Below are 72,089 nucleotides of genomic sequence, written 5' to 3'. Positions count from 1 at the left end.
AAAGTAGGTTTTCTTTCATTCTTTCTTTCCCTTTTTATGCTAATTTTGTACTTTTTTTTAGCAATCTTTAATATTGTAGAAAATAAAAGGGCCATTTGCACTTTTACCTATTTTGTGTTGGTCATTAATTTTTATCCCTCAAAGAAAACAACTTTTTCGCAGCACATAAGTTTATATTATTGCATTATAATATCTAACAAGTTATGTCTCGCGCCCTTAAGGAACTTATGCCTTGCTAGGCATAAGTTCGATTTTGAAGGGCAAAAATTAAAGACCATCCCATTTGAAGGGGACTCTGTGCAATTTCTTCAAAATAAAATCATAAAATTCATCATTAAAAATGTTTGGGCCTCAAAATTTGGGGCCTAAAGCAAAACTTTGCTACCATTGAACGGATAAAGTAAACTACAATGTAACTATAAATATTTTGACCTAAGTCCTCACAATCATGTGTATTTATATATTCCTTTAATTTTTGAGGTGGAACCATGAATTAAGGTTTATGGGTTTTGAATCTGCCATCAAATTATACTTCGTTTAGTTACTGAATTCGCAATTAAATATTTTTACATATTTAATAAATTTCCTAACATGTGCATGATCTAAGCAAAAGCTACTAAATTTCTGTGTCTAAATACTTAAACTCCGCCAGTTTTTTGTCTTTATGGATGAGTTTTTATCGTATATTCCTGAATATTAAAGTTTATTTACATACCATCTTATAGTATCAAACATGTTACACACTGGGAAAGGAAATAGCCACAGTCCACATGGACTCGTCGAGGGCACAATTAGCTCTATTCTCAACAATTAAAATAGGGTCTTGTCTTGCTGTGAAAAATGACAAAAATAGTCCTTTATGTTTGAATTTGGTCATAAATAGTCCTTTGAGTATACACTCTTGACATTATTAGTCTGTTATTCCCCCCGCCCCCCCCCCCCCCCCCCCTCCATCCATTTTTAGTCCTTTATACTTACTAGTGGTGTTCGAAGTGTTGATTTGGTCTGCTTTTGCTGGTGGCCTGTTTTTTTTAAGGTACGAATTAAGAAATAAATTGGGAGATTTTTGTGTTTTTTACAAGTCAATTTTGTGAAATATGATTACCCGCTACCTTTGTGTGTTTTAAGTATACCGTAGACCAATTTAATTTTGGTAATCTTACGGACTAAAACTGCTCAAGTATATATGTTTGAAGGACTGGTTTAATTAGACCAAACTCCCTAACATATAAGTGACTAAATTTTTTTTATTTATCGTTTTCTCGTTTTTGTGCAGTAGTTGCTTTAGCATATCGTAGAGAGTCCGAATCAAAAGTGTATTTGATGAGGTGCAGCTTGCAAGTGATGACCCTTTTTGCCAAATATGATTCCACTGTTGTTGTTGAATTAATGGTCAGATATTACTATTACGTACTACTGACAAAAAAAAAATTTGACTGGACAAGAATCATATCATATCTCCTATTGCATAGAAAAATCCACTGTGTAACTCAGCGATTAGAATAGTACTCAAGGCTGAACTCTGAAGGCGAAAAACAGTCTTTCAATAAAGCAGCACTAGAAAGATGAAAAAGGAATATTTGCTTCGTGCTATTCGGACTATTAATTGAGTAAAAAGTATTTACAACTTGTTTTAAATTGCGCTCTCTTTAATTTCATGATTCCTCTCAAATCGAGGCACTACTACTAAAGCAGTGAAAAGATTTAAATAACATCAACATTGAAACAGGCACTAATACTATTCCGTTGTATCTGTAATTTTGTTTTCTGCAATAATCTGCATGCATGTTGCGTATCTGCATCTTTCTTATATATACAGATGAATCCCTTTTCAAAAGACACTTAAGAAATAAAAAAGGGAAAACAAAAATACTGCTAGTAGGAAAGAGAAACGTGTGAGTAGGAAAGCAAATGTTAGTGTCTCTATTTCTGCATTTGTTATGTTTGTTCGTTGTTGAAACTAGCTGGCAATTACAATGGGATGGTGCAGTAGCCAGTAACTTTATCGTACTCAGCGCAATGAAAATTAAAGACGACAATGCCTGTTGTTTGGTAATTTATGTACAAAACAGTATAAGAATTTTTTGACCTATAATCAATGAATTTAAAATTGTTTGGACGAAATTGACAGATAAGCTTAAATGAGTGGTATGGTAAGCAAGGATTCATATAATTAATCTCAACTTGTTTGAGAACTTGAGATTGAGACGTAAATATTATTGTAGCACGTTAATCGTCTTATTTTTCTAGGTTAGTAATCTTATTTAATTTATCTACTTCTATATAACTTAGAACAAACTAAACCTATTATTTGAGATCGACGTTTTGTAAGCTGCATATCTATATATGAAAAGAGGAAGTTAGGAGGTGATGGTACTATGCAATTCGATCGAACCGAACAATTAAAAGAGAGATAGAATAATTTTCTTAGCTAGCCTACCGTGCTATGAAGATATAGGGAACAAGAACCAGATTGAAGACATTCCTTTTAGTTCTTTTATATCCTCTCTTCTTAGCTGCTCCTCTTTCTAGGAATCTAATGGTTAGGGATGATTACATGAGGGGGTTGTACTATACATATTGACGGGTTCAATAAAATACCCTTTCTTGAAATGTTTTTTTATGTAAATAATAAGGTAAACATAAGAAAGTAAACATGATTTTCTTATATAAATGTACAAATTATTGAATCCCCTTGATACAAGAGAAGTTCGTATATAGTGTTAAAAGTGGATGAAAAATCGATTTAGCTCGCACGTTCATCTCTCAAGTTTTACGATTTCCTTGTCGTATTTTTAATTCTGCTATTGGTTACATATAATATTTTTTACAAGACTATATGGGGTAAAATAATTTTACACGATGTATAGAAGTTAAGCACTATCATATCGAGAGAAAAGTAGACACCAACCACAACAACATATCTTAGCATCATGAGTTCTGTGCATTAAAAAATGAAAAGTAATCTTTTATAATATGTCAAAATATATTGATAATGTAAGAGAATATTGACTCATGTTAATACATATAGCTTAAACTCTGTATAGATCTACTTATTGTTTATCCAAATTAGTAAACGAAAACACGGAATAAAGAGAAACATGACCGTTTGAATAATAGAAAGACATTGGAAAAGACATAAAAGCTTAGACCATATAACAATTCGTAACAACTTTATATATATTAGCAAATGGTGGAAGAACAGAGCAAAGAGAAAAGGGATCTAAAAGAAAGAGCGAATATGACTACCTTTTTTCCTTCCCAAAAATCCTAAATTTGGTTTTAGCAGCACAGATCTGATCCATCTGCTTCTTCAATACAAGCTAAGGACCACAATATAAACAACGTTTTTTCTTTTTTGTCTCTTGACCCATGCCTATTGCCTTTCACAGATCTGCTTGAATTACCAATCCTACACATCATGCTCCATCTTTTCATGTTCCTTTTAATAAAGAACAACATTATAAGTGTATTTTGTATGACATTTTTTTTTTTTGCTGAATAATGATAATCGTATATATTTTCAGATATAAATTATCTTTTTGGTGTTTGCACTAGATTTTTTTCTTCAGAAAAAAGTTTTTCACCGAAAGAGAAATTGACTTCTCACGTTTTCCTTACAACTCTCTCAACTCGTAATTTAATGTCACTGTCGATACTTAAACAATTTTCAGAAAAATAATTTTAAAAAAGAATGACTTATTTTTCATAAAATCTTTCCCGACGTATAAAAGTTAGAGGAAAAAAAAATTATTGCATCTTTACATGATCATCACATACCCCGGTTTTATAATATAGGGGAACAAAGGCTATTCTACACAACACGCTTGATGAAATTTAATAGTTTTGCCCCAAAATTCATTTAGTATGTCCATCGTGAACCCAGTTATATAGCCTGTTTGGCCAAACTCATTTTCCCCCTAAAAGTATTTATTTTTTCAATAAGTGTTTATTTGAAAAAAGGTGAGGTGTTTGGCCAAGCTTTTGGGAGAAAATAAGTATTTCTGGAAAGTAGCAGAAACAGTTTTTCAGAAGCTAAATTTTTTTTGTCCAAAAGCACTTTTTTGAAAAGAACTTTTGAGAAAAAAACACGTAGAAACACTTTTTAAAAGCTTGGCTAAACACTAATTACTGCTCAAAAAAAAATTTAAAATTAATTGACCAAAACACAAACCGGTTTTCACCAGAAGTACTTTTTTGGAAAGTACTTTTTAAAATAAGCTGATTTTAGAAGTTTGGTCAAAATAGACTAATAGTCATATTCTAGAATTCAAAACCCATAAACTTAAAATCATGGATCCACCGACGAAGAAAAATATTTTTAGTTAAATAAATAAAATGGATAATACATATGACTAATTAATACTTATGCTGGTGGACTAGAAGTCTACATTCTTGAAATGACAACACCGTTTGCAGTACGGACTTCAGACTTTTATCCGGAAAACATTACTACGTAGTAAATTAAGAAACAGATAAAATATTGGAACGATCGAATGGAATTTCGATCTTCATTCAGATTTCAGACAATTAATTCTTCTTCGCTGTATTTATTTGAGGTATCCTATGACAATGTTCAATATTACTTCATCCTCATTGTATTATTTGGGTATCCTATGGCAATGTTCAATATTTAATCATACATTGTTATTGTCGTGGCATTCATAATTAGCATTATTTGTGGTTACGTACATTACTCGCTCAGCGCATTTTTTAACCTTTAGCCACATTTGGCTGAACTCGGAACATGCGCGAGAGGAAAAGAGAAATGTCAGGATGTGTTGTGCTTCAGAAGGAATTATTATACCACAAATTTGGTCGAATTGAATTACAGTTCTCGTACTCCTTAATTTGAGTATTTAAAGCAATTTCATTAATTCCCCCTGCAAGTATATTGGATATACATTTTTAGTAGGAAAGAAACTTAAATATAGTACTAGTTAACTAAGGCACAGGCAGTGGCTAGTGACGGAGTCTTGTCCAAATTGATATCCTTCCCCGAAAAATTGCATTATTCAGATAGGATTTTTTTTTCAATTTATATACTATATAATGAATCCCTTAAATTTTTTGTGTGATTATCTTTTCATATTTTAACTAGTGAACATGCTAACTCTACCACTCGGCACGTGAAAAATTTACACAACATATTCTTGGCCACATTAGTAATTACAAGCAAATTTGATCCGGTTAAGAGGACGTAAATAAAATTATAAGTTTTAAATTAAAAAAACTAGTTGTTACATTTTTTTGTGGAATATTCGTGCAAAATTTTGTGGCTGAACTATAGGCCTTTCTATTTAATTTGGTTGAGTATAAAGGGTTATAAACATGTTCTTTGGATTATGGTGATCCCAATATGCCAATATAGGGATCAATCATATAATTTCAATCATACTATAGCTTTTTCTTATACTTTGATTAAGAAAATGTTCAAGATTTCTTGTGGAATATCAGAAATCAGTGTTTGTTCTTCGTATTTCCATTTTGGGAGACTTTGAAATAGAATTAAGAGTGCAAGTATATATGAAAGGGATGAGATGGTGAGAGTGAAGTGACCGTTGTGGATGTGGAAAGACAGAGAAAAATAGAGTAGTAATTTTTTATAGAGAGATCTAAAGATACAACGTACATTTTCCCATTTTAACAATAAGAAAGTAGGTGAGATTAGAAATATTGCTTTAGTATAAGTTTTAGAATACCGTTAGACTGATAATCATTTATTTATTGGAGTCTTAATTTGGAAAAGGAAAAACTTGGTTAATTTTGAAATATAAACATTGGAGAAAGTTAATATATTCAATTTGCCTTTTCTTTTATGATGAAATAATTATAAGATCGTATTAAGCTAAATTGTACATGCCTTGAGAAAAAGATAGTTACCACGAAAAGAAGATTTTCCTCATAGTCATGGAGCTTCTCATCCAGGAAGGTGAACAAATAAGATAGGCAATTACTTCTAAATTCCTTTTTTCCCTTCTAGCCAAGGCAATATTGTATTGGTGATAAATATATCGGGGCAAGTTTTATTTGATCCAACACGTGGCAAGCATTGATAGAACTCACAGTCAATCACGAGTCAATCAGTGACGGCCTGACCTAAAACCGGAAAATTACACCTGATGAACCAAGAATTTGGTCTTGGGTCTGGTATCCGCACGCCGAGCAATCATGCTTCGAAAGGATAAATCATGACCAAAATACCCAAATCATTTATTTCCCGAATACTAAGTAACTTGTTGCAACAAGTAACCTACTAGTTTCATTTGATTACATTTAATAACCCACGAATTATCCATGTAAATATTGTAATAAACGAGATTCACGGGGCAGGTTGCAACTAACTTTTCCAATAAATACCCCCATCCCCCATCCTTATACTCATCCGGTTACACACATTATTATACATACTCGCAAAATCATTGTACTCATTTGGTTACACACGTCACTACTAAAAAAACAGGTTTTACCGACCTCAAAAAACCGACCTCAGTTGAGGTCAGAAAAAAACCGACCTCATGAGGTCAGTAAAGTCGTAATATTTATTTTTAAATTTTTTTAAAAATAAACCGACCTCATGAGGTCGGTAATATTGTACCAAAATTTGAAAAAATAATGTACCGACCTCACTAGGTTGGAATTTTATTTGATGATAAATATTATAATTTTATTTTTAATTTAAAAGAATACCGACCTCACGAGGTCGGTATTATTTTAAATAAAAAATAAAATTATTAAATATACCGACCTCACGAGGTCGGTATAATCAATCAAATAAAATTCACCAGACCCAATTAAACTCTTCTACCTCGTTCCCATTTCTCTGCCCCTCTCCTCTCACTTTTCTCTCCCCCATCTCTCTAACCCTATTAACTCTGGCGACGTCACCACCATTCTTGCCGGTCAACCCGCGTCGCCGCCGTCCTACCCAGCTGAAAAAAGACAGCTTCTTCGAGATCCCTCCCCCATTTTCTACGCTCTCAAACTTTCTTCACTTCATTTTCCCCATATCTCACGCCCTTCTCTTCTTCCAATGCTCTCCACCTTCATTTTCCATCTTCTGGGTAAGCCCTAATTTCTCCTTTGATTCACTAATTTCCTTTTTCGTTTTAATTCCCAAAGTTACTTCCCTTTTTTTTGTTACTCTAACTAAAATGTTAAAGCCTTGGCTGGAATTGACCCAGTCTTCCCCTTATTTTTTTCCTTTTCTTTTCTCAGTTGTTTGTGCTTGATTTAGGAGATCATTGTGCTGCTGCCTCTATTGACAGCTTTGACGATTAGTAGACAGCCTCCTTAATCTTTATGGTGTGTATTTTCCTATCTCAAAATGTGCTTTCTCTATTTTAATTGTTGAATTGATGCTTAATGTAATTTCAAAATGCACTTGACAATCTTGACGGTGTAGTGGTACGTTTTATGAATTTTTCCCTTTTGTAGAATTTTACCTTACTAATCCTATTGAGGCAAACTAACATAACTAGCAAGCATGTAGAAAATATGAACTTGACAAAATGGTAGTGACCTGATGTACATTAGTGAATGTTAGACAAACCTGCAAATTGCCTGCATTTACATGATCTGATGTACTAGTATCCTATCTGTTAGCTTGTTGAGTTCTAGGATTTGCTATGACCTGGTTTTGCTTTTACATGGATTTGAGATTATATGGATTTGAGTTCCATGGATTTGCTATCACCTGATGTACTTGCAGGTGGTTTGTTAAATTCTTGATTGTCTGCTGTTGTTTTTTCCCCAGCAAAATCATTCTCACATTGTGGGATTTCACTGGGTATGTTGTTGTTATTGTTTTTGATCTCATGTATACTGGACAAGAACTGTATTGTCTGCTCATCTATTCTCCTACCTGTGTTCTTATTAGTGTGCTTACCTGTTTGTCATTTGATGTTATTAGGAAAGGATGAGTGGAATCCTGAGCCTTTTGATTTTCTCATTGATGGAGAACTGGTCTGCATGTCACTTGAAGAGTTTCTCCTTGCCAAGGGCATTTCAGTTGTAAGTATCTCTCCTGAAATCACTTTGTGACATTTAAAATGACCACAGTTCCAGTGGTACTGTTTTGTCTCTTCAGACCAACTTAAAACTCAAAAGATGCTTTTGCAAGCTGGTTAATCTTGTTTCCAAAGGAAATATATAATGAACTCTATACATTGATGTTAACATTGATTTTAAACACGATAATAGAAGTGTGTTTTTGTTGTGTGGCTCCATTAATGTATAATGACATTCTGCTTAAAGTTTGTTGCTTCAATTTGTATGAGCATGATGACTCCTGGAGAATGATAATAATGAACTCTAGAACTTACCAAACAACAACAACAACAACAATAATAATAATAAATCTATAGAAAAAGATGAATAGCCAGTCATAAAGTTGATATAAGTGGCCCAAGCTCGAGCTGAACTTGTACCAACAGTTGGATTAGCTCAAATGTTGTCCCCCGTTACTTGGATTTATTTCTAATTCCACAAAAGCATCTACTGGCTGCTGCTAGTGGGATTGTTCTTTTGCATTATTTCATAGGTTTTTATTCTTTTTATGCTCGCAATTGTATCTTTCATTGGAGTTTCAAACTTGTAGAAAAATCCAAACATATACTGTCTCCTATTATGTGCTTTTGCACCTCCCAACTCCAAAGTATTAAAAGTTCTGTTTCAAAATTGTAGGCAGTGTAGTACCAATCAATACAAAAAATTGTAGTCAGTATAGTGTAATGTGAAAACATTTTGTTTCCGGAAATGATACAGATAGTTGACCTTCACTTACGAGTTGTTTGAAATAATTGTACGTATTGCAAAAAGTATATACATACCTGAAGGTTATAGAAGTACTGCTACTTTGTAATTCTAGTTCCTTACTAGTTGTTTCTCTTATGTTCTCATTCACTAGCCAGAAGTGGCTTTTTCAGTCACAAGCCATTGAGATTTTTGACAATACGTTTTACTTAAGTAATTATACACTTATTAGTGGCTCTTAGATGCCTTATTATGTTTCTTACTTTTTTCTATATATTTTACAGGAGAAAATATTAGAGATTCAGTACATTAGAGCTGTGGCTCCAAGACAACAAGAAGAGCCATCTTTGCATGACGATTAGGTCAGTGCAGTTGAAGGTTCTAATTCTAAGTAAGCATGAGTGTGAGATTTGTTTTTCTAGAATCTTCAGAGCGATCCTTGTCATTTTCACCCTCTTGTATATCTTTCTTTCTCTAATATATTTAAGATTTGATACATGTATGCTTCTAATGGAACTTCTTTACTGAAAGAGAATATAGGTTTATCCAAAAAATAAAAAATACAGAGTCTGCATTATATAACTAAATGGAATGGTTTCATGTCTCTGGCAATTGGATCTCTCTAGATTCTGAGGAGAACATTTTTGATATTAGTATATTGTGCTGCTTTTTTTCCAAGTGTTTTTGAGGTAAAATTCAACCTACATGTGCTTCTTTGTCCTTTAATTAGTATTTGTTTGTCTTAAACGTTTGATGCAGATGAGTCTTCGGATCAGATAAAGAGGATTAGAGCCTTTAAGATTTTACATGGACATACTGCTTCTGTCCGAAGTGTTGCAGCAAATCCTGCTGGAGATACGGTCATGCATCTCTTCACTTAATTGATCATTTGAAGCTTTTCATATGCCATAACATTATATGCCATAACATTGTGTGACTATAAAGTTTTTGAAACTTGTAACCTTAACATGCTATCACATAAAATGGAACTGGAGGGAGTATTTGTTCTTCTTCCTTCCCCCTACCTGTCACCCCGCTCTGTCCCCTAGCTTCCTCCCTTGTTCGTACCTTTGTTGCCATTATATTCTTCTTTTCACAGTTGTTTCAACAACAATTTTGATTCTCTATGTTGATTTGATTCTCTATGTTGTATCACATTGACAATTGATATTGATTAGCAAAATCTTGTGTTCCTTTTGGTGAAAGACAAACAGCCTTCTGATTTCCTCAAGTGACAATGTTCATCAATGCGTCTGAAGGGCCAAAATAATTTTGGAATTGATTTTGAAGTATGTCGGTCTTTGGTAAGCAGGAGAGGCGTTATCTCCTCTTATTATATCACTCGTGTTTGATCTTAGTTTTCTCTCTCTCTCTTCCTTCTATTGTTCTCTCTTTTATTTTTAAAATATTTTTTAATGTTTGTTATCCTAATTGTGTACTCAAAAAATTCTATCACATCTTATGCTCACAGGAGGCGGCTAAATCTGTTTAGAGCTTGAAAGTTGAAACTGTATTGTCCTAAAAGTATGGATAATGATCACCTTCCCATTCAACAGTACTGCGACAAAGTCATTAATTGCCTTGGTGTTGGAGGTGAAGATTCTGCCCTCATTGCTGCTGGTGGTTCTGACCCCATTCTTAGGATATAGGATCCTCGCAAACCAGGTTTCTTTCTTTCTGTTCAACTTGCAGAAGCACTTATAAACACCCACTTGAACTTTAGCTCCCTGTCTCTCTGTGCTTACATATCTTTTCTTTGTGTTTATTGTTCAAGTAACTGATGACCTTAATTACATCACACACCGATATATTAAAAAAAATTCTTTCATTTATCACTTAACAGGCACTTCGGCTCCTGTCTATCAGTTCTCATCACACGGTTCTTGGATATCCGCCTGCAAGTGGCATGAAAAGTCATGGTTTCACTTGGTTTCTGCATCGTATGATGGGAAAGTAATGTTATGGGACTTGAGAACTGTGGTTAGTGCTATACTTTTAACGTCTCTATAATGATTAGTATGACTTTTTATAAACACTTACGTTTTCCATTCCTGGGTAAAACAATTTGTATTGCGGTGGCCCCTTGCTGTCATTGATACTCACAAGGACAAGGTACTATTTTTTGCATTGTAAGATCTGTTTTAAGAGTATTTGTTCTATTCATTAGTATTTCCTAAACATCAGTCTGTCAATACAGGTATTATGTGCGGATTGGTGGAAAGGAGAAAGTGTAATCAGTGGTGGGGCTGACTCGAAGCTTTGCATATCTTCCGATGTTTGTGTGTTGTGATTAGAGGTAAATTTTACTCTCTTTTTGCAGTAGAGTTTGATGAGGAATTATCTTTCATAGCTTAGTTAGGTGGAGTAGAACACAGATTATTATGAGAGAAAAAAAAAAGGAATAGTCCATACTTGGGTTCGATTCCAGTTGCTACATTTCATTTTCCTTGTCAAAAAAGAAAAAAAAAAGAATAGAATCCATATACAGATGGTGTATTATTGAATGTGTAACAAGGTAGTTATTGCGAACCGGTGGCTAAATAAATGATTAGAACTTTTGTCCTGTCAGGACAGATCTCCCCTGTTGTCGATGAGATTGTGCTTCAAATGATGATGCAGTTTTGCCTATGGAATCGGTTGGGTCAAGCTGAAGTTGTAATAATCTACTTCAGATTCAATTTTGTCTATGCTAAACTGGAAACAGTTTGTATTATATAATCATGTGAGGCTAAGTGAATTGAAGCTGTAATTTTCGCATGTTATTTCAGCAACTATTAATACCAATTTATGTAGAAGTGACCATGATCACCAAAACCTTATTTGAGATTGGTGTTGTTACTTTTCTCTCCCATTTCCCCCCTTTTTTTTTGAAAGGTGGCCTCAAACTGCAAGATATGTAAAGTAGACATCATTTTGCTGGTGCCATCATATTGGATTTGATAAGAATCCTTTTGAGTTTTGTGTAAGAAATGGTTAATTTTGCTTGTGAAATCGATTTTCTCAAGAGTACAACCAGGTCGATTCATTCACAAATTGCAAGAAATATGCCTACACTACTACTACTAGTAGTATACTACTACTGCAGCTATACTATTTGTGAATGAGCTCATACTCAAACTGGCATGTTTCTTCTTGATAGGGGGGCAGCTGGAAGAGCAACTGGATCCTACCAATTTTTTTTGCAGAATACCGACCTCATGAGGTCGGTTTTCTGCAAAATTATCTAGAAATTGCAAATTACCGACCTCATGAGGTCGGTTTTATGCAAAATATATCATATATTCATATAAATTACCGACCTCAGGAGGTCGGTAAACTCATATCATTATATTATTAATATAATTTACCGACCTAATGAGGTCGGTATTTTATTTAATTAATACTCGGCTAAAAATACTTTACCGACCTCATGAGGTCGGTAATAATTGTCACACCCCATTTTAACCCCGGAGAGTTAAATTTAAAAGTATGACGTATTGGAGATTCCTGTTTTTGTTGTGTTTATGTTAAGGAGTCGCCACCTAATTATTTATGGTGAATTAGGACACCTAAAGTTTATTAAAGTAATTATCTAAAGTTGATTTTAAAGTCTACGAAACCAAAAAATCTGAGTGAGGGTTCAATTAGTCTAAAGCGAAGGTATTAGGCACCCTTTAAGACCCATTAACAATGGTTAACCGACCGAACTAAAATTTAATTAGGCTAAGTGTAAATATAGTATTATAGAAAAAAGAAAGTAGTTTTGTAAATATGGCTAAAGTTATAGATAAATATATAAGAATGCTATTTAAATTAGAACTTGTAAAAAATAATAATAATTTGTATAAAAAAAGTACCTTTAATGCTATTTTGAAATGCGACTTATAAATGTTGTTGAAATTTTAAACGAGAGTATGAATGTATTGTTTAAAATAATACTTGTGGAAAAGTAATAATTTGTGTAAAAGAAGATTCTAAATGTTAAATGAGACTCAAAAATATTGCTAAGGCCTTAAATGAGCAATATAGTAATATTATTCAAAAATAAGATTTGTAGAAAATAGGATAATTTACGTATGAATAACAACCTTTAAAAAAGATTATTTGACGAATGTGATCTTTAGATAAAAATAATATTATATGAATATAATGGTGTAGAAAAGCCTAGACTTATATTCTTAAATAAGATGAAAAGTCCCTAAATTTCTTTCTATTTTTTATCACTCTTTGTTTAACCAATTTCGGCTAAAAATATGTATAATTGTAATTTTCAAAGAGTGATAAAAAATAGAAAGAAATTTAGGGACTTTTCATCTTATTTAAGAATATAAGTCTAGGCTTTTCTACACCATTATATTCATTTAATATTATTTTTATCTAAAGATCACATTCGTCAAATAATCTTTTTTAAAGGCTGTTATTCATACGTAAATTATCCTATTTTCTACAAATCTTATTTTTGAATAATATTACTATATTGCTCATTTTAGGCCTTAGCAATATTTTTGAGTCTCATTTAACATTTAGAATCTTCTTTTACACAAATTATTACTTTTCCACAAGTATTATTTTAAACAATACATTCATACTCTCGTTTAAAATTTCAACAAAATTTATAAGTCGCATTTCAAAATAGCATTAAAGGTACTTTTTTTATACAAATTATTATTATTTTTTACAAGTTCTAATTTAAATAACATTCTTATATATTTATCTATAACTTTAGCCATATTTATAAAACTACTTTCTTTTTTCTATAATACTATATTTACACTTAGCCTAATTAAATTTTAGTCCGGTCGGTTAACCATTGTTAATGGGTCTTAAAGGGTGCCTAATACCTTCCCTTTAGACTAATTGAACCCTCACTCAGATTTTTTGATTTCGTAGACTTTAAAATCAACTTTAGATAATTACTTTAATAAACTTTAGGTGTCCTAATTCACCATAAATAATTAGGTGGCGACTCCTTAACATAAACACAACAAAAACAGGAATCTCCAATACGTCATACTTCTAAATTTAACTCTCCGGGGTTAAAATGGGGTGTGACAGCTTGGCGACTCTGCTGGGGAGGGAAATGCTCAGGAACTGAGGATTCGAGTGATGGGAAACGAGATGGTTCTGGTGCAGTATTGCTAGGTTCAGAAGGTGAATTTTGGAGTGTGATGGATAAATTGGTCAAGTCCCTAACCCGATTTAGTTCTCCACGTAGATTCTCAATTTCTTGAGTCAGGCGGGCGATATGTTCATCCCGTTGAATAGTAGTTCCGTGTTCGGAAGTCTCGGGCGGATCGCTAGAGGTCACGATGTTTTCTACACCAGCAAAACGATGCACCTACCAACAACAACTTGCCTCCGATCACCCCCGCAAATCCACCAAATCCAACATCCGTCTATACTCCCCCACCAAGTCAACCAACCACCTACACTAACTATACTCCTCCACCAAGTCAACCAACCACCTACACTAACTATACTCCTCCACAAAGTCAACCACCCACCTACACTACTTATGCTACTCATAATCCACCACCCGTCAACCCACCAAGTCAATCGCTAGTTCACACTCCCTATGTTCCTTTACCCACCAACACTAATCCACTACCCAAAACCACTCCTCTAAACCCACCAGATCAACCACCTATAAACACCATTTATAACACGCCACCTCCAGTCCAAAACACCCCCACCGTCCAAACTTATCCAACCCAGCATCTACAAGGGGCACACTTTGTCACCCCAAATGCACAATATGTTCCTCCGGTATATGCCACAGAAACACAAGCCTTTACCAACCCAGTAGCGGTCAGGTTCCAACCCGAGGTAGATCAATACGAAGAAATGGAAAGGGATGCAAAGGCAGGGGCAAATAACATATTGCTAAAAGAGATCCACAGTCTCAAAGAAGCAATGAGAAACCTTCAAGTTGCTAGAGGAACTAAGAGTGTAGAATATGAGGATCTCTGTGTTCAACCTGACGTCGATTTACCCGTAGGTTACAAACCGCCGAAATTTGATACATTCAATGGAACAGGCGACCCTCATACACACTTAAGGGCTTATTGTGACAAACTGGTTGGAGTGGGCAGAGACCAGAACATAAGAATGAAGCTCTTCATAAGAAGCTTATCCGGCGAAGCACTTACTTGATATACACAACAGGACGTCCGTAAATGGCGGGGTTGGAGTGACATGGCACAAGACTTTATGGACAGGTTCAGTTTTAACACCGATATCACGCCGGATAGAGTCTACATGACTAAGTTGACCAAGAAAGTAGCTGAGACATTCCGCGAGTATGCGTTACGTTGGAGATCAGAAGCGGCCAGGGTTCAACCTCCAATGAATGATAGAGAAATGACTGCTACCTTCATTGAATGCCAGGCTGGCATATTTTACGAGAAAATGATAGGTATGATGGGACAAAAATTCACAGAAGTTGTCCGAATGAGAGAAGCCTTAGAAGAAGGAATCAAATCGGGGAAAATTCAGGATCTTATTGCTTTACAAGCAATAAACAAAGCTATTCAATCCGGTCTATCAACGGGGTTAAAAAGAAGAAAGAAGATGTCACTGCAGTCATGAACATCCAAAGGCATGAGCCGAGCCAAGCCATTCCATACTTAAGCCACCCCCAACAACCTTTCTACCCTTACCACTACCCTGAACCCTACCAAGCTCCACTATCTCCTTACCCTGTCTACAACACCCAAGCTAACTATTACCAACCCCGAGCACCTCCACATCAAAACCCACGTCCGTATAAACCCAACCAAGCTCCAGCTTACCAAAATCGACCACATACTATACCTAGAGCCCGTCCAAACCCTGACATCAAAAACACCCGTAATTACACTCAGATCGCTGAACCCTTGGCTCAATTGTTCGAAAGAATGAAAGCAGCAGGCATAATACAACCGATTGAGGGAAAAATTCCCGAGCCTATCCCGAAATGGTTTGATGGTTCCAAACGCTGTGCATACCATTCTGGAGTTGCTGGGCACGCCATTGAAGATTGCTATGGGTTTAAAAACAAAATCGAAGCCCTGATTAAGGAAGGAGTAATCCAGCTCGCTGAAGCTAAGCCCAATGTGGTCAACAATCCTTTGCCTAGTCACGAAGATACCAAGATTTAAATGAATCCAGTGTGTCGATTGGAGGGTGGAAAAGAGACATGACATCAACTTTTGTCGTTCCCATAAACAATCCAAAGACAGACACACATGAAGATTACTGCTACAACCACTCACAACACCAAGGCACTGACAATATGGGGTGCTGAAGAATTTGACTTGTACTCCGTCTCTGATGCGCCGGTAGTCTTGGTAGACTGAACATGTAGTGAATTTTATTTTTTTGAATCATGCTCAAAACTTTTGTTGCTTTGCTTCATCTTTTGGATTACAAATCTATAAATGCATTTCTAATTTTCCTTAATCATCTACTATTATTTTCTACTATAATTATCAAATCCGTCAACTCTACGATTATGACATGAAATGAACGACTAGACAATATACATCCCGAGAACAGTAACAAAGAAACTAGGGGACAAGACAAGATTTCACTCAAAAGAATTGAAATAGCCGATAGGTGATAACATAAGCCTGAAAGCTAGCAAAGGACGACGTTAGTTTGCAACCTTTCCTTTAACAACCACCTTACGAACTACGTTCCGACCTTATTCCCGTGGTGGGATACGTAGGCAGCCCACATAGGGTTCGGTTGCTTTATAACAAAAAAAATCCAAAATATCTTATGCGTACGAACTACGTTCCGATCTGATTCTCGTGGTGGGATACGTAGGCAGCCCACATAGGGTGCGGTTGCGCTATAACAGAAAATCCAAAAAATCCTTACATAAAGAAAACCACACAAGGTCTTATTCCCTCGGCGGGATTCGTAGACTATCAACATACAGGTCAATCATATTTAGATACAAATCCTACAAACCTTTTAGCCATTTGCATAGCAGAACTACGCCGACCTGATTCCCTTGGTGGGATACGTAGGCAATCCACATCGGGTTCGGTCCTTTTATTAGAAAACTTTAGACCATTTTGTTACGAACTCACGAACTACGTTCTGACCTGATTCCTTGGCGGATACGTAGGCAACCTATACAAGGTTCGGTCACGACATAGCATAGGTTTAGTATACCCTTCTGAATCAAAACTGGGGCATGTTTTGAAAAGATATAGACAAAAGAACAATTGTGCATCGACAAGATTAAGGCTACCACACAGGAAGTATTATGAACCAATTACTTTAGAAGTGTCACAATCCGAAGTTGGCAGAATATTTTACAACTTACATACATAAATTTACATATATATCTTTCCTTACGTACATACATTTACATATACATATTTCACAACTTATCTACATATAGTTACATTTCCTTATACATATTCTTATATACCTACCTTTCAAATGAAATACTTTCTTTCAATCATTTTCACTACTGTTCATCTACCAAGGCTTAAACAGAGGCCACAAGATCCAAACAAACAGGATGAATGGAGCGCCAACAAAGTCAAGCATCGAGTCAACACGAATCAACTTCCCCCTCCCAAACTAAGAATTTTTCTTTGAGTGCAGGAACTTAAAATCACAAGATCAACAGTCGAGTCTATCAATCAGGGCCATTGTGCCTCACCTCAAGAGCCATCCGAATTTACTTCCAACCTTATCTTTTAATTTATTTTTATCAAAATAATTTTATAACTTTATACACCTGTTTTGTAGGTTGACGAGGTTGAAGGCGAATTAAATCAGGATTACGTGTCCTGAATTTGGCCTGTCACGATACCATCAACATCATGAGCCAGACGGCTATTCCATCACTTTACTCCGTACTTTATCAATTATTTTATCATATACTTTATCAGCTTTAATCATTTTTTTTCTTTTTGCACGAATTATTGTCAAGTCCCCGAAGACAACCGGAGACACATCATCAAGTCCCCGAAGACAACCGGAGACACATCATCAAATCTCCGAAGAAAACCGGAGACACATCATCAAATCTCTGAAGACAACCGGAGATGTTCATTCAAGTCTCTGAAGACAACCGGAGACAGATCATCAAGTCCCGAAGACAACCGGGCATCACTTGGCTATACTGCCTCATATGCATAAGCCAGACGGCTACACATCATCAACTCTAACGATTTTATCTTGAACTTTACAGGAATATCATCAAGTCCCCGAAGACAACCGGAGACATAGCATCAAGTCCCCGAAGACAACCGGAGGCATAGCATCAAGTCCCCGAAGACAACCGGAGACATATCATCAAGTCCCCGAAGACAACCGGAGACATAGCATCAAGTCCCCGAAGACAACCGGAGACGCATCATCAAGTCCCCGAAGACAACCGGAGACATCGCATGGCTATACGGCCTCACTCACATAAGCCAAACGGCTACACACTTACTTTACTCTATACTTTATCGCTTTATTTCATCATCTACTTTACCTATTTTAACGACTTTACCTTAAATTTCGCAGATATCATTTATCATCGAGTCCCGGAAGACAGCCGGAGGCCTTATCACTATCATCTTCAACTGCAACTAGAGACCTTATCACATCCTCAGCATACGCATCATGCATTCATTCAAGTCCCTGAAGACAACCAGAGACAACATTGGCCACACGGCTTCATCTTCATTCCCACACTCATATTTACTATCATTTTACACTCTTTATAATTTTACACTTTCAACTTTATTACTAATTTTGACATGAATTTCAGTTTTGGCAAAAAGTACAACCTGCAGAGACGCAACACAACTTGGAACTTTATCTTACGCAGTGAACTGGGGCAAATTTGCTGAGGAGGAATATCAAACTCACAAGCAAGGGTCACGGATCTACTCTCGAACTCAACTTCGCCTACGTCCACAAACACGTGACACGTAGGTTAATTTCTCTTTCACATCCCCCACTAAAACTCTATTTCAATCAACTCTTTTCACGATCTCATATTCCTTTCTACATCCCCAGTGTCTCCATAACTCAACACTGGGGCATTTTTTGAAAAATTTACATCGTGTCTAGTAGAGTCCTACTTATGGGTGTGTTGTGCACCACATTTATAATTAGGAGGCTGTAAGCATATGTTCCATTCTCGTCACCTGTCCCCAATCCTTGCAAAGTTATAAATCCATAAATAACATTCGCTCAACAGGTTCGACCACAATTCCTTCTGCCTTCATAATATTTTCCACCAATTCTCCTAACCCATATTTTCTAAAATTCATGTTTGTCGGTCGGAACAAAATTGGCTACTACGTCAACTTCTTCGCCCGAAGATTCTTACATCAGATCCGGTCGAAGAGGGGCATCTGTTGACACCCAATTTTGTCCCTCTTTTATTTAATTTACTCGGGGTTTCTAAATTTATTGACGAACTAAATACTTTATTTTTTAACATTTTTATTGTATTACTATTAACATCGCTGCTTTTATTTTTCAACATTACAAGCATTACTTTATCACAAATTTTAAATAGTTCGTCATCGTTTCATTTTCGGGTTTGGAATCGTTAAATTAATTACAAGACAACATTTTGCAAAAATCTTTATTCTTCTACATATTAATTATTTATTGTCTTTACATAATATATATTATACCAGTTATTAAATTAGAATCCCAAAAAATAATTAAATAGCGGAGGAATGATCAACAATTTTCAACCAATTAATGGCTTAAAATACAAATACAATATTATTTCCCTACCCAAATAAACAACCCACATTTTAATACCCAACCCACACATTATCAGCCCATATTTAAATTAATAGGCCAGCCCAAAACGGACCAGCCCATTACCCGACCCGCTTACCCAACCGGCCCAACTTCCCCCCTTAACAAAATGAAACCCTAGGGTTTCATTTTTTGTCCCTCACTTCCGCCTCCCTTTTCCCATCTTCTTCAGCTCTCTCTCTCTCGTTCCACTCTCTCCCATACCCCCACGTTCTCCCCACCTTCATCTCTGCCATCTCACTCCTCTGCACCTCCACTCATTGTTGTCTCACCCACGCCTCTGTCGCTCCTGTCGCTCTTGTTCCCCACGCCTTTCGCCTCTCTCCCACGCTCCTCTCTCCACTTTAGCGCAAGCAAAACCCTATAAATGTGTCGAAGTCGAATCGTTGAATAAGGGGGATTTTGACTCAACGTTTTCAGAGAAAAAAGGAAACAAAACAAATCAAGAAGAGCCCGGAAGTCAAAAAAAGGGAACATCGTTTTTTTAAGAAATAGGACCATTCAACATTTTGGGGGAATTCCATTACTTTAGAGTTCGAATCTGCTTCACTTCAAGTTTGTTTCGAATCATTTTTATTTACGTTTTAGGATTACTAAAAAATCAAACCAAACTTCCTTTTAAAAGAGTGTTCGGTTCTGTCGAACTTTTGGATTCGAAAGACTTTTTATCGAGTTCGAGTTCGTCGCATTCAAGAGTAGATTCGACGACCTCGGCATCCCAGTTCATTGCGCACAAAACAGAGAGAGTTGATTCGTGTTGACACTCAATGGCCGACCATCCTTACATCACAAGGTCAAAGACGCCATCGTTACCTGAACGTAGTTGGGTTGTCCAAGGAAATGAAATTACTATGTCTGATCCGGCCGCATCTATTCCAACTGGTGTAGAAAACATCGTGACCTCTAGCGATCCGCCCGAGACTTCCGAACACGGAACTACTATTCAACGGGATGAACATATCGCCCGCCTGACTCAAGAAATTGAGAATCTACGTGGAGAACTAAATCGGGTTAGGGACTTGACCAATTTATCCATCACACTCCAAAATTCACCTTCTGAACCTAGCAATACTTCACCAGAACCATCTCGTTTCCCATCACTCGAATCCCCAGTTCCTGAGCATTTCCCTTCTCAGCAGAGTTGCCAAGCTGTCACACCCCATTTTAACCCCGGAGAGTTAAAATCCCCCCATTCAACGATTCGACTTCGACACATTTATAGGGTTTTGCTTGCGCTAAAGTGGAGAGAGGAGCGTGGGAGAGAGGCGAAAGGCGTGGGGAACAAGAGCGACAGGAGCGACAGAGGCGTGGGTGAGACAACAATGAGTGGAGGTGCAGAGGAGTGAGATGGCAGAGATGAAGGTGGGGAGAACGTGGGGGTATGGGAGAGAGTGGAACGAGAGAGAGAGAGAGCTGAAGAAGATGGGAAAAGGGAGGCGGAAGTGAGGGACAAAAAATGAAACCCTAGGGTTTCATTTTGTTAAGGGGGGAAGTTGGGCCGGTCGGGTAAGCGGGTCGGGTAATGGGCTGGTCCGTTTTGGGCTGGCCTATTAATTTAAATATGGGCTGATAATGTGTGGGTTGGGTATTAAAATGTGGGTTGTTTATTTGGGTAGGGAAATAATATTGTATTTGTATTTTAAGCCATTAATTGGTTGAAAATTGTTGATCATTCCTCCGCTATTTAATTATTTTTTGGGATTCTAATTTAATAACCGGTATAATATATATTATGTAAAGACAATAAATAATTAATATGTAGAAGAATAAAGATTTTTTGCAAAATGTTGTCTTGTAATTAATTTAACGATTCCAAACCCGAAAATGAAACGATGACGAACTATTTAAAATTTGTGATAAAGTAATGCTTGTAATGTTGAAAAATAAAAGCAGCGATGTTAATAGTAATAGTAATACAATAAAAATGTTAAAAAATAAAGTATTTAGTTCGTCAATAAATTTAGAAACCCCGAGTAAATTAAATAAAAGAGGGACAAAATTGGGTGTCAACAATAATTCCGACCCACTATTTTCCGACCTGATTTTGAGGTCGGTTTTTGGCCAAAATCGACCTCATGAGGTCGGAAATAGCCATTTTTTGAGGTCGGTAAAACCTGTTTTTTTAATAGTGCGTTATTATACACACTGGCAACATTATTGTACTAATCTGATTACATATGTTATTATACATACTAGCAAAATCATTGTTTACTGTTATTCATCAGTGTTCCCGCTCCACCGAACCATAATATTCAACAAGAATCTCTGTATCTTTTTCTTTCATTGCTAGCTTTTTCAATCTAGTTATCTATTTTATTGTTACTAGTTAGTCGGCACGTGCATTGCACGTGTGTGCCAAATCTTATAATATATTGTAAAATAGAATCAAAATTATTAGAATTAATCTTTTTAATAAATAATTATACATAAAAATATAAAATTCAATTATTTGTAAATGATCAATGTAAATTTTTAAGATGATTTGTTTAATTTGTCGAGAGTAAAATGATCGAATATCGGTTGAAGTTTGAAGATGAACATTCAAAATTTAAATATGGGTAGAAAGAGATGGAATTAGCTAATATGTGAAAACCAAAAAGAATAGAAGCATTACAAGAATTATGGATCAGAATGAAGAAGGCAAGAGCACTAATTAAATTTTGAATGCTACAATAGCACGTGTTGCTTTTATAATCAAAGCAGCACTCTTTGATTTATTCTACGATAAAAATTTAGCCCGATAAAAAAAAGGTATTTTAGAATTGAAGTAGTAGATTGAAATAAAGAAGAACGACGATATGCTCACCAAGTATTAAGAAAAATTGACAGAATAATTAAAAGAGAATGACATAATGAAACAAGTCACTGTATGACGGTCAATATTGATGTTTCACACAAATACTTATATTTTACTAATTTATGTATAATCTTTTACCGAATACCCTTTTTTATATATGAAAATGTGTAAATCCAACGTCAAACGATATCTAATCGTCTTCATTGCATGACTAGGCATCTACGTGCAACACACATGTTGAGAAACTAGTTTTATTATTTTGTTACATTTTTTTTCATTACATTCACATTGTCTAAGAGTCTTAAGTATTAATCTGCTTTAAATTAATTTCATTACTTGTGACCTCAATCTTACAAATCTCATTGGCTAACTTATTAAACGAATTTAGATTAAGCAGTTACTACATTTATAATTCTTTTAACGGAAAAGGGCCAAAATTACCCCTGAACTTTGAGAAATAGTTCATTCATACCCTTCGTTATACTTTGGGGCCAATTACACCCTTATCGATATACTATGGGGTCAATTATACCTTTATGTCTAACTGCTGCCACGTGGCATCATCCCAAGTCTTCAAAATTATTTTCCCCTCAAACAATTTTTTACCCACTAAAATAACTTAATCCGACCCGATTTGTTTTTTCCAGCCAAACTAATACGGACCCAACATTATTTTCCCCTCATCCATTTCCCTTCAAAATTATCTGTTAAATGAATAAACTGGAATAGAGCGGTTAACAAAACAATCTGTTAACTGCTTGTTTGGTTGGTTGGCAACACATGCTGCATTATGTGCAGTAAATGGCTACACAACGACCGCAGCACCAAATAAATATGTTGCCATCAGCAAGTTTCTTTTTCTTTTGATAAGGTAAAACCATCAACAAGTTTCCTAATTGATATAGAAGGTAGAGATGACATAATAAAAGAATAAAAGAGTGGAATAATAGATGAGGGGAAAATAATTTTGAAGGGAAATAATAGATGAGGGGAAAATAATCTTGGGTCCGTATTAGTTTGGCTCGAAAAAAAAATCGGGTCGGGTTGGGTTATTTTAGTGGGTAAAAAATTATTTGAGGGGAAAATAATTTTGAATGCCTGGGATGATGCCACGTGACAGCCGTTAGACATAAGAGTATAATTGGCCCCATAGTATAACGATAAGGGTATAATTAGCCTCAAAGTATAACGAAAGGTATGAATAAACAATTTCTTAAAGTTCAGGGTAATTTTGGCCCTTTTCCGTTCTTTTAATCCTTGCATAGAATTTGGTAATTGGTATGAAGAGAGTTTTTCTCTTAACATATCTTTTAGTAAATGACTTGTTTTCTAAAAAATATTTTTCGATATTTGATTGTTGAGTGAAAATATTAATAAAGAATCTATAAAAAAGTTAGCAAATTAATTTTTTTTTTTTAATAAAACTCGTGAGTATTATAGGTTGATAATTAATGCCTATATATAGGTTGGAGACTTGGAGTAACAATGATGTTAGAAGTTGAAGTAGTTATGAATGAAAATGATTTTGTTCATAAAAAAGACATGTCATTTTTTTTTTCCTTTTGGAGAAAAATGCTTTCAAAAAAAAATAATTATGGCAACCAAATAAAAAATAATTAGTTATTTTCTTAAAATGTATTTTCCGTCAATATGTCCGTTATTCCTCTTAATTCTTGTCACCGTTGGTAATCAGTGTTGTAACGGGAGTGCTTTGCCCCCAAATGTGAGACTACCCGGCACGAATCCAGATTTAATCGGGCCCCAATGAGAATACCGAACACTGGATGGGAAAACAAAAAAAAACAGTGTTGCAACGGCAATTGATAGTCTACCACTTGTATGAGAACTCATCCAAGATCTAATCAGCCACATTTCCTAAAAAATTATGATATCTTCAATAGTATCCTGAAATAACGTGTTAAATTTCACTAGTTAAGATCTAAGAACGATTTTTTTTTTTTATTTAAAAAGTTCACAACCAATTTTTAGTATGGTACTTATAGTAACTACGTTATGAAGTATTTTGGTCGTTAGGTCTAGGTTCCTGATACACACCCGGAGCACGGTAAAAATTTATCCGCATTAAGTATTTTTTTTATTATAATTAACTGATAATTTAAGGTGAAACTATTTAGTAATTTATTAGTATATGATTTGGTGATAATAATGTATGGGAAAGATATGTATTAATTGGTTTGGTGTTAGTGCTTGAGCCAGAATTTTTATTTTGTTAGTTAATCCAAATTATAAAAAATTGTCAGTGATAGAGTTATGGTTTTCACCAAAAAGATTCAAAATATAAAGTACATATGAAAAAAGTTAAAGAGATTCAACATCTATTATACGTATATATATAATTTTAATTTTATATGTGCAATGTAATTTTCTAACGAAAGAGATTCACATCCTCTAACTCAACTTTTGATTTAATTAGCGTAAACACCATATGAGAATAGATCTTTTCCCTAGAGTATATATATATCAACAACTCACACAAAGAAAGGAAATTGCAAAAATCAAAGATGTGTTGTTTTTTTCTTGATCGGGGGTCTCTGATTCGAATTAGGTATGAAAAAATCTTTGATAGAGAAAGCTTGTTCTGAATGAGTCTTATGCGACACGAATCCAAATATTATCGAGCCTTAGTAGCGGATATTAGACACCGAACATTGAATGGAAAAAAAGAAAAAAGAAAAGAAAATTGCAACTAGGAAACGAATTTTGACTGAATTTGCGCCATTTGGCCTGCGCGGCGAACACTCCCACCCAAAAACCCATTTTTTGAAAAATAAATACGTTAAACAAAGTATTTATGTGTATAGGACTGTGGAAAAAGATACAGAGATTTTTGGAGAAAAAGGACAGGCGTGAAAGCTATCTCATATAAAATCCCTTCTCTCCTTACTTCTTTGGTTGCTCCTTTACTCTCTGCTCCTTTTGGCTCTTCCCATTCTCTTTTTCTTTTTCTTCTGTCCTTTTAGAGAGAGAAAGAAACCATAAGAGCAGAGACATGTTACTGGGTCCAAGATTGAGTTTTGGATTACCTTAAAGATAATGAGTAGAGCCTCCATTGTCTTCTTCCCTCTAGAAGAAGAAAAAGATGGGTTTTCCTTTAGATGTCCAGTTCCAAAATCCAGTTTCTGCTCTTCTTGATGGGCTTTACTGTGAGGAAGATCGATTCTTGGATGATGATTTAGAAGAATGGTCTAGTTTAGAAAATGTTAAAATAAAGACTCTACCTTTATTAGAATGTGACTTGTTTTGGGAAGATGACGAGCTTGATGCTCTTTTCTCCAAGGAAAAAGAATCCCATTTGGGTTTTGATGGGTTAATCTCAGATGGGTCTTTAATGGATGCTAGAAAAGAGGCTTTAGATTGGATGTTGGGGGTCATTGGTTACTATGGTTTCAATGCTACTACTGCTGTTTTAGCTGTGAACTATTTTGATAGGTATATATCTGGATTCTGCTTTCAGAAAGATAAGCCTTGGATGAGTCAGCTTGCTGCTGTTGCTTGTCTTTCCATTGCTGCTAAAGTGGAAGAGACCCAAGTGCCCCTTCTATTAGACCTTCAAGTATGTTTGCTATTTCATTGCTTGATGTGAGCATTGCTTGGTGCTTGTATAAATGTTTGAATGTCAGTTTATGTGTTCTGTTTTATTGTTTAGGTAGCTGATTCAAGATTTGTGTTTGAGGCAAAGACTATTCAGAGAATGGAACTTTTGGTGCTTTCTACTCTTAAATGGAAAATGAATCTGGTGACACCATTATCTTTTATTGATCATATTATGAGGAGATTTGGATTCATGACTAACCTGCATTTGGATTTTCTTAAGAAGTGTGAACGCCTCATTCTTGATATTATCACTGGTGAGAAATCTACCTGCTTTTGATTTAGGCTATATTTGAGGAAATAGAAATTTTGATTTATAATTAATTCCAATTGTTGATCATCAAATCCCACAAACTGAATGCAGATTCTAGGCTCTTGCATTATCCTCCATCTGTTATCGCAACTGCAGCAATGTTTTTTGTGATTAATGAGATTGAGCCTTGCAATGCTATGGAATACCAGAATCAGCTTATGAGTGTTCTTAAAGTCAGAAAGGTCTACTATTTTTCACATTTGAGTTTTAACTAAAGCTGATTAAGTCTATTGTATTAACTAAAGTTCTTGATCAATAAACAGGATAGTCTTGAAGAATGCCATGATTTAATTCTAGAGCTAATGGGCACTTCTTGCTACGACCTCTGCCAAAGCCTAAAGCGCAAACATCAATCGGTACCTAGCAGTCCAAGTGGTGTTATTGATGCATATTTTAGTTGCGAGAGCTCGAATGATTCATGGTCAGCAGCATCTTCAATTTCATCTTCACCTGAGCCTCAGTATAAGAGAAATAAAACTCAAGATCAGCATATGAAACTGGCTCCGCTTGGTACTGTTTCTGTTGTTGTGGGTCGTAATCCTCACTGATCGATATATCTTGTTCTCTAAATTATCTAGTATATCGGCAATGGCTACTCTATGATCTCTCGTTTTTGGTATGTTCTCTTAAAAAGCAATTGCACAATGCTCCGATGTTCCATTATGTTTGTCTAGACGATGTGAACATCAACTCCACCCCCTCCTTCACAGGAAATGGGATTGGTGGAGTTTTCCCTTGAGTTGAATCAATGCTGCTGAATTATGTTGAATACGATCAATGTCATCGATGAATTATGATTTCAAGATATACTTCTTATCCATTGTTATGCTTGTTATGTTTCCTTGTAGCCATAACTTGATCTGATTCTCTGATGTGGGATCATAGAGGGATGGATGGGCCAAGTTTATCTGTTTTTTCAAAATCCGGTTTATATCTATTGAGAAAGGTTTTCAAAGTAGGACAGGTTGGCAGTGGACTATGTGCTACTGAAGTAGTAGCATATTAAATTAGAATGTGGAGATATGTCTCAAGGGCAGGAATAGATTGTCGGCCAGTGGGATTTCAGTAGTTGTTGCATAGACTTTTCTCCTTAGCTTTGACCTTATTTTGAAGCACAAAGAAGCATTCATACACTTGTTTACCTATAGCTAATCCAAAAGGACTAGTTGGTGATGCAGCATTTAAATTTACTGTCCCTAAATGATACTTGGCCCTGGTTTTATAGCAATTCTTGGCCAGGAAATAATAGAACTCTCTACTGTGTCTGTGTTTGTCTAATGTCTATATTTATAATCTATATAGTGCAAGTTTCGTGCATACCCTTTAGCTAATCATGTTTGGTTTGTACTAATTTAGAAAAAGATATGCTCAAAGAAACATATGTTAGGTACCACTAGGACTAGACACTAGGAGCCTGTTTGGATGGACTTAAAAAAAGCAGCTTCAGCTTATAAGCCAAAAAAAAGAAGTCATTTTTTTGCACGGATTGCCCTTCTTTTGGGGTGGTCTTTAAATTTTGCCCCTCATATTTGTGGTTTTTAAATTTTGCCCTTCGCTTGGATACCTGAGGTTCTGGGTTCGAACCCCCGCTCAGGCATAAAATAAAAAAATAATTTTGCAAGGCAGGGTTGGGGGGAGTGTATGTTGGATCCGACATAAAGTCCTTAAGGAAAAAACTAAAGTTATGCCGGAGGGGACATAACTTTTCCTCAAGGCATAGTTTAGTTATGTCTTATGGAGCAAAACTTTTCCTTAAGGAACTATGCCTTATGGGGCAGACTTTTAATTAAGGCATAACCAAAAGTATGCCACATAAGTCAGAACTTTTTTTCTTAAGGTATAGACTTCGCCTTATAAGGCAAACTTTTAGTTATGCCTTACAGAAAAATTCCGCCTTATGTGGCATACTATAAAAGTTTGCTCATTAAAAGTATGCCCCCACCGGCATAAACTTCTGAAGAAATTACTAAAGTTATGTGGATTCGGCATACTTATGCCAAGTCTGCCCATAAGGCATAAGTCTGGCGGGTCCGGCATAAGTTTGGTAATTCTTTAACAAGTTTATGCCGGTGGGGGCATACTTTTATGCCGGACCCGGCATGAACTTGTGAAGGAATTACCAAAGTTATGCCGGACCCGTCATACTTATGCCAAGTCTGCCCATAAGGCATAAGTATGCCGGGTCCGGCATAACTTTGGTAATTCCTTCACAAGTGTATGCCGATGGGGGCATAGCGAAATTTAAACTCTACCTTGCGATTTTTTTTTTAATTTTGACTGTGTGGGGGGTTCGAACCTGGAACCCATGGGATTTAGCCGAAGGGCCAAAATAAGTTGGGGTAGCCCAACTTATTTTTTTTGGGTAAATAAGTTGGGGTAGCTGCTTTTTTTAAGTTAAGCTAAACGGGCTAACTTATTTTTTTGGGCTTATTTTAAGCACAAAATAGAGTATAAGCTGATCAGCCAAACATTCAAAAAAGCTGAAAACAGTTTATAAGCAACTTATAAGCTAAGCCAAACGGGCTCTAGTACTGTTGCTTTACATTCATTTAAGGAACAGACTCGTGCTTTAAAGTCTTGTTGTAAAAATTCAACTTATAAAGGCAATTCCCGGCACATAATCGGAAGGTCAAATGGTTGATGCTGCATCACATTGACGGTGTCAATTTTTTAAACATTATCGGGTTATTTCAAAGTTGATTATGCATAATTTCCTATAGTAGATGTTATTTTTTTAATATAATAAGAGGATTAAGATTTCTAATCGATTGCTTAGCAAAAGTTAGAGCAGACGAACACATAAAATGATTGATGTGACTACTAAACAGATTTCATGCTATATGATTCCATTTTGAGGTACAATAATGGAAGTGGAACCTTCAACTCCGTGAAGCAGCAGCACAAATGCATTTTTGGTCACAGATGTGACCAATCTTTGGGTCCTGAGTGCGTTGTGCTTTTTGGCTTTAAGCTTTAAAAGTCGTTATATTATGATACTTTTAAGGTCAGCATTATGATCCGTTAGGAAGCAGCAGTGTTATTTTTAGGGGAAGAGCTAATTCAATTGGGACCACCCAATTATTCTAGAATAACAACACTATGATGTACGTTAAGACCTTGCAAGTTCGACCAAAACTCTCGGAGTAAACTCCGCTGGCAATTAGACAATTCCTAGATAGTAGAGTTTTTTTTTTTCTTTCTCTTTTTCTCCTCCACTTTCTTTTTGCCCCTTTTCTACTCTCCTCTAGAGTACTGTGCATACCTTAAAATAAAAAAACAGGTTTTGAGTTTTGAATAGTTTTCCCTAACATATGGTGTGAGGCCAAGACAAAATGGAGTCGGTCAACTGTTTACTAGTTTCTATAAAATTTGAATCAAGACAAATAGGGGCCGAGGGGTTTGGATAACATTCGGTTGAAGTTAGGAAAGAATATTTTAATTAAAGTTAAAAAAAAAGGATTTTGAAAAGTTGAAATTATGTTTGAATATGAATTTCACTCGATCAAAAGTTATACATTTGTTATTGAACTATCCTCAAAAATAATTTTCAATATGGCTTAATGCATATGCAGCTCCATGAACTTGTCACTTTTTTCCATTTTGGCACCTTAACTAAGAGTTGTTCCTATTGGATTCTTGAATTTGTCCTCAAGTGTGTCTATTAAACCCTTTAAATCTGATTTTCATTAGAAGCAAAAATTAAATTGTGATAATAAAGGTGAAGTAATAGTTTAAACGTGTGGTAAGCTATTCTTTAGGTCATGGATGTGTTGGTTTGTGTTGGTTCAGCTCTTCCACTGCCAGCTTAAGTAAGAGCTTACTTTTTTTCCCCTCTCAATTGTTGCTAATCTTAGCTAAAAGATGACATAACTAAATTAGAATACATATTAGCATGTTGCTACATTGAAGATAGAATACTATATAAGTCAGATTGTATTTGATAGACACACTTGAGGATGAATTCAGAGTTCAATAGAAACAACTCTTAGTTAAAGAGTATTGGCAAATAATGATACCTAACCAAGTAACCGGTATGAACAAATACTGAAATATTACTTATGGCTATATTAGGGAATTTCCTTTTTGTTTTTTCGGGAAGGCCTGGTGATGGTATACCTAATACAATATTTATGTCACAGCATTGGAGAAATGGTCCAATGTGGTACCCTACCATACACCATATTTTGTCAAAACAGATGGGAATCTTGATACCCCAATAAAGAAGATATTAAAATCACCAACGAAATTAAAGGGTGGAAAATAATCGATGTTAAAAAAACAAGGAGACATATATGTTATGTGTTCTATATGCATTCGTTGATAATCAAGAGGGGGAAATTGCCTAATCAAGGCTAGGCAATTTCATGACCCTTTCCTCTGTAGGGTATAGTATTGAAGACAGAAGAATTATTAGTACTCTCATTTTAATCAACTTTTTTGTTTGATCCACTTTAAGCCAACCCTCTGTTTTAAGACTAGACTAGATGATAAACAAACAAAACATAAGACAATGAGAAACAGAAGGTGAAAAAGGCAAATTAGACAGTGAATACACAGAATTCATGTGATCAAACAGAGGAGGAAAGTATGGTTGGGGAACAGCTAAGGTTGAACTTGTTTCTTATAACATTTTTGTGAGAAATGATTTCAATTCCTCAGTACTCATTTGTTCTATTAATGCCCTGATGAAATATGTTGAGGACCAAATGTTTTTTTTCTCAGAGGAGCTGTCTGTTCTCACGTTGTGTACTATAAGTCCTTGCAGAAAACAAGACCAAACATAGCCAATAGACTTGTGGTTAGGTTGTAACTATGACCAAACAAAGAGGATTAATTGCGACGTAGCACAAGTGTCTTACCACTCATAATTCGTAACTAATTCCTTGAGGCCCTGTACCTGCTGCTCTGGCTCTTGTACAAATTTTCTACGTCCTGCTGTTTATATTCAGAATGTAAGAAATGTCTCATCAACATAAGGGTGGTAAAATCCACTAGTTAGATAAATATACACTGACAAAGTGAAATCAATTTTTTAATAAACGAAGTAAAGGGAGATAATTGGCAAATTATAGAGAGAAATTTAGTAAGAGGCAGTAACGGAGCTACCTTTTAGATGGGGGTTCAAATGAATCCCCTTTGTTGAAAATTTTGTACCACGTAAATAGGGTAAAAATAACTTTTTTGTATATTTATATGTTACTGAATTCCCTTGACAAGTGATAAATACTGATACCAAATTACCAATTAGATGTGTCTGAATTGGATTTTATACGGGAAATGACATTGTTGGAAATAAATGATTAGCAGCTTCCATTATATTGGTGTCTCAGTTTGATATTTATGCATTACATTCGTTTTATAAAAATCATTGGTGGTCAGTAACTACACCTTATTCTTGTTACAAAGCCAGTTAATATTTAGTCGGTCAACAAGACAGCTCGCAGGGGAATGAAGTAATTTGGCCTGGGTTTAAGAAGAAGAAGAACAACAACAACAACAAGCCCAGTATAATCCCACCATGTGGGGTCTGGGGAGGGTAGAGTGTACGCACACCTAACCCCCACCTTGCAAGGTAGGGCGGCTGTTTCCGAAAGACCCTCGGCTCAAGAGAGGAGAACAGGAGAGGAAAACAAGGAAAACAAGGCAAAGGTCAGATAGAACCAAGCATATCGAAAACAATATGAAACTAAGGAATAACGAAAGCGAGAAAGTCGTGGTAGGACAGTCCGGAAAGAAAAGAGCATTAACTGCTATAGATAAATAAGATAACCAAAGTATACCGGCCCAACAGATATAAGCAGCAATCAAATGCAGAAATCAAATGGTAATAAACAAATGAGCAAAACTACGACTACTATGGTGAAAGGATAAGCCACCTAGCCTTCTATCTTAATCTGGGTCCTCCACAACCTCCTATCTAAGGTCATGTCCTCGGCGAGCTGCAACTGTGCCATATCCTGTCTAATCACCTCTCCCTAATACTTCTTCGGCCTCCCTTTGCCCCTCCTGAAACCGTCCATAGCCAACCTCTCGCACCTCCGCAGTGGAGCATCTGTGTCTCTCCTCTTCACATGCCCAAACCATCTCAGTCTTGCTTCCCGCATCTTGTCCTCCACCGATGCCACTCCCACCTTGTCTCGGATATCTTCATTCCTAATTCTGTCCATCCTAGTGTGCCCACACATCCACCGCAGCATTCGCATTTCCGCGACTTTCATCTTCTGAACATGAAATTTCTTGACTGGCCAACACTCCGCCCCGTACAATAGAGTCGGTCTAACCACCACTTTAAGAAGAACAAGCAAAAGTAAAAATAAGTGGCTGTATGGGCCTTTTTTGGTTAAGGCTGTTTAAGGGTTCAGGTAGGAGTTCTTGAATTACAAATTAAAACATACAACCCATCAATGTCAATGGAAACACCATGATTCATGAAGTTTCATGCATTATTGATTATACGTACAGCTATGCTAGTAGTTCTCAAATTTATTCGCTAAACCACAACCACTTGCGTGTCTAGCTTTTTAAGTCAATAAATGTTGAGTATCATTACATCTTCCTTAGCTGGAAAGATTTGTGGTCATGAAAGAGGGATTAAGTGGAACAAAAAATTTGGGTGGAAAGTTGTAAAAAACTCTTTGTTTCTTCCATGGAAGAATATGTTAGTGCTGAAACACATAAGATTTGAAATATTGGATCAAAATACACTGTGTATGGACAGTATGAACTGCTAAGCAAGAACTATTGAACTCATATATTCACGACCAAGAAGTACTAGATTTTCTTTCGGATAACCCTGAAAGGAGAATAAAAGCTGGAATGCCGATGGGCATCTATTATATTAAATTTACCCAATACTCCTCATTTCAGGAACATCCAATGACTTTTTCAACCATATTTATAAATTTCGAGCGAAAAGCTCAATCATACATCTGCCCCTGCCCCCATAATTAACACACACACAAAAGAAAAAAAAAAACAGTTAAGCGAAACTATGGGATTCAATACTATAGTTTACAATAATGAAACCTTGCATCAGAATATACGTATAGACATAGCTTCTATATGGTAGCATATTGATTTCATTAGAGGCGTTTGGTTTTGAAGACAAGGTACTTCTTGAGCTGGATGCAGCTCTGAATTTATGCCTGTCAATGATGATTAAAATTACAGTTAGCAGACTTCTTTTTGGTGAAAAAATATGAAAGAGCAGAGATGAAAAGGCCAAAATGTTCTTGCCTTTCCGGTGATATTATGTGATAACCAATCAAGACCTTCATAAAGCCCCTGGCCAGATGTTGCACAAGCACTCTGGATGTACCTAAAAACGTAGAAAAATCATGAGTCACACTCGTCAGTTGTTTTACTTGGAAACTGTATACATAAAATATAAATTTTAATCAGTATGCAGTGCATAATCATTGTATAATTAATATAGAATCATATATAATCAATGTATACACCGATTATACACTTATTATACTCCTATCATACACGTAGTATACACCGGCAATGACTATAAATTATTACACGGCCAAAACACACCAGGTGTTTTTTGTACTAGCATTATTTTACTTGTTCTAGCACATTATGTTTTAAGTAAATAGTTTCACTTATCATAGATCGTTACCTACAATAGTAGTATATATGTTTTAGATGTTCCAATGGTGCAATTTTTTTGAGTATAATATTAAGGCTGTGATTTACCAGCGTCGTTGCCGGAGTGAATGCAGGCCAAGTTTATCAGTAATTTCTGCAACACTCATAGCATTTGGAAGGTCTTGTTTATTCGCAAATACAAGAATTGTGGCGCCTCGTAATTCTTCCTGCATAAACCGTGTCATGTAATTGGTAACTGCATTAATATTTTTAAGGATTGCAGAGACTTGTTGAGTCATCCATCATTAATTCCAGTTAACTTGAATAGCGATTTCGTATCAGTTTTATAATTTTATAATTACCTCGTTAAGCAGGCGATGGAGCTCATCTCTGGCTTCTGAAATTCGATCTCGATCATTACTATCTACCACAAATATTAGACCCTGTGTGTTCTGAAAATAGTGCCTCCATAGAGGCCGGATCTGAACAATTAATTAATTAGTAAAACAAAGTTACAATCTCCATTAATTTAACCAAGTAACTAGCTTTGATTGGGATTTTGAGTATTAATATACTCCTATTAAATACCTTATCTTGTCCACCCACATCCCATACTGTGAAGCTTGAATTCTTGTATTCAACTGTCTCCACATTAAATCCTGGTATTAATGAAGAGAAAAAGCTTAATTATATTATTCAGAGTTGAGCAAATATCAAGTTTTTCCGTTGGAATTGAACAGGTAGATTTTCTTGTAATTAGACCTAGATAGGAATGAGAAAGCAAACATACCAATTGTAGGAATAGTGGTGACAATTTCCCCAAGTTTTAACTTGTACAAGATGGTTGTTTTGCCAGCTGCATCTAGTCCCACCATCAATATTCTCATTTCTTTCTTCGCAAATAGCATTTTCACAAACTTGGATATTGACATGCCCATTTCTCTACGATGGTGCAACACACAACTACTAACTTCTGCTGAGAATTCACTTAGTTTACCAACTTTGCAAAAAGCCTAAAGTTTCTGAATACAAATAAAAAATCGCATTTTTTCGAATCTTGAAGGAAAAAAGAAGAAGGAAGAATATGATTCTGACAAGGTTTGAGGAGAATAAAGGGTGCAAATTAATTCTTATTTCACTTTTGACTTAAAAAAAAGCATCTGTCTTTTAACCATAATCTCTACCCACCGGCGATTCGTTTCCAAAAAGCAGGTCCCATTTTCAAATTTGCAAATCCAGACAAATCGTACTACTTTCATGAATAAGTAGAGAATCGTCCCTTTACTTGTCCAACTATAGTGTGGCAATGCTATACATCAACATTTTTATCTTTTATACTGAGCCCTTTTTAAAAAGAATGACAACAGGCGCTTCATCTAGCATTCAATCTTGTAAACTGTCGCTGTATATTTGATAATTATGATTTATGTGAATGGAAGAGGAAATTTATTGAATTGAGCCAGATATTTACTACAAAACACACAGTTCTAAACAAATATTAATAGACAAATCCTCAAGATTTTCTTGAGGCGAACTATCGAGACATTCAACCAGCAGGTTGGAAGTTCGAGTCATGTGAAATATCATTGCATTCCCTTTGGAGAGTTTACAGTAGAAATAAAGAACTATCAGAAAAAGATAACAAAATTATACAACATAGTATGATGGAGTTATTTCCGTGAAATAGCTCTCTTGGCGGACTCGAGGGTCGATGCAACAGACGCAGCAGCATTAGACAATACGCCACCACTAGTGTTCGACAAAGGTGTGCTAATTTGTGGCTGGTGAATAATTTCCACAGGCCTTTGTTCTTGTCCTTGTCCCACTGACGATTGATAATCCAGAGTCTCCACCCTCTTTTCCATTTGGTTTTGTGCATTCACATCCTGTGTACCCTGAAATTATGAAATATATGATCCACAGATATTTACATTTGCTGACTGACAAGACAAGAAAGAGAGATTTGGATGTTCAAATCATACCTTATTGGCTGATGAATTCATATTGCAGCTAGCAGATTTCTTATTCGGAACAATGATAGCTAATATTCTAAATTTTAAATCTGGATTTATTAGAGGGCAAAGATTTTTAATTGAGTGATTTGTCCTAACTTTAAGGCCATGTAAGATGCGAACTGGTGGTTAGCCAAAGATTGGAAGCGGACACTTCGTTTCTGTTTGGGGACTGACTTTTTCTCTCCAATTCTTTTCTTAGTAACCGATAAATTATAGTATGTCCCTTTATTTTTAAAAATTTAACATTTGATGGAAATAATCTCATGGGCTAAGGCTTCAAATGATGATTACAAACAAAAGAATACGTGTCATCAACTTCAACCCTCAATAACCTGGGTGCACTTTGTATCTTCAAGCTTTCATAACACGAGCAGCTCTGATTATTTCTCCTTGAGCCAATTAAGTAAATATTTATGAAGAGAGGTGACCAAACTTGAACCAAGAACTCCTCCATGATGTTAATTCAGTTGTGCACCAATTAAAAATTTAAACAATTAGGAAATATGACCTATTTACCTTCATCATGGTTAAATTCCTAATCGCGCTACTACTAAAACAAACAAACAAGCCACGGGGAAAAAATGAAAATTGATAGGCAAAAAGATCAATTCAATTGGATATCAGGATTTTACTTTCCATGCTAAGTTGTGCGGAGATAATCAATTTACCTTATGTTTGGTTTCAAGATATATTCCAAAATCAAACGCAACACCAACTTTAGTATCCATTAAACCACAGTAATAATCATAAATGATCCAAGATCTTGCACTACAATGAAGTGACTACAGAGCAACCAGTACAGTTGCCAATACTTGCTATAGGACAACGATAACATCGGGCAATGTTGTACAAAAAGACAGACAAACCAGACAGGCTCTTATATTCATTACTTCTATACTGATAAATGATATTGCTTAGAAACGAAGTATGCTCTGAGAATATATAATTCGAGTAACAAAGACAGTAGCAGGAATTATTCCACGACTCAGATCGAACAAGTTATTTATCCAGCAGACAAGGTTGATCAATATGTCACAAGTGATCCACTGCAATGGACATCAGAAGCATCAGAAATCCTTTGCTTTGGAGACAATGTGTTACTGGCAGCTAGGTCAACGTCAATATTGACAATGTTTTTTCTCTTTTGAGTGTCTACCCTCAGCCTTTCTTCTGCCTCTTCAGATACGCAACTCAATGTCTCTACTTGCTGGTGTTGGTCAGATATCATGGCTTCAGCATCTACAAGAGATGCATCATCGTCCATAGCATACAGAATCCTCTTTACTGCTTCAACCACCTATAAGATAAAAGATAAACCAAAAATGAATATGCTTGGGTTGCTGGTATATAAGAATTATACCGACTTTTCAGATAAGAGAATAGAAATAGTACAGGGAGGTTTTCAATCTCTGGAGATTGGCATAGGATCTCAATGTCCCTCAGCTTTGAAAAATAGAAGTCCCTTTCCTTTTCAAGACTATCCACTGATAACTTCAACTCCGTAATCTGCATTGAATTTAGTAATAAGCCTTCAGCGGTTCAAACAAAACCATCTCTCATCATTTAGTACTACCTGTTGTTCATGTGCAGTACGTTCTGCTTCAGAATAGGTTGATGCTCCTCCACTCGAAGAAGGCCTGGAGAGCTTACCAGATTGACTTGTGCTGCTTACATGATGTACATCATTTCTTCTAGTGCTATGAGGGGCATGCTTTGGAGCAGTTGAGGCATTTTTGGATGCATTTTGTGAAGGAGCAGATCTTTTGTTCATTTCTTTGGCACCCTTGCAAGCTTCCCTTCTCTCCAGAGGATTGTAACTGACATTGACAATCAAAAAAGAAACAACAGTTCTCCATTAGGCAAGTTTCTATGTCAATTTTAATAGTTGAAAACAAAGGCAATACTCTCAATTAAACACATGCTTCATTACAACTTCAAGTCAGTAAAACACGGCAGCGTTAATGCAGGTTAACTTGCAAATAAACAATTTCTGAAAGTATAAGATTGAGCTAATACTCAATACATTGCAGGCAGAACAATAAATATGAAAGGTCATACAGTAATTTAACACAAGTAGCATCACAAGGCTACCTTGCAATTTATACAATAATCAACCAACTAATGAACTATTCTTCAAACCTAAAACTAGTTGGATTTGGTTCTATGATTCCTTTATATCTGTTCCGCCTTATTTAAGTACATTTCATTCCAAGTCTTGCCTATTTAACACTATACTCGAGTGGTGGTGTAACACATAGTGAAGAGAGCACAACCCCACACATTCATTATCATAAAGATTCATTATAATTTAACAACTTTTATCGTGGTTGTCAACATACCACAACCTTTCTTCCCTATTTGGACTTGGGACTCACCATGCTTTGCCAGCATCTGTGGAGTTTGCTATTCAATATATGTCAAGTTAAAATACTTGAAGAGTATTATTCAGTCTCTAGCATAAATGTGGCAAAGGTCTGTGCATATAACAATAGAGAGAATTAAGCAGAAAATTGTAATGAGTAGAATAGAGCAAAAGCAGAAAGTTACTTGAGAACTTCCGACTCTTATTTTGGCTTCTTGTGAAAGCTAGTAAAGATTAACTAGAAACAATGATGATGGATGTGGTTGGTGATAGAAGAATAAAAAGGAATCATAACACCGTTGCTTCAATATCTCCTGGCAACACCAGGAGTAAATACTGGCCAGTCTAATCTTATCGTACCTCTTGATTTCAAGTTGTTCGAGGAGTTCTTTGTTTTCTGTTTCATAGTTGGTTTAAAGTTCCAGAGTTCATTAATTTTCTTTTTCAGTTTACTACGGATAGGAGTACGAGTTTGATAGGATCTGTGGAGGGCTTAAAGTAACTATACATGTTTGTTCTTTTGTTGTAGAATAGGGGTGTCAATCCTGACCCATAAAAATCATAATCCCATCGAACAATAACTGGTTGAAAGAGTGATACAATCATTTTAGAGTTACAATTAATATAGCCTATGTCCCACCAATCCAAAAGATTGGGTCAGTTTGGACTACGTTACAACTAACCAAATCACACATCTGAAAGCTTTATAAAAAAATAGAAAAGAAAAATTGAAAACAATAGTGAAAACATAGTCCTAATCAGGGGGTGAAACCTTCTATGCAGCTATTTAACTACTAGATTGCATAGATGCAAACTAGGAAAATCTAAAAAACAGAACAAATCTAAATAAACAAGTGAAATTTGAGTTGTGCAAGCTGGGATACGATCTGCAACACACTTGATTATGACCCTAGCAAACGATGGCAGTTTGGTTCATAACCTTTCATGGACTATCCAATATACCTATTCAATTTCTATATACTATATCCAACTCTCTTTGCTGGAAATTTTCTTCGTTATCTCTGCTTTGGTTACACAATTGCTCTGCCCTAATTTCCAGTTTTCCCCCTTTCCCCTTTTAACAGGAAATCCATGTCTCAGCACAAGCATACACATACCATAAGTAAAGATTGTTGAACAGTATTAAATCAAAGAAATTGCAACAAAGAAACGTAGGTTGAAAAGGTTACCTGTGTATATTGCCTCCATTAACAGAATCGCAGTATCTCTTCAACCATTGCATGAATTCCAGGTTGTCAAGCGCTCTTCCTTTCACCAGTTTGTTAACCTCAATGTGCTAATTAATACCACAAACACAGAATTAAACATCAATTGACTATGAAAAACAATGCAGAGCAAATCCAATAATGTAAACTCCTGGTCACTCTAAGCATGGAAAGTAACTTTCAAAAAGAGATAAACGAGGATAAAACTGAATCTAATCAAAATAGATTAAACATAAGTTTGTTGAATACATCTTGAACTTCAAAAGGAGAAATAGTTCATTAGGGTTTATGGTATGAAGTTGTCTCTTTATTTCTTGGTTGCTTTCTAGACTAACTCTGGAACCTCCCTCCCTTCTTATTGTTGCTCCTATTTCAATGAGTGTGATTCCAGTTCTCCTTATCAAGAAAATTCCCCTTTGTTACAAAATGTGAAATCCTGGTCATTCTCTAAGCATGGAAAATAAGTTAAACGAGGATATAACTTAATCTAATAAGGAAAACAAAATAGATGAACCTTGGTAATCTTGAGTTTGTTGAATACATCTTGTAGAACCTTATAGTTCTGGATCATCTCATATTCATTCTTGGCATCGAAATTGACTTTGTGCATAGGGACTAACCCTGGATGAGCAGCATCCATCAGCTGGCAATGAACCGCACCCGTACACGCCTGTGCATCGATCATAATTTGAAATAAGGACACATGAATTTCAAGTGTTTCAGGAAAAAAGAGAGATCGAATACCTCTTCGACTTTGGAGAGATTAAGGTGAAGTGTGGAATTGATCCAGGCAAGGATCTCTCCTCTGCCGACGAAGTATGCCCCATCCATCAGTCCTATGTGTGTCGCCATTTCTGGTTCACCTTTCTTCTCCAAGGCTCTGTAGAGAGAGAAAGAGTTTGAAATGAGGGTTTGAGCGGGATGTGTTGTTCACCTATACATTTTGAAATCCACGAACCGTTGATTCGGATCGTAGCCCAATGGGCCAATTCACACAGGCCCATATTTGATGACCCAAGAGCACCAAAAAGGATTTCTTTAGTAGATCCTTCTTTACCTTACAAAATTTTACAGGGTCATTTGCACTTTGGTCCTTATTTTGTGTTGGATCCCTCGTAAAGAAGAAGAAATATTATAGCACATAAGTTTATATTTTCGCATCATAATATCTCACAAGTTATGCTTTGGAAATATTAGAGCGCATAAGTTTATCTTTTCGTATCATAATATCTCACAAGTTATGCTTCAATTTTATGAATTTTAGATTACGAATAAGTTAAACCAAATACATAATTTCTACTAAATATGTATAAATATTAAATTTCAGCTCATTTATTAGCAATTGAAATTGTTTTCCTATAATTCCAAACCCATAAAATTTAAATCAACGGTTCACCGTTGAAAATCAAAATAGTCTTTCTTCTCTTTCCGTCTAGCAAGAGTAAAATAGTGCTTCTATATTTGATTTTTTTTTCTTGTTTCTACATTTGATTGATCGATTTTAGGAGAAAAAAAAAAGAATTTCTCTTTCTAATATTAATAAATTTTGTTACAGAATAGGAGAAAATATATAAATAAATAAACTTGCTAATCAACCAAAATCTGATAATAAAAAGATGTATCAGAAACATAATCCTTCAATTGTTTCAAAGCATTATACTAAAAAGTAAATCACATCTACATAGTTCTTCTTTTTCCTTCCAAAATTTTCAAATAATAACACTTTCCCGGCAAGTGATTATTCCACGTAAAAAAATATAGAAATATAACTATTCCATATACACTTATCATAAGATGCCCGGGAATAATACTATCATCATCTTTGCACAATAGTTACAGAGGAAACAAAAGTAACTTCTAAGAAAAATTAAAGAATTTCTTCGGTTTCATTGCTTCATAATTCTACAGTTCTTTTCTTGTACGTTCTGTTGAATTGAAAAAACAACTTTTATAATTCTACAGTTCCTTTTTGTCCGTTCTGTTGAATTGAAAAGCCAACTTTATAATTCTACAGTTCCACTGTTGTAACTTGTACGTTCTGTTGAATTGAATGGGCAAGAGTCTGAAATCAATTATTTGAATCTGACAGCGAGGTGGCATAACAATTGAATTTTGTGGCTCTTAAGGGCCTTTGAGGCAAATGCGTGATCGAGACTTTCTTTTTAATCTCCCAGTCCCATCCTAGCATTCTTTTTCACTTTTATATTCATGATACGTATTGAAAGTCGATTAATTCGAATTTGTGTTGCCTGAGATACATTAAGGAGTCGTTTGGTATGCGGATTAAGTTATTCTGATATTATGTCCTTAGATTATTACTGGACTTAGGAGGCGGGATAAAATAATATTATACCAGATTTGATGGGATAAGGTGGATATCGAGAATTAAGTTTGAGACTAATTTTATAGTCGGAGGTATAAATTTATTCCAGATTAATTAATGTAAAATGTAGTGCTTCAGATTTGAACTTGGAACCTCAGGGTGAATTTTGAATTATTTAAACCACTAAACCAACCTCTAATCTTGTGTTTGGAGTATTCAAAACCTATATATATATATATAAAAATATTACCTTATATATGCCGTATAATTATTTGCCGAGGGTGTTCGGGTCGGCCCCCTCTAACTCTGCCTCTGCATTGCGCGTACCAAATGATCTCTAAAGGAAAATTGCTGTATAATAGGATTTTTTTTAATCATAAATTTCTCGAGATTTCTAATTAAGAATGTTGTGGTTGATTATCCTAGTGTATGATTACTAATGGACAACACCGACGCTATTTCTCATTAGGCTAGTGTATTTGAGGTGTTTCGTTGGCAATGAATAATGTAGTCTTCTTTGTCCTTATTCCATGCAGTCAACCTTTATCTAAATAAGTACTCAAAAGTCCAAAAAGAAATCAATCAGCTTCAAGAAATAATATCTTTGTCCACCAAAAGGGAAAAGAAGAATATACCAGAATTGATTTGCTGATATTAGTGATTATATAAAGTTTGTGTAATTGTGTCTTATTCATTGCTCTTAAATGTTAATAGCTAAACATGATTTAAAGGACACAGAAGGAGCCGCAAATTAATTAGCAAACACTGAAGAAGATCTCTAAAGGAAAATTGCTGCATAATAGGATTTTTTTTATTCATAAATTTCTCGAGACTTCTAATTAAGAATGCTATATACTGAAACTGTTTGTCCCACTGTAAACTTTAGTGGTTGATTATCCTAGTATATGATTACTAATGGACAACACCGACGCCATTTCTCATTAGGCTAGTGTATTTGAGGTGTTTCGTTGGCAATGAATAATGTAGTCTTCGTTGTCCTTACTCCATGCAGTCAACCTTTATCTAACTAAGTACTCAAAAGTCCAAAAAGAAATCAATCAGCTTCAAGAAATAATATCTTTGTCCACCAAAAGGGAAAAGAAGAATATACCAGAATTGATTTGCTGATATTAGTGATTATATAAAGTTTGTGTAATTGTGTCTTATTCATTGCTCTTAAATGTTAATAGCGAAACATGATTTAAAGGACACAGAAGGAGCCGCAAATTAATTAGCAAACACCGAAGAAGTTGTCAGATATTGATAATCCAAAGTCACCATCTTAAGTGAAATACAGCACAAAACCTATGAAGATGATCACTATTAAAAAATCAATGGCTAATACTATATTGGAAGGACAAACACAAATAAATTGAAAAAGAACAAAGTTGTCAGTCTCATTACATACAAGGTCTCTGGTCTCTACAATTTTGTCCACCTTTTATCATTGCTAAGGCCCATAATAGTATGACGAATGGGTAGAATTAGTTGGAAACTTTTCAAGTGCTTGAACAACCTCTCTCATGCCTGGTCTCTTGTGAGGGGTTGGTGATATACAACTATATCCTACTTTCATCAGTGCCAGCAAGGCATCTTCTTTCCCTTCCACATCAGCTCGGATCGCCACATCAGCCAACCTCAACACTTTACTCGTCTCTTCCACTGCTGATGTGGCAGCCCCGATAGCAGCTGCGGGTCCCATTTCGTCCGAAACAATCACCTTTCCGGTTAGCAACTCTAGCAACACTACCCCAAACGAAAACACATCCCATTTCGGGTTGGGCTTGAGACTGCGAAGCGACTCGGGTGCATGGTAAGGAGATATGCCCAATGCACTTGGGCTTGGACTTGGAGTAGGCCCAGATGCAAAGTCCTGGAAGCTGTCACGAGAAGCTGTGGACCTCTTGCTACCAAAATTACGAGCCGATCCATAGGTTTTATGACTGCTATCTCCTGTTACAAGCCTTTCAATTCCAAAATCACCAATCTTGGGCTCCATATCTGCCCCCAGTAAAATGTTACTGGGCTTTAAGTTGCCGTGTACATGCTTCTTTTCATGAATGTAAGTGAGCCCACGGGCCACACCCTTAGCAATCTTTAGCCGGATTTCCCAGGGTACGTGACAAGGTGAAGAACCAGCTTTTCCTGAAACCACACGCAAGTTCAACCAGAATTTAATTTCTATACAGTAACTTGATATAACTGGTTAAATAGTAGTGATTGATGGAGTGGAAATTCTATTAACATTATCGGTGATGGACAAAGGAAATGCTTGAATGGGACACAACAAAAAAGCATACGCATGGCCTACAGAGCAATATGTTAAAAAAAAAAGTATAGTCATTTTCCATGCAAGTGACCGGGAGAAGAAGGGGCGTTTGGCCGTATTATGAAATTGTGAGACGCCCATTCAGAAACAGACACGGTTGATTTGCAGCAACTTAAATACACTATTTCCACATTAAAAACAAAGGCTTTAGTTGCAACTACTCCACCCTCAGGTCCACCATCTCCTTTACTCCTCGTGGATTTTTAGCATAAATTCATTGCTCTCAATTTTACAATTGTCTGGACTTAATTTGAATGACTCGTTCCTTCTTTCTTTTGAAAATTTAACTTAATCAATGTCTAAAGTACATAACCAACTCCAAACTTTAATATTGCTAAAGGACTACAATAATTTAGAAGGTTTTTATTGAAACAAATTACGAATTGGAGATGATTAGGTAGTAGTACTAGTTAAATAAATAGGACAGCCTCTCAAATTTGTAGTGTGCTAGTAAATTTTCGCTTGTCAATTTTAATTTTAAAAATTCTATTCTCCAAACTCTTGTACAATGGACACACAAATTTCCACTCTAAGACGCAATGACCAACCAATTTATGCTCTATCATAAAATAACCAATATAGAAGCAAAAAGTGAACCTTACCAACTCTAATGGTACTGTATAAATTACTCCTATAATAACAACAAACAAGGCGGTTCCACTCGTAAAAAAGCTTAATGGCACTGTGTGACGTAATTTGATCTAAACATAAGGTATATGTTATTTGTTTCCTACTAAATTGAGTATGGAGACTGTAAAAAAGGGAAAAGTAGACTTACTGTAACGTGCATTGGCAAGGCTGCCATTAGGAACGAAATCATAGATGACCAATTTCTCTTCAGCACCCCAATAGAATCCACGAATTTTAACCAAATTTGGGTGCACCAATTTAGCAATAACCTTCACCTGATTCTCGAAATCTTTAAACCGTTCCACCCCACTTTCACCAATTCGCCGAACGGCCAGTGTTGTCCCATCTTCTAGCACAGCCTTGTACATTATACTCGACCCACTAGCTCCCAAAATATAAGCAGATGCCTTAAGCAATGTCTCTAATTCAAGTTCCCTTTCTCCATCAACCGTTACTAATTCCCCTGTTTTCTGTTCTGTTTGCACGTGATTTAGGTGAGCCAATTGGGATTTTTCACTTTCTTCGCTTTCTGAATTGGAATTTTCTGATAATTCGTCGCCATCTCCGTGTCTTTGTTTTCTCAAACAGGTCCATGACCTTAACCAGTTGTATTCTTCTGAAGATGCTGACGATGCCCAGTCAAAATCTTTTGCAGTTTCGGCTTCTTGTTTTATGCTACTTTCTAGGCTTTTTTTCCTCTTTTTGGCACGATATACGTACATGAAAATCAGTGCTAAAACTCCTACTGCTGCAATATCCCCTGCTATAATGCCTATAATTGTGCCAGTTCTCAGCCCATTTTTTCCTTTTTTTGAAGAGCCATTTGGGGATGCGGCTTTTGAGTCTATGGTCTTGGGAATAGCTGCAATTGCTGGAGAAGAAGTTGGTTCAGGTGAATTTGGTAGAGTTGTTATTGTAGATGGAATTGGACACAAATTTTTCAAAGGCTCACCACATAATTCAGGATTCCCAGAAAAAGCTTTTCTACTTTGGTTGACGAAAAGACTTGACTCTGGAATTGCACCACTGAAATTGTTGTACGAGAGATCTAACGTTGCATTTGGAGGGATTTTGCTGGCAAATTCTGGTGGGATATCTCCAGAAAGTCTATTAAAAGAAACATTAAAGTAACGGAGATTACTGCCTCCAAAATTGGGAGGCAATGATCCATTAATCAAATTTGAAGACAGATCTAAAACTTCAACTGAATCAAACCCAACAGGAACTCCACCAAAAAAGTAATTATCTTTCAGAGACACAACAGTTAGATTATTCAGACTAGTAAGATTTGCCGGTAAGCTTCCCGCCAAAGCGTTACCAGAGAGGTTAAGAAACTGAAGATTCTTTAAATTTCCGACACGCTCAGGCAACTCACCAGAGATTCTGTTGTTAGAAAAATCAAGTCTTTGAAGCTCAGGTGCACTAAAAAGAGTGAGAGGAATAGACCCATTAATGGAATTATTAGAAAGATCAAGATTTGTAAGATATTGAATCATACCAAGACTAGAAGGAATAGAACCAAGAAGCTGAGAATTTGGAAGAGACAAAGTTGTCACTCGTAGGTTTGGGTCTGAAGCATTTGGGCTTCCACAAGTTACACCTGTCCATGAACATGGTGTCTCAACCCAAGAATACCAGTTTTGTAGAACACCTAAAGGGTCACTCAGGATATTGTACTTGAAAGTCAGTAACAAAACTCCATCAGTGTTAAGCCCATTAGCTTGAAATCTAAATAGAAAAAGAAGAAAAAGAATCCTCCTCCACCATAAATGGAGATCAAAGATTTGGAATTTCATCTTGTCTCAAAATGTTCCCACATCTCTAGAGAGAGGAACACAACTTGATGAGGAACAGAAAAGAGAACAGAAGTGTAAATGAATAAGTGGGATTTATTATACAAAGGGGACCATGTGAAGGGAAGTTCTTAAAATATTGAGGGAAGAACGCACACAGCTCAGCGAAAACCAACCTTCCTCAGCAAAATGCTCTGTTCAGACCATTGTAGTTACCATTTAAGTATATTTAATATATAGTACTAGTACTACTTCACCATTAATTGCTTTCACCATCTAGTTCTATAATTTCCTTTTTCCAAAGCTTACCTATATGCTAACGTTTGCCAACACACACTTCTTACATTGTATATTCCTGTTCCAAAATACAATGACTTAATTAATTATGTTAAAATAGGGAATAGCATCTTTGGTAGCTAAGTGACACCAAGGTAGAGTTAGATTTTGCAGAACTACTCATTTACACATGGACTTTATAAAACGTATCTTCTTATGTAGGAGTTATTATTAAACATTTTTGCTGTCTCATTTAACATTTTCCATGTGAAGAACAGAGATTTTTCCTGCAGATTATTTAGATTTTATTTCAGAAATTTTTATTGCTGCACAATGATTTGTTAAGCTAGATCTGAAAGTATTAGAGTAATATTTAGTTGAATTTAAGGAATCGTCCAGTGAATGTTTCACGGGACACAATTCTGCTAACGTTGTGATGTATTAAAATCAAAAGTTTCAGATTATTCACCTACAAATAAGATAAGAGATATACAAATAAAAAAAGATAAGAGATATACAAATAAAAAGGGGGTAAACATGAAGTCAGCTGGACTCTGGTGGGGTTGGGTCGTGATTGTACTTTCATGAAATATTAAGTGCCCATGACTTTATATAACACAATTTTGAATACAGTGCGTAAACCTTTTTTGCCCAAACACATTTAAGGATAAGAAAGGTCCAACATATTGAAATTCAGACTCGTCTGCTGAAATTCAAATTATAACCTTTTAATCATTGGACTATTTATTTGAGAACATTAATTTGTAATCTTTCATGAAATTAATAAGGTACATCTATAAGACATGTCATCCACGCGAGACTACACCAAGAAACTTCTAATAAATCTAGCAATGATAGTTAAGTCATTATTTTAATCAATTGATGAAAATATTACTACAAATGGTTATAAAATTTTAAGTAACATGATATCGATCTTCAGATTAAAAGTATTTTTCCAATGCAGTTTGGCTGAAAAGAACGATATTATTGATTAACATCAAGAGAGAACTTTTGTTAAATATTGATTAACCCCTACGACTATTAGTTGGACATTGTTACCAAAGTTCACGCATAGCAATAGTCCCAACCAGACCACAACAAATGTCAAGAGTTGTTTTCTTGCAAGACTTATCAGTTCTTCTGAAAATGTTACAGTTATTAATTACACGCAACAACTACTACCGCATAAGGAAAATAAAATTGGCAAATGCAAGATATAAATCCCAACTCCCAAGAAAGAAATTAATGAGTCCCTTATAGCTGAATGCGAAAATGATTATAGTCATCCATTACTCAGTTTGTCATGGTGGAAACATAATATGGACCACTTTGAAACCTTCTGGTATTAGCACTAGTTCATCAAAATAATGTTTGTGAGGATATATGTTGGCTCCATTGGAGCAACCCACACTCAAAGACTCTTGAGTTGCTTACCAGCAAAGATTTCTTTGGTCTCTAGTCAACTTCCCAGAACCAAATCACCCCCTGACAGGTACATGTGTAGTTTATGACCTTTAGATTTTTTATTTTTATTTTAATTTGTCCGAGATCTAATCTCCTGCTAATCACTGACGGGATTGGGAAACCAATAAATTGTTTTTATTAAATCTGGAAACTTTTTTGGAGTTCCTTTGCGCTTTCTAAAATGGTTGTGGCTGCTTTATCTACTTTTAATTATAAATCAATAAAAAGGGGTAACCTCCCCCCACCCAGATTAATTTAGCTGATCCAATCTGTTAACCAAACTTTGTTAATATTGGTGGACCATTCCTTTTGTGGTTTGCCTGCGTAATTGGTAGCATTAGGAAGATACTCAGCGTCCGTAAAAGAAAAGGCAGGAAAAGGCAAAAGGAAAAAAAGTTTCTTTTTCTGGATTTGCATATATAATTTAAAATGATTACTCCCTTCCATCCACCAGACATGGTTCGTGGTGGATGTTATATTCCACATCAGATAATAGTGTGGTTTCCTTTTTTATGGGCTTTGCACGGCATAAATTTCAATTGATCTGGACCCTAAATTGAAGCCAGATGAGAAACCGGGGAAAAAAAATCAGCAGCAAATACAAATTGTGCCACTGCTCTTGACTTGAATCATATAGTTGATTTATGTTTCATTTAGAATCATATTAAAGTACTTAATCATTATCGTAAAAGATCTCCATTCTCATGACTTGAACCAGAAATTCTTGATTAAAGATAGAAAGATCTCGTTCATGTCATCGCACCTTTGGTGAATGATAGATGATTAGTGGAAAAAAATCGTATATAATTAATCAGAAATGACTTCAGAGGATTGAATAAATGTGGCCCAACAGCTTCTTAGTTCGTCAGGAAAATGGGACAGACAAGAGGAGTGAATTAGGACTTGTCAAATGACAATAACTACTGCCCAAGTCCTTTTCGTAAGACTTTAGAAATGAAACAAATATGTACTACCGACATCCAACTCACATGCACCATCTTTAATTTGGAAGCAATTTGCTCTTTTAATTTCGTATTAAAGACGAAATGATTTTTTGTGTGTTATTTCTTCTATTAAAAATGAATGCTTAAATTGAAGCATGAAGATTAGACAATCTAATTTTAGATTATATAAATGTTAGTCCGTGATACTTCGAGTATCTATCTCGTACTTACAAAAATATACCATGGTGTGTTCGGAAAATGTTTCCCAATTTTTCACGTTCGGTTGGTCAAAAATTTTTAATACGAAATTATCCCTATTAAACAACTTTGTTAAAAATAAGGAAAATGACTTCGCTAATGGAAGTAGGAAAACAAGTTTCACCAATAGCATTCCACATTAATTTGTGTGTCTTCCCTGCCCACCAACACCTCATCTTTATTGCCACCCCAGTAGCTCCATCCCCATCCCCGCCACCCACACCCCTACGCCCACCACCATCTCCCATTGTATTAATCTAGTTTATATATAAATGCTTTTAGGATAATACTTTTTAATTAGGTATCGAACATAAAAAAATAAGTAAGAAACCTCTTATTTTCCTGAAAAAACATATTTCTTCTTACTGAACACACTGTATGAGTTCCATTTTTTCATTTAAATATATATGGTGACATCTCAAAATATTTCAGTGAGATTTTCTCCAGATCCTGGCCAGTAAAAACTTACAAGATAGTTAAGACTGCGGTCCCTTATAGATCACAAGAAGTTAAATTGGCTGGTCAAACATGGACAGTTTACGTACTTGGCCATTGTCCCATGAATTTTTTCTTCATTCGGTAAAAAAAAAAAAAAAGGCTCTATGTCCTCCTTGTAGCACGTACATACAAGTCGTTGCACATGCATACCTCATATTTAGTGTATACAGATAACTTAGAATTGCAGTAATTTTTGTAAGTTTTTGGTGTTTGTGCATGTGATGGCTTCATAAAGCGATCATCCCTTAATGGAGGGATGCTGTTTTGACGCGATTCGAAACAAAGAAAGACCCGTCGTACGTCCACTATATGCTAAGTTTATTTAAAAGATCATCGTCGTTCAAGTTTTGACTTTGAAAAAAGACGGGTTAACGTGAATCTACTTGTTACATTGTAAATCCGTCATTTTGAATCCAGAGATTGGTCTTGCTTAATTGCAAAGCTCGTCACATGGAGCAAGGTGGTCCGGACTACTGCAGTAATATTTATTATAAATATTGCGAACTTGTTTAAAACTATAATCTAGATTAATATATAGGGACCTAGGCAGCTAAATTTTTATTCCATGATACTATGTAGCTCAATAGAGTATTCGATGTTTCGACATTGGAAACGAGATCTGGTGATAATGACTTCCTAAGTCCTAACTGCAAATTAAAATAGGAAGAAGATAACATTTATTGGTCCAAGTACAAATTAGCAGGCAGATATTTAATTGTGCACTATTTGAACAAACGCTGATTGCTATAAAAACACGTCCTTAGAACTTAACTAAGATACTGACTTTTGCTTCTTTTGTTCTATTGGTAAGTTAACTAGTCAATTTCTACTGCTATCTAATTTGATTAAGTACCATTGACCGCGATTTTTCATTATATTGGGCTACGAGCATGCCTTAACGTAGGTTGCTACGGTTGACCATATCCCTTTCCCATGAAAGTTCCCCAGAATATATATTTTTATGAAAGAGAGAGAGAGAGGACCAAAACTTTTAGTAGGCATCATGACATTAAACATTGATTAATATCTGAAAAAAAGTAAGTAATAGTATTTGAAGTTAGGTTGAAAATTGGTATTTGAAAGTTCAACTTATATTTGGATTTGAAAATATAATTGAGTTTTACGAGTGAAAACAACACAAGGCATTTATAGTTACTGAATACGTTGTAGCTAAAGATAAAATTTTTCGTGGCCGAAGACTTTAGCCATTTTTTTTTTCCGTAGCATTCGTAGCAAAATGTAGCGTAGCTAAAAGTTAGCTATAAACTTACCTAGTCCGTGGCTAAGCACTTGTACTAATTGCTACGAGTTTTTTTGTGTTGTAGCTGCGAAGATAGAAAATTCCTGTCACGAAAAATATACACATAGCAAGTGACTTTAATCTTTTGCCACGACGAACAAATTTTGTAGTTGTCTTCATATTGTAGCCACAAGGTATTGTATTGTAGCAAAAGATTTAATTTGTTTGCCACGCAAACTCAAATTTTATGTTTCGTGGCAATAGCAGTCACATTTAGTTACGAACTAAACAATTCATAGCTATGAGTTGATGTATTTGCCACAAATATTTTCATATTGTAACTATGAAGCCGTACCTTTAGCTATGAAATAAATTGCATTATAGCTAAAAAAACCTTCATCATGTTTTGATACGTGGCAATTATAGGAGTATATGTCTAGCTACGAACTCAAAAGTTCATTGCTAAAAGTGTATACTTTTTGTCACGAGAGACAAAATTGTAGCAAAAGATTTTCTTCATTTGCTATGGAAATAAAAATGTGTATCCATATTCTCATTTGCATGGCAATTACACGTACGTTTAGCTACAAATCCAAAAATTTCATAGCTACTAATTGAAATATTTGTCACCGACATTGTTAGCCATTTAATGTAGCTGAGAATTCACTTTCGACATGAAATTTATAGACAATATCGTAGCAATATATCTTCCATTGTGTAATAAATGCAATATATTAGAAAAAAGATGTAACAGATGTTCAACAATGTCATCCAAAATAGTGAAACATCAGTTTATTCAAACATATCACTATACTTTTGCAAGAGAAAAAATAATTCTTCATGTCCCCATCAATTTTGATGCTTTCATCACTACTCCACAAGCTGCCATAACAATTAAGAAAACAAATAAGAAAATGATACACTAAAGTATTCGTTTAAAAATTAAGCTTTGTTTCTTAATATGACTATTTTATAAAGAGATCACATATTTATTGGATTAGTAATATTAAAATATATGAATAAGCTACTTACGGTTAGATTTGCATCATTTGATTATTGGCCTTGAGCTGCAACCAACATTTGAAATTTTGCTACCCATTGTTTCTCCAACTTTGCTATCTTATTATTCGTTTCTTTCTTATTTCTTTGATTTGCTCCTTAGCCACTTCTTCCACACGCGTCAATTCTTTTCTTGTCGATTCTAATTGCTTTATGAGTTGTACCTTCGTTGGTCTACCCCCGAAATGTTCACTAATATTTTTTCCTGGGCCATATGCACGAAGATATCCATTTTTTTCTGCCCCAAGTACTTTTTCTAAGATATCATCATCATTTTAAAAAAAAAAATCTCCTTTTTCTTGCTGCTTTTTAAATTGGTCAAATTGATCCTACAATAAAAAAAAATCAATCAATCATATATGCAATTATATATTTTAAGGAGATAAAGAGGAAAGCTAACACGTTGAAATTATAATAGCATCTTGTTGAAAAGCATCAACTTGTTTACCTTTTTTCCTCTTGCGAGATTCCATGAAAATTTCAACACGAAAAGAAGTTTTTCCATCATTTTTCTCCGCATGTGAAAATAATAATCATTATCATTAGTTAAATTTCGATAATGAAATATAATTTTTCTAACTCTGTTCTAAATATTATATGTGTACCATTTTGTGTCTAAGTCTCGCATAACTTTTAGTTCCAATATATAATAATAATGAATTCAATATGTATCCAGATAAACAAGTTCTTCCACATGTTGTGTCGGCAAATTTTCTTTAATCGGCGCTATTTGAGCACTCTTAGGAGGTTCCATATTACCATTATCAGTCAACCAACTAGTTTTTTTCCGAAGACCATTCCGACGCATGTCTGGTTGTAAACAAGCTTTTGTAAGGCACAAAAAACTTTGAAGTTTTAGCAAATAAAACTGAAAATTATTTGTGGTTAAAATTCAACTTGCTTAATAAGAAAGCAGTGACATTTAACATCAAATGTTACTCTAAATACAATTTATAAACTAGTGCTGAATCAGAGGCTAATAAATCCAAACATGGGGAAACAAGAAAGGCACTGATCAATTTCTCTTCGCTGAAATCAAATGACAACGTGTGACTATCTACTAACCTTCTATCCTAATCTATTTTTTAATTTTTTTTTTTTTTTTTAAAAAAAACTTAAAAGGAAAAGATAAAGAAGATCATTGCACTTTATAATAACTGGTAAACGCGTTGACCAATTTTGAAAAAAAATCACCTTGAGGCATCTTCCTATCTACCCCACGAGTGAAATGTTGAAACAACCGTCACCAAAAAAAGCACTAATCAGAGACTACTAAATTAGACGTTACTCTAAATACAATTTAGTTACTTATAAATTAGTGCTGAAACAGAGAATAATAAATCCAAACATGAGGAAACAAGAAAGCACTGATTAGTTTCTCTTCACTGAAATTAAATAACAACGTGTGACTACTAACTTTCTAGCCTAATATATTTCTTAAAACTTTTAAAAAAAAAAAACATGGGGAAACACTTCATTGATTAGAAAAACTCTTTAAACAAATTTGTAAATAAGAACAAGAACGTGGCCACTGTATGATATCATAAGACCCAAAAAATCTTTGTTTAAATCATAAGGAAAAAGCAACCAACAAAGAAAAGGATATACAATTACCTTACTGTGCCTTGAAAACAAAAGTTAAAACTAGAAAAATTGGAGATGCAGAAGTGACGGTGAAAACAAAAGTTGAAACTAGGAAAATTGGAGATGGAGAAGTGACGGTGATTCGAAGTGACGGTGATTTTTTTTTCTTTAAAGTGCTTAATGTTTTAGGGTTTTTGGGTCTCTAATAAGAAAAGAAAGCTATAATTTAGGCATAAATATTAAGAGGGAAATAAGTTGGAGGGAACTTTTATGTTTTTGTTTTTGTTTTCAAAATTTCACCACAACTCTTTTCTTTTTAATTTCGTAAATTAGAGAAAATTATTGTGAATTCATCATGTTTCCCTCCTAATAGACAGAACACTAAAAAAACGTCAGCTAAGAATTTTCTTAATAAAAAAAAACATTGCAATTTAGACACAATTGCCTATTTATTTAAATAAAATTTTAAACTTACAATTACAAGTTAAATCTCGTTAAATTAAGTCGAATCGAACTAAATATGAGCATCTAATCGATAAAGTTAATATTACAAATTCCAATAATAGAGTTAATGTTAAATTGAATTAAATAGAACCATCAACACCTAACTGCACTAGATCGATAAAGTATTGTCTTGATCGAACAGGTCCAACTCAATAATAATTCTCGAAGCACTTCATCAAGATGAACTCGAGTGAGACCATCCCACAACCACCCAAACAAAAATTTTGAAACTCTTTTTTTAAAAAATTAAACGTTTTTTTGAAGGGCTAAGGTGTGTGTGTGGGGGGGGGGGGGGGGGTTGGTACAATGCCACTATAGCTATATTATGTAACTATTGCCACAATCTTTTATAACTTGAAGCAAATATATTTATTTAGCTACAACATTTTGTTTCAAATAATTTATTGTGGCTAAAAGGTTACTATTACTACAGTAAGTTTCAATCTGTGGCAAAAATTAATAATTAGTTACGAAATTTCTTTTTAGCCAAACATTCGTGGCTATATCATTTAGCTATTGCCACAAATTTTATAACCTGAAGCAAAATTATTGATTTAGCTACAGTATTTTGTTTCAAATAATTTATTGTGGCTAAAAGGCTACTATTGCTACAGTACTTTATCGCGTGACAAAAACTTATGATCAGCTACAAAAGTTTATCGTAGCAATAAAGTTGTAGCTATTTCGGTAACTATTGTCATGATTGTTAGCAATTATAGCAAAAATGAGAAATTAGCTTTGTCAATTTGATTTTCGTGGCAAAGAAATTTTACGAATTTGTAAATAGCTACGGAATTCAAATTTTTGTGGCTATTACTAGGCAATAGCTACGCTTTTTAAATTCGTAGCTTAGATGAAATTTTCCGTGGCTAAACACTTTAGCCACATTTTTTTCTGTAGCATTCATAGAAAAATGTAGCGTAGCTAAAAGTTAGCTACAAACTTTACATGGTCTGTGGCTAAGCACTTGTACTAATTGCTACGAGCTTTTTTGTGTTGTAGCTGCGAAGATAGAAAATTCCTGCCCCGGAAAATATACTCATAGCAAGTGACTTTAATCTTTTGCCACGACGAACAAATTTTGTAGTTGTCTTCATATTGTAGCCACAAGGTATTTTATTGTAGCAAAAGATTTAATTTGTTTGCCACGCAAACTCAAATTTTATGGCTATTTCTATAGCTTAGTTTCGTGGCAATAGCAGTCACATTTAGTTACAAACTAAACAATTCATAGCTATGAGTTATAGTATCCACAAACATTTTCATATTGTAGCTATGAAACCGTAAGTTTAGCTATGAAATAAATAGCATCATAGCTAAAAAGAACCTTCATTTACTGCGAAAATTGTAAATTTGTAGCCACGTTTTGATACCTGGCAAATAGGAGTATATGTCTAGCTACGAACTCCTGAATGGCATAATCTTATTTTCCTTTCATTAATTTATATATAAAAAAAACCATAAGTAATTAAAATTCAGTAGACAAAGAACAAGATAAATTGAAGAAAATAAGGTGTCAGCAAAGTGGAAGCATCATTGTTGAGGATAACAGTTGAAGCATAAATGAAGAAATGAAAGTAACAACCTATCTTAAAAACATTTGGAATCTAATTCTTGGATGGTACTTGGTAGCATGGGAATATTGGGCAAAAATTCGGGGTTTAGATTCGATTATTCGACTAAAGAGGGACATCAAAAGCACATTCCATGAACTCGCCATGCCTCAATTAAAAGAACAAAAACACCCCATGAGTCATGACGACTTAGGACACATAACTTCCACAAAAAATGTACATAACATATATATTGACATGTCACTTTTGTTTAGTGGTTGTAAAAAGGCGACAAGCACCGCTCTCAAGTATTATTGCAAGATGCTTCATGATAACCTCAGCTTAAAGTTGATGATATAGTGGGGGTACTTGGAATTTTCTTTACTTTTGCGAACCTTAATTATTTTGTGCTCTCCATACACATCACTACCTTAGCAGTTACTTTAGCAAAGAACCTCCACTTTTTATGGGACGTATTTGTATGTATACTAAAGTCTACAGACTACTTGTGTATTCGTAGAAAAGTTTTGGTCAAAAAGCTTAAAAATCAGCTGTAAGTGCACGTGGTTTTGCTTATGAGGATGATTAAATTAATTGAAAACTTTATGTGATAGAAAGGTGGGACGCAAAGAGATACGCCGGCCGAGGTTATGGGCTGGAAAATTCATGCTTCGATAATTGGAGTCGACCCCGTGAACTCGAAGACATGCACCATTTACTCTATCTTATCATTTTCATTTTGTTAATTTGTCTTTCATGTTATTCAAGTGTTATGAAGAATGATGTCTTTTTTCTTGTTTCTTTCGTAAACTTTTTGGAGCTGAAGAACGATAGAACGGGTTATAGTTAAGGTCTCTATTAATGAAAAATTTGAGAGTTCACATATAAATTAAGTGGGACGAAGTTATATTTACTGCGGGTAGATTGCCCACATTAGTTGATGAAGTTGTCTCCTTATGCGGTATTAGACAATCCTTATCTCGTGAGTTACTTCATGGTAGGGGCGGAACTAGGGTGCCGCAATGAGATTCATCTAAATCTCCTCTATTGAAAAATTACACTGTGTATATAAGATTAAAATTATTTGGTAATTCTTTATATTTTGATTTCTCATAAGGAACGCCACTTCTTCTCAAGTCGAGTTAGGCACAAGACCAATGTTTTAATTTACGTGGTATCAAAGCCAGACTCACCCTCATTTTTTATTTAAAATGTTGGCTCCTCATATTATATTCTTTACCCTTTATTACATCTTTAGTCCTTGGCCATGTAAGGGGTATTAGATCGTCTCACATTAGTTAAAAGAATAAGGGAAACTTACATAAACAGCTACCTTTTAACAGCTTCTAACAATTTATAGCTACTTTTTCTATATTTACAAATCGTAGCTAGTTTTTCTTATATTTCTGTTGTATTTCGCGTTTTTGAAATACAGGGAAATACACGGAAATACAAAGTTCGGCTGAGTTCGCATTTTTGAAATACACTGAAATACAAAATCTGGCAGAGTCAAAATAGGTTGTATCTATGGAACAGATTCTCTTCTTTCATTTTAAATGGTAAGTCAAATTAAATCAACCATGTATCACGCATAACTGTTGAAGTTCCATAATAACTCATGTTTCTCTCTCCAAATTACTCCATTCCAAACTTTTAGAAATACTTCCAAATACAGAAAAATATACACTGGAATACAATGAAATATGGTTGATTGTTTAAGAAATATAAAATTGTAGTATGCATATATACAATGGAATACAATGAAATATATTAGAAAGTTGTTTCATAAATTAGAAATACATTGAAATACAACGAAATATACTGAAGCATTTTATCAAACACTTGGTGAGCATGAAGCTCCACAACTCTCATCGGAGGTGGAGTATGCGTTTAACCACCGGTGAACCACCGCTGCCACCGCGGAGAAGAAGTGGCAGTGTCGAAAAAGTAAAGAACAAACCAAAACGTCACTCCTTTTCTTCAGAGATTTGTAAATCAGAGAAACTTAGAAGTTTCAAAGGAATCTGATTTATAGCAACATCAACAGTGAAGAGTTGCCTCCATAACTAAATCGAGAAGGGGTACGAGCTCTCTAGTGTTATTCTTCAGAAATTCGATGAGGATTGCAGAGATTATGTGCTCTATGCCATCAAGAAGAGTTCTGTTACTAGTTTTTGTCATTCTGACACTTCCACTGTCACAATCTTGAACAATTTTCCTGATGAAGTAACTTGACATATTTGAAGGAATCAGGCAAGGGAAATAGATCTGACAGATCTGGGGGCAGGAGAGGGAACAGAGAGAGAGAAAGAGAAGGGTGAGGGAGAAATAAATTTGAGAGGTGAGAGAAAACCAATTTAAAAGAGAAACTTGTGAAATACAGGACACTAGTTATGATGTGTAATTTAAGAAAATATTTTAGTTATGAACAATAAATAAAATCAAAGGTAGTTATTATTCATAAATCGGAAAAGGGCCAAAATTACCCCTGAACTTTGAAAAATAGTTCATCCATACCCTTCGTTATACTTTAGGACCAATTATACCCTTACAGTTATACTATGGGGTCAATTATACCCTTATGTCTAACTGTTGCCACGTGGCATCATCTCAGCCCTTCAAAATTATTTTACCCTCAAATAATTTTTTATCCACTAAAATAACTCAACTCGACCCGAATTTTTTTTTTCCAGCAAAAATAATACGGATAATTTTTCTAGCAAAATAAAATTAAAAAAATTCCGTTTTATTTTTGCTGGAAAAAAAAATCGGGTCGGATTGAGTTATTTTAGTGGGTAAAAAATTATTTGAGGGTACAATAATTTTGAAGGGCTAGGATGATGTCACATGGCAGCAGTTAGACATAAGGGTATAATTGATCCCATAGTATAACCGTAAGGGTATAATTGGCCCTAAAGTATAACAAAGGGTATGGATGAACTATTTTTCAAAGTTCAGGGGTAATTTTGGCCCTTTTTCGTTCATAAATAAGTCTTAGAAGTAGCTATGACAAGTAAGTTTTCCAAAGAATAAAATGTTATATCCTCATATAATTTTAGAGATTGGTTTGGCCCAACATTCATTCTCCTTACTGTTCGCAATAAATTTTGCTAGCAGAAAATAAATAACTACAATCACAAAACAAATGTGAGGAAAAAAAAATTATTTTATTGATTATTTTGTGAGTACAACTCTGGATGTATCCCTTGATTCTAATTTCCGTGTTGTTCGCCTTGATTCAAGGGCCAATGTAGCGTCTGTCACACCCCATTTTAACCCGGTAGAGTTTAAATTTAGAAGTACGACATATTGGAGATTCCTGTTTTTTTGTTTATGTCAAGGAGTCGCCACCTAATTATTTATGGTGAATTAGGACACCTAAAGTTTATTAAAGTTATGTTTAAAGTTAACTCTGTTTAAGGTCTGCGAAACTTAAGATTCTAGGTAAGGGTTCAATTAGTCTAAAGGGAAGGTATTAGGCACCCTTTAAGACCCATTAACAATGGTTAACCGACCGGACTTATAATTAATTAGGCTAAGTGTAAATATAGTATTATAAAAAAAGAAAGTAGCTTTGTAAGTATGACTAAAGTTATAGATAGATATGTAAGAATGCTATTTAAAATAGAACTTGTAGAAAATAATAATTTGTATAAAAAAAAATACTTTGATACCATTTTGAAATACGACTTATAAATGTTGTTAAAGTTTTAAGCAGAAGTATAATAGTGTGGTTTAAAATAATACTTATAGAAAACATAATAATTTGTGTAACAAAAGATTCTAAATGTTAAATGAGACATGAAGATATTGCTAAAGCCTAATTTGAAAATATAGTAATATTATTCAAAATAAGATTCGTAAAAAAATAGGATAATTTGCTTATGATTGATAGCCTTTTAAAAGATGATTCGTCAAATGTGATCTTTAAATAAAAATGATGTTATATGAATACGGTGGTGTAGAAATGCCTAGACTTATATTCTTAAATCTTAAATATGATGAAAAGTCCATAAGTTTCTTTCTATTTTTTATCACTCATTATTTAACCAATTTCGGCTAAAAAAAATATATATGTATAATTAGGTAAATCTTAAAAATGTTTATAAAATATAATTGGATCCCTATTTAGCGACGTTTTGAAATTTATAAGATAGTAAGAGTGAAAAATGATTGCTTTAACCCAAAATATGTAGTCATATTATTTGAAAATCAATTGCTCGAATGAATGTTATAGATATTATAAATAGTTTAGAAAATAGAAGTGAATGTAATTTGTGAAATTAACTACCCATCACTAAACTAAAACCCTTAACGTCACTGGGATTTATCTAAATTACCAAACAAGAAAAAATGTTAGTCATACAATACACATCAAATGCACATAAAAAAAATAAAATAGAGGAATGGGAATGATGCAAATGGGCTCAGCCCATTAAAGAATGCTGTTGTCCGCCACTGTTGCTGTTCACATTTATTGGGCTTTGGCCCAAATTTTATTTCCTTGTTTGGCTGCAGGTTGGCCGACTCGATAGGGAAATTACGTTGGGTTTTTAGCCCAACACCGAATGCGGGGGGTGTGAATGATGGAGTAGATGTGCATTCCAAGCCTTTGCGGGATGACGTCGAGTCTTAAAATAAGACTCTTCGACTCCGGGTACATGCAAAGAAAAGATAAAGATTAGCGACAAGGAAATTTACCCGAGGATGTTCATGGTTTTAAATTCACGCATAACATGAATGAACACACAGTTACTGATCTATTTTCAGTTAATTCACGTAACACAAAAATGGTATATCTATCTCATACTGAGTATATCTATTTCCTATATACTTATGAGTGTACAGAAATGCGTATACCCCGTATATCATCGGGCAGTCTTTAGAGAATATCAAACAGTAAAGGAGCAGAAACAACCAGATGAATCATGCTAAGAGTGAATTGACACCTGGAAACCACACATAAACGGTACCACAAAAAAGGCATACAAGGCAAGAATACACAGCATACTAGTACATACCTAGATCAGCTCATATCAGTGGTTTTCACTAATCACGCTTAGATAGTATGCAAAGCTAACAGGATCCATATCGTATATAGAGGTAGGCATAAATGGCCATAGCATTGATCTTTGTTTATTATCAAAACATACCAAATACATAAAATTAACAGTAGGTCTTACGGATTTGATCTTATACTCGTAAGTTTTTCACGGGACAGTTTGGGGGGCAGAAGATGGTGATTCAATACTCCATGACATATTTATCAAGTATAACGATCTGTTAGCCGCTTAATAATTTGCAAATAAGAGGGGACTACTTCAGTTAACGTAGTGACAGCTTCCCGAACAAACAAGAAAAGGAAGGAGACTTTCAACAAATGCAGCGAAAGTCATTTCATGTATACAGGACATTGTGAAAATTCAAGGTAACCGTGAATATATCTAAAGAGGCAGCAACTGAGAGACGATAAGCAAAATAACATAACCGACAAAACAGCGCGTCACACTTTAGTATTCCTCAGTCCAGATAGCTACTACATCTTCATATATACATGCTGGATCCTTTAACAATTAGGCGGATATGTTGTACTCATCTACCAGTGAGCAGGCATGCCAAGGAACATGCGACAAACTGATTTTGGCAAAAAACAGGGGGGTTGAGGTCAAGAAAAACTAATTCCCTTAGAGGTCACTTTTTAAACTATAGTATGAGCAGCCAGCACTTGGAACAGGTTTTAATATTTAGGAAACATATCAAGTCAAACTCTTCAAACACCAACTGAGATTAAATGGAACCAAATGCAGTCCGTAACTTCAGGAAAACAGAACATATTTACTGAAAATAAGGAACTTGAATAGAGAATGATATTTTGTGTTGGAAATACAAATGATTAATACTTTGCAAACGAAAAGACGCCTTCAAGTAGAAATCAATTCAAAGCGGAGAACCTCCATTTAACCAACCAAACAAAAAAATGCAACCAGCTATATCATACGGAAACAATCCTTAAAGTTCCAAATCAAGTTCTTGAAATAAAATGTACAAAACTAGAGTATATTAACAGCCATGCCAAACGCCAATTTATACCAATCTTGATCACCTATGAATCACATTTTGATACTACATAACTAGAAACGTATTCGTCGCAACACGTTATTCTTTTAAAGGGGATGGGACAGGGAAATGAAGACAAGGATGTAAAACACTAACATATATGCATTTTGAAGATGAGGAAGACAGTTCTGCAAGTAAAATTACTGGTTTAGGAAATTGTCTTTTGTGAAAATCAAGAAGAAAGAAAAGAAAATAAACCGGGGAACAATTATTTAGCTGCTCATTCACCTTGATCAGTTTCTAGAGCACAGGCACATGAGCACAGTAAAAAAAAAACAACCTTCAACAACTTAAAGCGAAGCCAAGGAAGAACCAAACATTGCACATTTGGACTGTTTGCTTATAAGAAGCCAACTGGACATGGAAACATTTGCATGAACTAAAGTCACACATTACTTATATTTAATTAAACAAATTCTAGGCAGAATCCAATTTTAGATTAACAGCACAGGCTTTTCTAACATCATTAAAGATAGACAAGGGCGTATTGCATTTCAACAAGACATGCTCTCTTTCCATAATCTTAAGTTCTCCTTTAATATCCCAAAGATTGCAGATTCTGATTCTTTCAATATTAAAGTTTTCCATTTAGATTTCAGCCAGAGTATAGAAAAGAAAGCAATCAAATAGCACCTTTGGATGACAATCAAGATCACATTGTTGGATACCTTAGCACATAAGGAAAAGATCAACTAGGTTCCGTACACACATGAGCATGAGTTAACAGATTTTTCACATGTGTTTATATGCGTAAACGTAGTCTAAACAAGTATGATTAGGCTTTCAAACCATCTAGGTATATCGGTCATAGCACGCAGTAGCCCAAAACAATGCTCAAAATCAGTCAATACTCTTTTAACACGGACAGGTCTCGTATATATCTGTCATAATCAAAAAATATTCGCATGCACACAGATTGATTAAACCAGCTTATATTAAGAAACTAAGCTAAGGCTAACCCGAGATCGAAGAGGCGTAACTATCAACCGACATGTATTCTAAAGCAAAATACCACATAACTAAGTAAAACTGAAAACTAAACTAAGGTAAGACATAAACATACTAGTGTTGTTAACTATTAAGCTGAAACTAAACCGAACTGAGACACGGACAGATGTACATTATTAATAATTAAATCGAAATTAGACTCACTAAACATGAACATACATAATACTACTAAGCTACGAAACTGAAGTTAAATCAACTGCAACAACAACATACACGAACATAACTAAAAAAAACTTTAGATTCGAAATAAAACAAACACACTGACCTTTTGTGGGTGCAGTGAACGGGACGCGGTGGCCTCGAATCTATGTTTCGAACAAGACGAACTCAAAATCGACTGAAGAAATTAAAGTTTTAAACAGAAAATGAAAAGCAAATAGAGTAATCGTTCGCTGTCTTTGTTGATTAAAACTTGTGTTTTTTTTCGTTTTCCAGATCTTCCACCTCAGTTCCTCCTCCCCATTTGCAATTCAATTCCCCCAGATTTATAGGGTTTCGTTTGGATTTAAGAAAAGAGAGAGAGAGAGGAGCGTATGAGAGAAGAAGTGGGGAACAACGTGTTGTGGTGAGTGGAGAGGAGCGGGGGAGTGATGTCGGGTGAGTGGAGAGGAGCGTGTTGTGGTGAGTGGAGAGGAGCGGGGGAGTGGGGTAGCGGCGGAGCGGTGGAGAAGATGAAGAAAGAAGAGGAGAGGGAATGAGGTTAAAGAGAGAGAGGGAGGCGGAAAGAAAGAGAAAAGAAAGAGAAAGAGGAAGGGGTTAGGTTTAGGGGGGAATTGGACCGCGCCGGGTAAAATTTGTTGGGCTAGATCGGGTAGATTTAGGTAATGGGCTGGTAGGGAAATAATGTGGGCTGATTTGTTTGGGTAGGGAAATAATATGGGCTGATTTGTTTGGGTAGGGAAATAATAGATTGGTCCGAAAAATGTGTGTCCTTCCATCTTTATTTTAATTGTTCTTGGGCTTTTAACTAAATAACAAGTACAATGATAATTAGTGATTAATATGTAGAAAATAAAGGATTTAACAAAGTGTTGTCTTTTAATTAATTTAACGTCAAACCCAAAAAATGAAACGATGACTAACCGTTTAAAATTTGTGATAAAGTAATGCTAATAATGTTGAAAATAAAAGTAATGATATTAATAGTAGTAGCAATAAAATATTGTGAAAAAAATAAAGTGTTTAGCTCGTCAGTAAATTTAAAAGCCCGAGTAAATTAAATAAAAGAGGGACAAAATTGGGTGTCAACAGATGCCCCTCTTCTCGAAATAAAGGATGAACTTCTGTTGATGTGTTGAATCTTGGAAGAACTTTGGTAGCACTTTGGATTGTTCTTGAGGAAAGACGTCTCTCGAACTCTCCTTCTTGTTGAACACCTTTGGAGAAGACTAATGTGGATGTCGTTGCTCTCCTTTGCCTCTAGTCAAGATGCTAGGCCACTTTCAAGTTCTCAAGATGTCTTCAAAATGGGATATGTGACCCTTTTATATAGGTGTGAGCCAGAGCTTGGGGATATTTTGGTCTCCAAGTAATTCTAGCGGACCTTGAGCTTGAAGAACATGGGTTGGGTTATCTTGTCAACTTAATGGACTAACCCAAATGCAATTTGAATTTCATTCAAGTCGTATAATTTTGACTTAAATAATTAATCCGACTTTATTAACCAAAATTTGACTTGGTCAACATGTCAATAACTTAGAATTTAATCCAAATTTTATATGGATTAATTTAATTAAATTTCAATGTCTACACTTACAAACTCCGATCACATGAAGGATGCAGTTTTTCCTTGTTTGGTTATTAGTTCAATAAATTTCGGAATCTCTGTTATTTTTTCTTTTAATAAGTACAATTATTCTAATTTACAGAGATTAATTTGTCTCAAGTATTGTTCGCATAGTACTGTTGCATGTTATTATTGGTACTACTTTAGTGGAGTAGCAATCTGCGGATCTTATCTGGAGGTGCTAGAAATGGAATCTGAAGTTTAATGGTACTTGTAAGGTATCAATTGCATGCCCAACTGTTTTTAGTTATTACTGTAGGGTCTAAATCATAACCAAACAATACCCACCTGACACGATTGTACTAAATTTATATGTATTGATTTATGTATATGCATATTCCTGGGAATAATTTGGATATTTTTTGCCCAAAAAGCTGGAATACGCCTTGGATGAGTCTCAACTCTCAAGCCATGTTACTGGCGCTCTGTGCCAAAATTTGCAATATAGTTTTAGAAATAAATAGTACTCCCATATTTATATTTTACTGTAGAAAGGATCGAAACCAAAAAAAGAGCTAATTGGAATTACTTATACTCGGTCTCTATAATATCTAAGGGTCTTTTTATGGTCGGTTACATTGTCAAGTTTTTTATGTTTAATTTCTTTGTTCAGTTTAATAGTATAATATATGCCCCCTTCCCCGAGTGTCAACATAAAGTGCAGACTACCAAGCAAACACAAGTAGATAGTGAGAGCAAAAGAAAAGGAAAAAAGAAGGTTCATGATTTGGATGATGTGATGAAAATCATAACATTAATTAATATGTTAATTTGGCTAATTAATTGCCGCTCTTTTATTTTACAAGATACCAACTGGTTGAATTTTATTTAATATGTTAATTTGGCTGGTTTATTAAGCATGAAAATTCAAGTAAAAACATTAATTAGTAATTTAATAGTAATTACTAGTCATTTTGATAGAGAAACATATTCATCCTTTTCTTGATGTTCTGTAATTATGTTCAAAAGTGTCACTCTCTACCCTCCTAAAATGCAAATAATTAAAAAGATCCTCTAATTAAAGTAAAAAAAAAAAAAAACTCTTTTTAAATTAAAAGAACAATAATTTTGTTATTCAAACATTCCAAATTAAAATAGAAAAAAATACCATATAAATTAGGACGAGGAGAGTGCTAGACAAGCATGAGTTTGACTAGCCCATTTACTGGGGATCGTGCATGACGTTTTCTGTACGCCATTGAATCAGAATTCCACTATATATTACTCCTCAAATTAGCAATTAAAAACACAAATAGAGGTTATATTGTAATCATGTGATTGGCTGTGCTTTTCGTAGAATTCAGGTCTCTTCGGTTTGTGTACCTCCATTCACTAGTTCCACAATATAATCTTTTAGTACATTTGTATGGAGCAATGTATATTTTAAAATTACCACCTAAAAGTCTAGCTAGAATAGTTGAAAATGAAAACTAACACTATAAATTACTCTACCCATTACCGTGCCATCCTGGAAGAGAATCCAGAAGGGCAAAACATATCTGATTGTTAGATAATTTACTATGGGTTTTTCGAAACTCATTTGAGTTGGTACACTAAAACTCATTCGAGTTTATGAGGTCTAACCTACTCAATTATGTATTAATTTGAATCAAAACTGCGGACAAAACTCGCTTCAGTATTTGAGCATATACTCAGCTTAGCTACAGTTCAAGTCAATTCCAATTTTCCTGTTTTAAACTGTGTTTAAGATCTTATCTTGCAGGCTGTTGTCTGTTAAGCCAGCTGAGTGGGAAGCTGAGGAGTAAATGTTGCCGTCTTTGAACCAAGGCCCAATCCATTGTCGTTAAACAAAATGTACAAATGTGATTTTCCTGGCCCAAATAGCAAAGACGGCCCAATCAATGATTTTTCGGGCAATTCGCAAGAATATCCTTATTTTGGGGTGGTCTTTAATTTTTGTCCTTCGCCTAATACCATCAGGTTTGGGGTTCGAACCCCGGCTCAGTAAAAAAAAAATTGCAAACTAGAGTTTTGTTGCTAAGTTAAGACAGGGGGAGAATTTCAAACTCTAAATTCTCCCTTAAGATAGAATTTTACTTTGCGAATCCAAATCTTTACCTTGCAAAATTCCTTTTTTTTTTACTGAGCTGGGGTTCGAACCCAGAACTTCGGGGTCTTAAGCGAAGGACAAAAATTAAAGACCACCAATTTGAGGAACAAAAATTAAAGACCACCAATTTGAGGAACAAAAATTAAAGACCACCAATTTGAGGAACAAAAATTAAAGACACCCCAAAAGAAGGCCTATCCGCTAAAAAAAAAAATGATGGAATTTTTACCTAGCATAACTACCTCTAAGACTTATTTATGGATGATAACTACTATTTAATTAATTAACTATTAGTAGCTAAATGAGTTTTTTATTTACATATCATAGGTACAACAATATACACGGTTATTTCCTCCAACCAAGCGTATTTTACGGCCTCTCTCCCACTTCATACGGTTTCTTTCCTTTTCCACTCCTATTTCTCTTTCATCTCTCATATGTTTCTCTTTCCACCTTCAATATTCACTGTTTTCTCTCTCCCTTTTCAGAATCCAATTCATTTTTGCTTCCCCACGATCTCTGTCACGGTGGTTGTCGTGATTGTTGTTGTTGGTGGAGGAAGTGGCAACAAGGAAAGTGGTGGAGGATCTCCAGCCAATGGCCGAAGCTTAGCCATAACAATTCGTCTGCTAAATCTCCATGGATGGGCCGAAAGAAGAGGAAAGTCCTTCTTATGTTTGCTGATCATATGGTGTTGTTTATTTTATGAGTGATGAAGAATAGCATTGATTATAACAATATGATATTGTAGCATCATCTAGGAGCAAGAGAATAGGTAGTTGGTGTAGAAACACCATTGATGAGAGTTGTGGAGCTTCATGCCCACCAAGTATTTGATAAAATATTTCAGTATATTTTAGTGTATTTTTGTGTATTAACAAACAGTATATCTAATTTTTAGTATATTTTAGTGTATTATTTTTGCCATTGATTATGTATATTTCAGTGTATTTATGTTTATATTTAATTATTTTTGCCATTGATTATATGTATTTCAATGTGTTTTATCTAATTTCAGTATATTTCAGTGTATTTCAATGTATTATTTTTGCCATTGATTATGTGTATTTCAATATATTTCAGCGCATTTCTGTTTGGAATGGAGAAATAGGAGGAGAGAAATACGTGAGCTATTATTGAACATCAGCCATTATATGTGAAATATGGTTGATTTAATTTGACTTATCATTTAAAAAGAAAAAGAAGAATCTGCTCCAAAAATATAGTCTATTTTTACTCAACCCGATTTTGTATTTCCGTGTATTTCATTATATTTCAAAAAAATGAAATACACGTATTTTAACATAAAAAAATAGCTAATCTTCGTAATTAACAATTTTATAATTATATCTTATTAGAAACTATTAAAAGATAGCTATTTATGTAACTTTCACAAAAATAATTGCGAAGCAACATACGAATATGATTTTCTGTGGCCCAATCCAAAAGACTAATGTCACTCGTAGATCTCAAAATTTCGATCATGAAACGAATGTTCGACCTTCTTTTTCTTCTTTTATAAATCCACGTCCATGGCTTGCTAATTTTACAATTATTGGGTTGGTAGACACGAGAGACTAGCTGTGAGACTTCGAAGAAAAATCATTTTTTGTGTGGATTACCCTTCAAAGGCACTGGTCTTTAATTTTTGCCCCTTAAATTGGTGGTCTTTAAATTTTGTCATTCGCCTAATACAATAAGGTTTGGGGTTTGAACCCTGGCTCATTAAAAAAAAAAATCGCAAGGCAGAGTTTCGAATCAAAATTAAGCCTATGTGGGCAAAAATTAAGCCTTAAGACAGAGTTTTGCGAAATTCGAACTGAGTTTTTTTTGCCTTAATGCAAACTTCTGCCTTAAGGTAGAATTTGCTTTATGTCTGAAGGCAAAACTCTACCTTAAGTAGAGTTTGCAGTCAAACTATGCATGATAAAGGAGAGTTTGCAGTCAAACTCTGCTTGATCAGGTAGAGTTTGCAGTCAAACTCTGCTTGATCAGGTAGAGTTTGAGGCAAACTCTGCCTTGAGAATCCAAACTCTACCTTGCGATTTTTTAAATTTTTTTGACTGAGTTGGGGTTCGAAGTCGGAACCAAGAGATTTGTATAGAAGGATAAAAAAAAAACACCAATTTGAGAGGCAAAAATTAAAGACCACCGCCTAATAAGGATAATCGTGCAAATTGCCCAAGAAAAATTGCACGGTTTGTCGATCAAATGGTCTGGTCTTTAATTGTTGCACTTCAAAATTGTTAACAGCCCAGGCCACCGCTTTTAGAAATTGTCCGCTTTGGAGCCTTTGCCCCTCACGGTTTTAAAACGCGTCTACAAGGGAGAGGTATCCAAGCACTTATAAAACACTTTTCGTTCTCCTCCCCAACCGATGTGGGATTCGCCTAAGGCAAGCTTTACACTTACCCCCCTTGGGACTCATCGTCCTCGCTGAGGTTTGCCCCACCACCGGCCCGGCACCGGCTCTGATACCAATTGTAACAGCCCAGACCACCGCTTGTAGAAATTGTCCGCTTTGGAGCCTTTGCCCCTTATGATTTTAAAACGCGTCTACAAGGGAGAGGTATCCAAGAACTTATAAAGCACTCTTCGTTCTCTCCCCAACTGATGTGGGATTCGCCTAAGGCAAGCCTTACACTCAACCCCCTTAGGCGAATCCCACATCGGTTGGGGAGGAGAACGAAGAGTGCTTTATAAGTGCTTGGATACCTCTCAAGACGCGTTTTAAAACCGTGAAGGGCAAAGGCTCCAAAGCGGACAATTTCTACAAGCGGTGGCCTGGGCTGTTACAGTTGGTATCAGAGCCGGTGTCGGGCTGGTGGTGGGGCAAACCCGGTGGTGGGGCAAACCTCAGCGAGGACGCTGAGTCAAAAGGGGGGAGTGAGCCTAAGGCTTGCCTTAGGCGAATCCCACATCGATTTAGGCGAATCCCACATCGGTTAGGGAGGAGAACGAAGAGTGCTTTATAAGTGTTTGGATACCTCTCCCTTGAAGACGCGTTTTAAAACCGTGAGGGGCAAAGGTTCCAAAGAGGACAATTTCTACAAGCAGTGGCCTGGGCTGTTACAAAAATGAGTTGGTCTTTAATTTTTTTTGTCCTTAACAATTGAGCTTATATTCCTAGCCGGGTGTAAGTTCTTTAAGGACTCAGGACGCAATATATGAGATATTATTATGCAAAAATATACAATTATTCCTGTGAAAAAGTTATTTGTCGAGACAAAAATCAAAGACTAACACAAAACAGGGACAAAAATACCCATTGGGCTCATCATTAATGGTTAACCACAAACAAGGCCCTCGAATTTGAGAAAGCTCCTGTAACCAATTGTGACATCAGACAAGCTGTATTTTTATCCTGGTTAGGTAAGTAATAAGTTCAATTAAATTATTCAAATAATAAAATAGAGATTATCATATATACAATGAATAATAATATGTGGAACAGAAAATACCTACTAAAAGAGAAAGGTGTGCTTAAAGAGATAAGAAAAAAGAATCTCTGTGTAAATTTATTTATAACTAATCATAATGCTACATTTAGATTTGCATTGGGTTTTTCATATTAGACGTTACATTATGAATTTTGACATAGAATATACTAGACTTTATGTTTTATTTATGATAGAATAAATATATATAAATACTTGTTTTAACAATACCATAGTAAGGGTTTTTATTTTTATTTTTTATTATTAACGAAAAAGGCCTTTGAAGTATTTGAATCATTATTTCTGTATTAAAATTCATATATTATTATCTGCTAAATTATGTAGTATATTAATATTAATTACTCAATGCATATAAATTCGTACATTATATATTCCTATAAAATTATTATGTGACAGAAAATTATTATGTATATTCGTCTTGAGATTATATTCTTAGTAAATTTTTCTACTGTGCCATATATTCTTATAATTGCACATTTTCTCTCTCTAAAAAAATGCTACATAAATTTTCTCATTAATCAAATTGGTATCAGTAACGCAAAAGTTTAATACTGAAACTAACATGTCGTATTAGTTGTGTAGGGTTATTAACTAAAAATCATATATTAACTACTTCAAGATATGAATAATTAATTAATTAATAATGAATAATTTTATACAGAAATTTGTACGACCAAACCAACGATCCTTTTTAGACCTGAGAAATGTACATTGCCACATTGGAACTCAGCCAAGCATAGACTAACATATAATCCATGAACTTTGGATTAGAGAGAGAGAAAAATACAAAGCAGTCAAAACCAATAATTAGCATGACATTCCTCGTATATATATAACTCGAGTCACTCTAACTAATTATTTTTTACCAAACAATATTTCATAATCATCCCAAAGTAATAAGCACCACATATACTAGTGGTGGATGACCTGTTATCTCATCTTTGGATTAACATCCAATTCTTTAGTTACTATAACTAACACGAATTAAGTGTTTCATGCACGTCCTTATCTCCATTTAGTTGTCCCTTTCTTTAAGTAGTTGATGAAACCTGAAAGGAAAGAAACCAACTTTCATTATTTATTTGTTGTCTTTAATCCTATAAATACCCTGCACATAGGGGCAGAGCCAAGGGGCATAAGGGTTCATCTGAATCTCGTTCACGAAAAAAATTATATTACTATGTAAATATTGAATCCCTTTACTTCTTCAAATGATTAATTATTTTTTTATATTATGGATCCTCTTAATAAAAAATTTACTTCTGTCACTAATGCTAACTATGCGAGAGACAATGCATAGGGCCACAAGGTCCACCGTTAGAATTCTCTAGCTAGCCAAACATGGATTAGGTGAGTTAGAGTATTATTTTTGTCACTTTTTGCTTTATTCTTTTTTTCTTACAAAAGAGAACAAAAGTTTGTTGATTAGTGCTTATCAATTCAGCTAACAGTTTGATTTATGATTATTCTAGGTTTTTTAGTTAACACCTCTAAGTGCAAATTGATCTTTAGCTTTTCTTTTTCTCTTTTGCAACTACTACGTACTAAATATAGTGGTGCTCTAGACTCGCATTCAGATATATTCAGTTTTTCATTTAATTTATAAGGTAAAATGATGTTTCTATAAATTATTTAATCCAAATATGGATAAGTGTTGTAAAAACTATATGAGCACACACTATTAAAGTTGTTACTGGGACCGTGTTGGATATATATCAAATTGAGTTCTGTAATTAATCTAAGAATTGATGATGAAGAAACTAA

General features: G+C 35.0%; 5 protein-coding genes and 1 pseudogene across 6 annotated transcripts; 2 read left to right on the top strand and 4 right to left on the bottom strand.

The window, feature by feature from the left end:
• Positions 1-7,665: 7,665 nt before the first annotated feature.
• Positions 7,666-11,724, top strand: LOC132624711 (ribosome biogenesis protein WDR12 homolog; annotated as a pseudogene).
• A 13,473-nt stretch (positions 11,725-25,197) lies between these two features.
• Positions 25,198-27,036, top strand: LOC132623250 (cyclin-D3-2). Its single transcript, XM_060337982.1, has 4 exons — positions 25,198-25,880; positions 25,974-26,175; positions 26,283-26,413; positions 26,495-27,036. Exons 1-4 carry the CDS (start codon positions 25,407-25,409, stop codon positions 26,777-26,779), a joined length of 1,092 nt encoding a protein of 363 aa, XP_060193965.1. The 5' UTR covers positions 25,198-25,406; the 3' UTR covers positions 26,780-27,036.
• A 4,924-nt stretch (positions 27,037-31,960) lies between these two features.
• LOC132623140 (ADP-ribosylation factor 2-B-like) lies at positions 31,961-34,903 on the bottom strand. Its single transcript, XM_060337851.1, has 6 exons — positions 34,618-34,903; positions 34,416-34,486; positions 34,190-34,309; positions 33,936-34,054; positions 33,468-33,549; positions 31,961-33,376 (listed from the first exon to the last, which is right to left on the bottom strand). Exons 1-6 carry the CDS (start codon positions 34,763-34,765, stop codon positions 33,371-33,373), a joined length of 546 nt encoding a protein of 181 aa, XP_060193834.1. The 5' UTR covers positions 34,766-34,903; the 3' UTR covers positions 31,961-33,370.
• Positions 34,904-35,103: 200 nt separating this feature from the next.
• LOC132623141 (uncharacterized) lies at positions 35,104-36,020 on the bottom strand. Its single transcript, XM_060337852.1, has 2 exons — positions 35,810-36,020; positions 35,104-35,722 (listed from the first exon to the last, which is right to left on the bottom strand). Exons 1-2 carry the CDS (start codon positions 35,828-35,830, stop codon positions 35,498-35,500), a joined length of 246 nt encoding a protein of 81 aa, XP_060193835.1. The 5' UTR covers positions 35,831-36,020; the 3' UTR covers positions 35,104-35,497.
• A 521-nt stretch (positions 36,021-36,541) lies between these two features.
• LOC132623879 (microtubule-associated protein RP/EB family member 1C) lies at positions 36,542-40,344 on the bottom strand. The gene is made up of 6 exons (XM_060338691.1): positions 40,175-40,344; positions 39,945-40,100; positions 39,395-39,501; positions 37,416-37,659; positions 37,235-37,348; positions 36,542-37,139 (listed from the first exon to the last, which is right to left on the bottom strand). The coding sequence occupies exons 1-6, from the start codon at positions 40,280-40,282 to the stop codon at positions 36,867-36,869; spliced, it is 1,002 nt and encodes a 333-aa protein (XP_060194674.1). The 5' UTR covers positions 40,283-40,344; the 3' UTR covers positions 36,542-36,866.
• A 2,636-nt stretch (positions 40,345-42,980) lies between these two features.
• Positions 42,981-46,805, bottom strand: LOC132622378 (probable LRR receptor-like serine/threonine-protein kinase At4g37250). 2 transcript variants are annotated; one of them, XM_060336983.1, is made up of 3 exons: positions 45,665-46,805; positions 44,861-45,583; positions 42,981-43,898 (listed from the first exon to the last, which is right to left on the bottom strand). In XM_060336983.1, the coding sequence occupies exons 1-3, from the start codon at positions 46,506-46,508 to the stop codon at positions 43,204-43,206; spliced, it is 2,262 nt and encodes a 753-aa protein (XP_060192966.1). In that variant the 5' UTR covers positions 46,509-46,805; the 3' UTR covers positions 42,981-43,203. The 2 variants fall into 2 exon arrangements, with proteins under 2 accessions (XP_060192966.1, XP_060192965.1); XM_060336982.1 differs by having other exon boundaries at positions 44,861-46,803.
• Between the last annotated feature and the right edge of the window lie 25,284 nt (positions 46,806-72,089).

This window comes from Lycium barbarum, chromosome 12 (genome assembly GCF_019175385.1).
Source record: "Lycium barbarum isolate Lr01 chromosome 12, ASM1917538v2, whole genome shotgun sequence".
Lineage (NCBI taxonomy): Eukaryota > Viridiplantae > Streptophyta > Magnoliopsida > Solanales > Solanaceae > Lycium > Lycium barbarum.
The sequence above is the reverse complement of the archived record's forward strand: the minus strand, read 5'-3'. Positions and strand labels throughout refer to the sequence as shown.

Excerpts from the sequence above, each read along its gene's own strand:
- LOC132623141 (XM_060337852.1), bottom strand. The coding sequence starts at position 35,830 with ATGAATTCATCAGCCAATAAG. Across the intron at positions 35,723-35,809 it reads TGAATTCATCAGCCAATAAG|GGTACACAGGATGTGAATGC; the intron begins GTATGATTTGAA and ends TCATAATTTCAG.
- LOC132623879 (XM_060338691.1), bottom strand. The coding sequence starts at position 40,282 with ATGGCGACACACATAGGACTGATGGATGGGGCATACTTCGTCGGCAGA. Across the intron at positions 39,502-39,944 it reads ACAAACTCAAGATTACCAAG|CACATTGAGGTTAACAAACT; the intron begins GTTCATCTATTT and ends GGTATTAATTAG. Across the intron at positions 37,349-37,415 it reads GTACTGCACATGAACAACAG|ATTACGGAGTTGAAGTTATC; the intron begins GTAGTACTAAAT and ends AATTCAATGCAG.
- LOC132622378 (XM_060336982.1), bottom strand. The coding sequence starts at position 46,508 with ATGAAATTCCAAATCTTTGATCTCCATTTATGGTGGAGGAGGATTCTT. Across the intron at positions 43,899-44,860 it reads CCTTGCCAATGCACGTTACA|GAAAAGCTGGTTCTTCACCT; the intron begins GTAAGTCTACTT and ends GTGTGGTTTCAG.
- LOC132623140 (XM_060337851.1), bottom strand. The coding sequence starts at position 34,765 with ATGGGCATGTCAATATCCAAGTTTGTGAAAATGCTATTTGCGAAGAAA. Across the intron at positions 34,487-34,617 it reads CACCACTATTCCTACAATTG|GATTTAATGTGGAGACAGTT; the intron begins GTATGTTTGCTT and ends CATTAATACCAG. Across the intron at positions 34,055-34,189 it reads TCCATCGCCTGCTTAACGAG|GAAGAATTACGAGGCGCCAC; the intron begins GTAATTATAAAA and ends CGGTTTATGCAG.
- LOC132623250 (XM_060337982.1), top strand. The coding sequence starts at position 25,407 with ATGGGTTTTCCTTTAGATGTCCAGTTCCAAAATCCAGTTTCTGCTCTT. Across the intron at positions 25,881-25,973 it reads CCCTTCTATTAGACCTTCAA|GTAGCTGATTCAAGATTTGT; the intron begins GTATGTTTGCTA and ends TTTATTGTTTAG. Across the intron at positions 26,414-26,494 it reads GTGTTCTTAAAGTCAGAAAG|GATAGTCTTGAAGAATGCCA; the intron begins GTCTACTATTTT and ends ATCAATAAACAG.